At 37.1% G+C, this 72089-nt stretch overlaps 2 protein-coding genes and 2 long non-coding RNA genes across 4 annotated transcripts in view; 2 read left to right on the plus strand and 2 right to left on the minus strand.

Annotated features, from left to right (window-relative positions):
* Positions 1-14560: 14560 nt before the first annotated feature.
* LOC307149319 lies at positions 14561-50509 on the minus strand. The gene is made up of 3 exons (XR_013819549.1): positions 50417-50509; positions 21688-21764; positions 14561-15271 (listed from the first exon to the last, which is right to left on the minus strand). It is a non-coding gene; the product is annotated as an uncharacterized lncRNA (long non-coding RNA).
* Positions 20218-28284, plus strand: LOC307149318. The gene is made up of 4 exons (XR_013819548.1): positions 20218-20354; positions 21703-21813; positions 25480-25569; positions 28225-28284. It is a non-coding gene; the product is annotated as an uncharacterized lncRNA (long non-coding RNA).
* Positions 50510-51080: 571 nt separating the features above from the next.
* Positions 51081-55013, plus strand: six2a (SIX homeobox 2a). The gene is made up of 2 exons (XM_079855579.1): positions 51081-52169; positions 53608-55013. The coding sequence occupies exons 1-2, from the start codon at positions 51610-51612 to the stop codon at positions 53915-53917; spliced, it is 870 nt and encodes a 289-aa protein (XP_079711705.1). The 5' UTR covers positions 51081-51609; the 3' UTR covers positions 53918-55013.
* A 15609-nt stretch (positions 55014-70622) lies between these two features.
* Positions 70623-72089, minus strand: part of six3a (SIX homeobox 3a) — a 4065-nt gene continuing 2598 nt past the window's right edge. Inside the window, exon 2 of the mRNA XM_079854915.1 lies at positions 70623-71734. Coding sequence (XP_079711041.1) covers positions 71542-71734 — 193 coding nt within the window. The 3' untranslated portion in view covers positions 70623-71541. The remainder of the gene's footprint in view (positions 71735-72089) is intronic.

The raw sequence follows: 72089 nt of genomic DNA on the forward strand, positions 1-72089 counted from the left end.
AAAACATATTTTAAAATTTTAGTTTAAAAAAATGACATGTGCCAGTTCTCTTTGTATTAGTATTTTCACTTTTTACCATTTTCAAAAAGTTGCAATTTAATGTCATGTGGTGTAACCATCAAATAAAAAGTAACATTTAATCTACACCTTAAATATAAGAGATCATTAATATTGTCTTAAATCATAATATTTGTAACAAATTCATTTAACTTTCCAATTTCATTGTTTTTTCATTATATATACATACATACATTAGTGCTGTCAGATTGATTAATCGCATCTATCTCTATCAATCTCTCTATCTATCTATCTATCTATCTATCTATCTATCTATCTATCTATCTATCTAATCTATCTATCTATCTATCTATCTATCTATCTATCTATCTATCTATCTATCTATCTATCTATCTATCTATCTATCTATCTATCTCTCTCTCTCTCTCTCTCTCTCTATCTATCTATCTAATATGTGTGTGTGTGTGTGTGTGTGTGTGTGTGTGTGTGTGTGTGTGTGTGTGTGTGTGTGTGTGTGTGTGTGTGTGTGTGTGTGTGTGTGTGTGTGTGTATAAATATACATATACACACATATTTATAAATGCATACATGGGTGCATATAAAAATTATAAATATACAGATATATTAGCCTATATAAACAAAAACTTATTTGTTAGATGCAATTAATCACGATTAATCGATTTGACAGCACTTGTTAACTCTACAATAAGTAAATCCACTTCACCAGTTTATTACTCTTCGACTTTTCGATGCCATCAAAATATACAGAGCTACCACAAAAATGGAAGTTCAAACAAAAAAATTCTACAAATGGCAGCGCGCTTGTTTCTCTGGGGCATGAGGTCTACAGAAGAGGTGTATTCAAGTTATTGGATGTTTGACTTGGACTTAAATAGATCAGACAAAAAAAAAAAAGAGAATCATATCATTGACCCTAATTCTGTGCTACACTGAAATTACATCAGCTCAAGGTCTTCAGCGTTAAGCTTAAGGTGGATGTTGCTATAGATTATGATAATAGCAACCAGACGTTAGCAGGGGAAGGTCTGTGGTGAGACACAAATTAAGACACAATTGAGAGCTCTATTTGTTACCTCGCCTGAGGTTATACTGCTCAACATGACATCTTTGTTCACCCTTTCTCATCAGCTCTCACTGCCTTCGTGTGTTTCTGTTTCACACCGAGTTCCGAAGGGTCTTTGGTTGCGTGTTTTTTCACCCTTTTTCCTGAAAAAGTAAGGCGATCTGATCCGGCTTTCACTTTTTTTTTCTCCCAGAACAATTGCAGAAGGTCTGTGCAAGTGCAGACGGTGGAAAGAGACAATGAAAGAGTTCAGGGCTCGCAGCCTCATCTGTAAAATCTCCCTCCTCTGGAGGATGTCCATCTGCCTAGTATCTGGTTGCAGAATGGAGACACACATTTTGTCAATTTTGACAGGGAATTTCACTTAAAGTTAATAGTAAATGTGTGTTTGGTCAACTAGAGCCTCGTGGTCCAACCTACCCCTGAATTCAAGACATGCTTCCTCAGAACTCAAACCCTGGGGTCCTCTCTATTCATGACTTTGTCATGGTTCAATTTAATTTCATGTATCATTCACAACTCTTCAGTTTGTCCGCTCCTGAGGATTTCAAGCTTTCGTACTTGCTTCAGTGGGAAGGGAGGGTTTGTTGTTTGTGAAGTGATTTTTTTTATTGATAAGCGCCATGCTAAAGTTCCTGTATGAAGTGACTTGTACAATATAGATGTGTTTATGTAAATAGAGATTAGAATGAATATCCATACAGTGCAGGTTTATCACTGTACGTACACACACATTATCTATTAGTGCTGTCAATCAATTAAAATAAATATATAATCACATTTTTTATCTTTCTTTCTTTGGCTACTCTAAATTGAAATGGATTAATATGTGTATATCAAACAAGTCGTTACACCAGTGTTTTTTTTTTTTCATCTAATATTTTAAGTAAATAAATGTGTTGGCAACCAATTATAAAACCTTCATCATCTTAAATTACGTTTTTCTGTCATTACAATTCTCAACTGTTACATATCTTGTTTGACCTTTTTTTTTTCCTTTGAGGAATGTTCTCCGTTTGATGAATGTTCATTTGACCCTGAGTGTTCTTTAAATCTGAGCACATTTAAAGGGAGCGTGTCAAAAGGAGATTGATTTCTGTGCATTTGACTCCAGTCTGCTGTGTTTATATCCAGTGCACCCCATTCCCTACACAGTGGCCGTGCGAGGACTCTCATAGATTTGAGTAGGCTAAATGGCAGTACTCTGTAAGTGAATGAAGCAGTGGTTAGCATCATGATAAAATATAAGACCCTTTTGGCCAGCTTGCAGGCAACATAGACAGACGGCCATGACTCATTGCTACTGGAGCCAACCTGTCTGCAATAGTACTCAGAACCTGGACCCTGGGTCAGACACCCCCCACCCACCCGCCTTCTCCTCTGTCCCCCAGCTGCTGGCCCTTGACAGGACCATAGGCGGCCCCGTACATGGGGGTGTTATATGGGCTGTTTGATCGCCCCAGTTTCATTTTTGTGTGTGTGTGTGAAACGGAAAGTGGGTGTGATAAAGATACCTGATGTAATTTGCTCCATAATCTCCTGTTTTCCCCTCCTTCTCCTATGTTTTTATAATGAAGGTCTAAAGATTTTTTAAAACCCTTTCCCCTGGGCATTTCTTCAGTGCAGAAGAAGAAGGGTGTTAGGTCACAAACCACCATGTCCAATGCAGTCATGAGTAATGTTTCTATTTTAAACCACAGCTATAAACAACATGCATATTTTCTTACAGTGAAAACAAATAGACCAAGTTGCTGAGAAGCCATTAGCTATCAATAAACAGTGAGCGGCAATTTTTTTTAATTTTTTTTTTACTTTTAGCTGGAAGTACTTTGCAAGCAATATTTGTTTTTTTCCCTGGAAAGCCATGGAGATACCTGCTATCATTTCATCAATCAATCCTCAAACCAATAAGAACCTGTTCCGCATCTAACATGATATTTGTCTGTTTGATTTGTCTACCAAAGTAATTTAGTTGGAAAAAGCAATATCTAAAAAATCAAGGAAGTATTTCTCACTTCATTTCACCCACGGAATTAGCACTCACAGAATATTAGCATAATTATTCTTTATTCTGGTTTAATTTGGATGGCATTGTTTGAAAATAATTGGAAAAGAGAGAAAATTCACATTACTTAAGATAGTCTATTACTAAGAGTAGTAAATCAGAAATGTTGTGAAGACCCAGACTAGTTGTCAAACTTTTTACGACTTTTTAATATTTATCAGGGTACGTCAATTTCTGTAATAACTGATTGACTCCTGTCTGAGTTTGTCAGATTGTCTGTGTGATTTTTGTGTTCACTTGATTACACAACAGTTATAACAAGTCTCTGATGATACTAGAATTTTAGTTCTGAGAACATAATTCAGAAAAAAATCTAGCTTAAGAAGGGTTTAAAATAGATGTTTGAATCCAATATACAAAACCATTGCTAGAGAAACATTTTTGCCTCAAAACCATATAGTTTCTGAGATACAGCCCTTTGGACAACTTCTGTGACAACTAGCCCCGGTCACCCCAATATGTGTATATCCCATAAGTGTAGAGGATATTTGCTTACAAATATACGACCAGACTTTTCTTCATTTGCTTCTGCTGTTCTGAACCAGTCGGGGAAACTAGTCACAGCATTTCTAGTTTATTTAAAAAAAAAACACAGACACACACATTTAATAACTGTTAATTATCACAATGAAGCTATATGCGAGAGTCGTAAAAACATGCATTAGAGTAGCATCAGCTGCATACTTTGTTAAATTAAGGATTGTCAAGGCGGTAGTGAAAAGAGTGCTAAAATCTTTTTTTTCTCCTTTATTTTTTACCCTGCATTCGAAATTCCAGCCTGGAAAATCTGAACATAATCCGAAAACATGAAAAGGAAATGAGTGTGAAAGTGAGACGGTGAATAAACAGGCTTGGTATATTTCCATAGGGTTCTACATTGCTTGCTGTGTGGAGCAACTGGGTCCAGGCCACATATGTCAGGAATAATTAAGGCTCCGTCTCTCAGTCCACTGCGTCTGTCTACCCTTCTGTAACAGAGCTGATAAAGCCATGCCTCTCATGGTGTCCCTGATCATGACCTTTGGCCCATACCTGACCTCTACCTCCACATGCTACTATCAGCTATTCAATATCTAGCCTACCCTGTGACTTCTGTTGGTCTCTGACCTTAGCTGGCACATAACCCCGATAAGCATCACTATTATGACAGCTTGATGATATAGATACAGCAGTACTTAGTACAACATTTATGCATACTGATGGTAAGAAATGCATCGTCTCGGAATAACCTGACTTTACCTTGATATACTCAATTATATGGGTCACTATATAATTTAAAACAGACATTTAAAAAAAAAAAAAAAATATATATATATATATATATATATTTAACCATTTTCAAGTTTTTATTTTTATTCATGTGGTGTAACCATCAAATAAGAAAAATATTTTCCTTGCATACATGTGAATGTACACATTATAGGTGCATTGCATTTCCGGTTATGAATAATTATAGAGTAAAAAAAAAATTCTCATGTTCACCAAGGCTGAATTTATTTGATTAAAATACAATAAAAAGTAGTAATATTGTGAAATATTACTATTTAAAATGTAATTTACTACTGTGATGACAAAGCTGAATTTTCAGCATCATTACTCCAGTCTTCAGTGTCACATGATCCTTCAGAAATTATACTAACATGCTGTTATGCTGCTTAATTTTTAATAATGGTTCTTATTATTATGTTGCTGCCTAATAACTTTGTGGAAATCCTGCTGCTTTTTTACGATTCTTGGTCGAAAGAATCCTACGATTTATTTTAAATAGATTTTTTTCACATTATAAATGTCTTTACTGTCACTTTTGAGCAATTTAATGCAAATAAAAGTATTCATTAAAACAATAAATTCACCCAAACATTTTGAATAATAGTGTATCACGGTTTAGATAAAAACAATAAGCAGCAAACATTTTTCAACATTGATAATAATAAGGAATGGTCCTTGAGCAGCAAATGAACAGAAAACAGTTTGTTACAATTGTAACAGTATTTCAAATTATTCATGTTTTTACTGTTATTACTGTATTATTTATCAAATAAATGCAGCCTTGGTGAACATGAGACTTTTTTCAAGAACATTAAAAAAATCTTAATTGTTCCAAATCTTTGACCCATAGTGTATATAAGTATTTTTAAATTAATATCAAATTCATAAATATAATTTTTTGGGGTATTCAAACCTCATGACAGTTTACAACCTGTCATAAAAAGGTCAAATATTCTGGACAGTCATTGACTTGACCTTTTCTTTTCAAGAATTTTAAATAGGGATTTTTTGTTCATTATAATACCCTAAATTGATTCATCAAGACATTAAAATGCACTTTATGAAAATAATTCAAGACAAAAAACGACTGTCATCAACCCGGTTGTCACAGTTGCGACAATACGAAACGTTAAGTGGACCTGTTTTTCACTACGCACTGATGTCAGAAGACTGACTTGGACATTAGATACTAAAGGCTTGTAACAGCCTCAGCACTGGCAAATATTTTGCTTATAAGAAACACGCTGAAACATGGTAAACGTGATTTCACCAAGTATCACACGTTCCTGGATCAATATCTTTGTTGATCCTGGAACAACTTTCCAATCAACCAATCAGATTTGAGGAACAAGTTTACAGTTTATGTCAAGTTTAGGCTTAAAACCAGGGTGAGGTGTGAACATCAGTGTTATTCACCTATCATTTCCCTCTGATTTTAGGGAAAAGTTTGGGTAGGGTTAGGTTTAGGGGTAGGGATAGGGTTAGGACTAAATTTTGGGGCAGGAATGTTATTCCAGGATCAACAAAATATGATGATCCAGGAACATGTCTTACTTGGCAAAATCACGGTGACCCTGAAACATCATGTAGATGATGGGATCTCGTCAACAGTACATTGCTGTGCCCGCTCATTCCATGCAACCCGTCAGCGAGGTGGTTGCATCACTGAGTCCTGGAAGACCCATCAGCCTCCTGGCTCTGGGAATAGTGGGGGCTTCCCTCTCACTGGCAACAAGCAACCTGATCAGCAGGCATTATCACCTCATAATTACAGTCCTTTTGGACATATTAGCGTAGGCGCTGTGATCCAGTTTCTACGTGGAACCCAATTCCTCAACACATTCCCCACCTCTCCAGTTTTTTACAGATGCCTTCTCAACAAACAAGCCTTGTATAAAAATATCCCCCGGCAGTAATGGTTCTCCGATGCGGTTGGCCAGAGCGTCAGGCATGTGATGTGATGCGGCCAATGGGGAAGATGGGGTGAAGCGTGTTTGGTTACCTGAGTGGGGCATGATGATTTTGCATGGCCATGGTATTTATATCAGCAGTGAAAGTGTCATGGCGAGAAGGTCAGAGGCTTGAGTAAACACATGGGTCTGCCGTATCAGAGAGAAATCTGCTTGTTAAATGTGCAAGGCCTGTGTGAACACATTTACACAGAGCACATATGCTCCTAGCGCTTGTGGTTTTCTCATATCAAGAGGCCTGTCTGACTCGATGAGATCACTCAAAGAGAAATCGAGAGTTACATTTCTCCACTTCTTTATAGCACAATTTATGTCGATTGAAATTGAGTGGAACCAAAATCAAATGTACTGAGTCTGACTGAGGTGATAAAGTGCATATTTCCCCAGTGTAGTAATATGGTAGAGTTTCTTTCACACTTTCTCACACACATACACACTTGTCTAACAAGTCACACATGCAAATATCTGACCTGCAGAGCGAGGATAAAATAAAAGCCATGAGAAATAGCAGGTTATCATCGTGCTCTCTATGGGGTTCGCATTTACTTTCTGTGTGCTTCCCTTGCGTATCAGTTTCAAATGACAACATTGGTGTAATTGCACCATTCCAATGTGTGATAGATGAAACCCTTATGTCTTCCCCCGGTTATATGATGAGAAGAAAGAAAAACCTGTGTTTATTTTCTCCAGGCAGCTTCTTGCTGTCTCAAATGGAAACTATTACCTAAAGCTGTGTTGGGCCAAACAAATATCTATTAAAGCGGAATAATAAAACAAACTTACGTAGGCTGTGAACAAAATATTCGAGCCTTAAACACTAGTTTTGAACTCTAGATTTATGCCATGTTGGACTCAAAAACAGACTTTTGCTTCCAAAGCTGAGAAAGCATGAATCTCTGCAGTGTGTGTGAACAATCGCCTCCTTTTAAAACTAATTGCCACAATCTATATCCAAAAGCAGGAGATTTATTAATGTTATTACCTATATTTTCAGGCATAAATTATGAGTGGGTTTTCAAGCTTTAACGAGTTAAGCGTTTCAAGTTTCCTCGCCCTCCTCTCATATCATTCCATAGATGGCTTTCATATTTGTCGAGTTAAACGCGTCAATCCTCATTCAAGCTCTTGGACTCAAAGCAACTGTGGGCCTCCAGGACACCTGTGTTGACCATATCAAATGTGCCACTCAGTCTGTCTAATACACATACTGTACACATATGCACACTCACTTACTAAGACAAGCTTGTATGTATGTATGTATGTGACTGAACTCTCTATATATATGTAGTTCAGTCACATTCATTTTTTCTTAGTCAGCTTTTATTTATTTATTTGAATTCTCCGCTTTTTTTTCTTTTTTTTTACCAGTTTGTCATAGTTTGCTTTGTGGTTGTATTGAGTTGCAGGTCTCTTGCCAGATTAACCACAGGCATAGGTCATTACATGAACTATAAACATATTTCAACATTTGACAAAATAATTATTTTGATTTTAGGGTTTGTGAAACATTTAGCATGAAAACAGTGTTTTGTGTTTTCTTTCAAATAAATGGCACTTGGATTGATATTTTGTAAATGAACGCACAGATGTTTTTCCTTGCAGGATAATCAAAATGCATATGGATTATCCTAAATCAATTGTAAGTGGGTCTCTGTTTCAGTTTGCAAAAATACATTTTGGTTTTATTTTATTTGAGCACTTGAAAACAGACTAGTGCCTTAGTAGCTTAAAGGCAGAGTAGAATGCTATATCAGATGACATGCACCCCACTGTGCATGTGAATTGTTCTGTTAGTGTTTTGGTAGGTACCCAAATTTTGTAACCAGTCAAAAGTTTGTTAATGACTCTTCCTTCACTCAGGCAAAATTTGATGGTGCTAGTCTGTATATTTAGCAATTATACTGTAACAGATCTTTATTTGTGGTGGTAAAATATACCATTTAACATGTGCTTTGTAAAGTGTGCTAGAATTCTAACTCCTGAAGGAAAAAGCTTTTAAATCCAGAGAAATGATTTTTCTTAGAGGTGGACAAATAAAGCTGTCTCCAGCCCACAGTAAAAGCTCCCGTTAAAGATTGCGACTAACTCATCTTAATGGAGTGTAATTTTTCTGTTCCGTCTCTCTTGGTAACATCATAACATTTTCCTTTTCCTCCCACAAATGTGAGCCCTGCCGTTGACATGGTATTAGTCAAGGCTCGCTGTCAGAGTCTAGCTGTGCAAATTCAGACGCAGGTCTTCGGCACCTGTCAATCAACGCTGCAGCAATGTCCCGTCCCAGTCCAGCCACAACAGTACGTGCACACCATCTCTGCAGCTGCTTTGGCCTCTTCCACCTCACCAACCCCACCCTTCGCAAATGCTCGCTTTTTATTAGCAAAATAAGCACATTCAGCCAGTTCGCTGATATCTCTGTTACCTCAGAACAGCTGAAGTCAGGTGATAAGTTCATGTTAATGTGAAGTTTGAAGTTCATCTGTGGGATACGAAAGCGCTAAAGCTATTTTTGTTTTTTCTTTCAGTGCTGAGTGAGTGGACACAGGAGTATAATCGCTCCATAAGGCGGTATATATATATTATGCCGACCTGCGTATTCCACATTGTGTAGTTGCTCCCCCGTCGCTCACCTCTGGGTTGCAAATGTTCTTTTACTACTTAAATAGTTCCATCTCCTCCCAAAAAACATCCCATATGGTCCCCCCATTGTTTCGACTGCCCTACTCCCTGGTGTCATGCCTTGTCACTGTTATTATAGGCTTACACTCACAAGACGCTGTGATTTGTTGTACTCCTCTGGCTTTGAAGATCTAAAGATTTGTGCAGCGTGAGATGAAGATGAAGTCGACAGCCGTGGCCTTTCCCTGAAGCTCGTACGGCCGCACACATAAACACACGACGGAGCATGACTATACACAAACTCTGACAACCCCGAGTCAAGAGGCATGGGTCAAGTTACGATTTCCCCTTTGTGTCTTTAAAAATCCGCAGATGACAATTACGGCAGATTTGATTAACTGAGAGGGCGGCGCAGATAGTCCGGCTTTTTTACTAAGGGCCGGCAGCTCTGGTTTCACTAGCTGTCATTTATACGGCCAGAGAAAGGCAGGGGGAGTCCCTTTACTGCTGAGCTGGGGCCTGGGCCCAGACTTCAAACACTACTTTCCATAGCTCTTCACTTTTATAATGCGCAGGGAATGAGAGAACGCGCATACACAGCACTTGAAAAGCTACATTAGGGGAGTTTTGAGGGATAGTTTCTGAAGCACTCGTGCTTTACTTGAACCATTCTAAGTGTCATTTCTTAAAACCTGTCCATGTGACAGCTTTCGTCTCTGTCGTAATCCAGTATAGTATAGATGTTTTTTCTTTGTTTCTCTTTCTTTTTTCGACAGTCTCCGAGTTCCGCAAACAAACAGTAGCTGCCTTTTACAGTTTCTCCTGAACCAAAACAACGAGCTTATGCTGCTTTCACGCATGTTGTCACCGTAATTACGAGATGTAAACTTGCGACGTTCTACCTGGAGATGTTCACGTCCTCAAACTCGGATATCAACGCCCAAATAAATCTACAGCAGTCAGGTGGTACAACTAGAGAACAACTAAGTTGTTTACATTTATTATTATTGTAATGTTATGTGCTATGAGACATGAGGTAATTTAACGCTGTCATGTTTTAGAGGAGGCATGGCTTTGGAGACACTCTGAAGGGAGGGTGGGATCTTGTGCTTTCAAAGCTAGCTTACTATTGCTAGCCTCTCTGAGCCTCTCTGAAATTGCCAACTCTACCTTTAAGATCAAATGATTTCCGTACTTCCCTCTAATCAGCAAACAGCAAATCCAATCTCTTCTTAAAGCCCCTTTTCTCCTCTCTCTAAACCAAAACCCCCTTTTGCCAGACCGTCTGTGACAAAGGCGGCCTGTAGTCGCTTGCGTTCGGTCACGAATGGATTGGGCCCACTTGTTTTTACAAGCACCCCGTGTCAATGGTCTAGTTTATTGAGACAGGTCTCCCCTTGGCCTGTGAGGCGCTCAGCCGATGGACGGCACGGATGAGTTACCCTTGTGTATAAATAGCTTCCTTCATTAAATCAGTTGTTCTCTTAATTGAACTTAAATAAAGAATGACTTATGCCGGCCAGCTGGTTTTAATAGAGCAGACCGGCTTGTGGTGTATAAGAGGAGCATTATTTCAGTGCACCGGGCCAATTGCAGGGTGTACTGGGTGTTATCAACATAGAAGGTGAAAACAGGAGAGGCCACCAGCCAGCCTAATGCATTCTGAGGTTTCATTGGTTTATTTTCCTAACAATGAAATAAATGGTTTGGTAATTAAATATTCGCCACTGGCTTTAGACCTAATGGGAATCTGTGACAAGTGTTAATGTATGGTGAAGAGGCTGAAGGGTTTGACACGAAACACGCCGTCTTCGTTTCATACTCTCACACTTTTCTCTATCGTCTTCTAAACCTGCAAGCAATTTCGCCATGGAAGGCCAATCAAACTCCTCTGCCAGGGCACAGTTTGCATAAATCTGCTAACCTAATGCACCGAGCTCACTCAGCTGCACTGTGATACTTTTCTCCAGCCATCTTTTTTTTTCTCTCAGTCTTTCTCCTCCCTGAGACAAGAATTCTTGAAGTGAGCCGTTGTTTGAAAGCGTTTTGTGGTCTCTGGCAGCAGCAGCTGATGGAAATTTGCTGAGTTGGAGCCCTGAAATGTTGCAGCTGTCTCAGAAGAGCTCGGCCACAGCTCTGAGTCTCGCTGCTTGGCCGCTGGTCAAACGAAGGGAAAGCATTGATTGACTTTCTCCCACCCTCTCTTGATTATTCTCTTTCTTGGTATCCCTTTTACGCCCAATCCCACTTTATCATATAACACTTTCTGTGTCTTTTTAACTTTCACGTTTTCAGACCCCCAGTCTAGTCCAGCTTGTAAACCAAGTAAAGCTATTACCTCATCCGTGGGTCAAAAAATGATGAAGATTCCTTCCGCCCCCTCGTATGGTGGAAATCGAATAAGGTTGCATTACTTTACCCCATGTTAACAGGACCTTCTGAACCACAGAAGGAAATGGAGAGCCATTTCTTGACCATAACTCACTCCAGAGAGATTTAGAGTTTAGGGGGAGATGCTCCAAAATAGTGTGAACTCATTTGTATGTGTGCTGCGCTCCACTAAGAGGAAAGCAGCCACTTGTCGTCTGGAGAGATTGAGTAATGCAATCCTTCACAGCCCAGCAGCACCACTGCCACATACCTCACTAATAGCAGGTTGATTATCAACAAGACTGTCCTTTAACACATTCCCGACATCTGCTTTCTGTCTAAGCGTGGAGGGTGGATACACATAGACGTTGCAGAACACTCGCACACACCACTTTCATTGTAAGTGTATTGAAAAAACACCTTCTGGTTCAGAAATTATATATACGCACATTTACTGCATGTTTGTAAAATTGTGCACACATTTACACTCGAACACTTTCATGTGCTTAAATTTAAGTATTTAGACTGTCAAACGCTGCTTCTGCTGTAAAAGACACTCATACACACTCTCTATTGCATCCATCTATAGTATACTATACACACTCTCAGTGATATCCTGTAGACATTGTTTGACACCATTTTGATTGAGAGAGTTTTAGACGTGCAGATAACGTGCCATATCCTCTCACTGATGAGCTCTGAGTTTTGTTAGTGGTACTTAATGAGTAGAATTTATAAACTTCAGAACTGTCCTGGAAGACCCTTTGGTCTAAGAGCAGTTATTGCAATTGGTGGGATTGAAGTCTTTTTTTGTGTGTGTGTCTTTGTTAAAAAAATGTTTGGTCCAATGTCTCGGTGTAGGACTGCATCCAGTGTAACATAAATTCACTCAGGCTAAAACATGTATGTAATAATGAACACACACACAAACTTTTTACCAAATGGCTCCAAAATGTAAAAAAAAATATCAGGTTTTACTGTTTTTGTAGGGACATTTGGTCCTCACAGTTTACATTAAACAAGCACAGGCGCGCGCACACACACACACACACACACACACACACACACACACACACACACACACACACACATTTGTATCACTATATTAATGAGGACATTGCATAGACGTCCATTGATTTTATATCAGTTTAATGATTTTTTTCTGATATATCGTGTAACCCAACCCTATCCATCACAGAAACATGCAAAATAAAAATCGATTTATAAGCCTTTTAAAATAAAAATGTGTTCACTAGTCGGTTACCATAATATTTCACGTTTAGGATATTTGGCCCTCACAATTGCTTAATCTGTACACACACACACACACACACACACACACACACACACTGACTGTATATACAATCTGTGTATATATAAATATATATATATTAATGCATATAATTTGCTTTTTAAATACTGACATTATCAGTCCCCTCTTTTGTTGCTTCAGACTCAACAAAATGGCAAAGCAATTTGGATTGTTTATCTAATACACATCAACAATGATATCAGACTATTCTTGCACTTTACCCTGCAGAAGTTCTATGTAGACTTTTCCCCCCCCTCTTACCCATCATAATTTTGTCTAATGCATTAAGTGAGCCAAAACTGCCATTGGTGTCCCATCTAACAAACAAAAACAAATAGTGCAGGATGCCCCTGGTCTTATGGTATTAATGACAGTAATATTAACATGTATAACATTAGTGCAGCAAAGCATCTCTCAGTTTTGCTCTAATGATGGCTTAAAAGCCTTACTACTGATTTACTGGTTCCCCACAAACCCACATCCGTTTGATTGACACATGCCTCCCTGGTTGTTGGGACATGTTGCTGATTGAGGCATGGCATGCGATTTCCCACTGAACCCCATCCCTGATTTTCACTCATTACAAAGCCCTCTGAAAGTCCACCGTGTCTCCTCTCAGAACTGATTTCTTCAGCTTCTCGGTTTTCCTCTCGTATGGCTCCTGCGGCCGAGGCCAGTTGCTTGGGCAGGCAACAAATGGAATCAATTTATACCCCTGGAGCAAGGTGGTTTTGATGACATTTAAAATGTTCACAACGTAAACTCTGGATATAAACATTTCAGGTCAGGAAGAGTTTAGAAATGTCTTTCATAAACATACACAAGGAAGATTTTTGACTTGTTTTTGATAGATGGCCAGTCGTGTGTTCAAAATGTAATTCAATTTGTCATCCTATGTCCTGACAAAGAGAGAGGAAAGGTATGGAAGATGCAGGAATAAATCGGGACTTATTAGATCTGACCAGAAGTGTGTGTATTTGGAATATTAAAGCAGATCAAAGTCAAAGTGAACATATACATATATATGCTCAAATAGAGGTTGAAAAATACAGATCTTATACATGAAGGGAATAGTATTTTTGGGTAAACACAGAAGAGTGATATAAGCAATGAATCTTTCAGTGAAAACATGAATGTTTATTTAGCAATGTAGCCTCCTGCGACTCGACTATTTAGAAACATTCCATTGATTTATTTTAATTTATTGAATTTGTTGTCCAAGTTTTCTCTGATACAATGTTTAAAGTGTTTAATTATATTTCAGTATAATGAAAATGGAAATTAAATAACTTTTATGTTAGATCATTTTTATTATTAAATAAAATTTAAATGTTTAAATCTAAACTAACTCTTATAATGCAAGCTACTCTGTAATAAGTGGATATCATAAAATCAGTATATAAAACATTAGTTGATGATGTCACTAGGGGTGTGTGTATGTGTGTGTGTGTGTGTGTGTGTATTTAAGGTAAACCCAACGTTATGGGGAAAACAGCTTATAAATCACACTGGGGTTTTTTATGAAAATGTAAAAATGCAGAAAGTTTTCTCTGATGGGTAAGTTTAAGGGATAGAATGTACAGTTTATATAGTATACAAATCATAATGTCAGTGGAAAGTCCCCATAAATCATGAAAACACAACACACTGTGTGTGTGTGTGTGTGTGTGTGTGTGTGTGTGTGTGTGTGTGTGTGTGTGTGTGTGTGTGTGTGTGTGTGTGTGTGTGTGTGTGTGTGTGTGCGCGTGTGTGTTTGTCTGTGTGTGTGTGTGTGTGTGTCTGTGTCTGTGTGTGTGTGTGTGTGTGTGTGTGTACAAACATAACTCCCAAAACAAACAATAAAATGGCATAGGTATAAAGTAAATACAGTTTTTATTTACATTGTAAAAATGCAGAACGTTTTCTGTTAGGGTGTATACAGTTAAGGAATAGAATACTGTATACAGTTTGTACAGTATAAAAGACCATTGTATATGGAAAGTCCCCATAAAACATGGAAACCCAACTCTGTGTGTGTGTGTGCGTGCGTGCGTGCGTGTGTGTGTGTGTGTGTGTGTGTAAAAGCAGCATATTGTATCATTTTTATTCTATACTAAAGCAGGTAGGAATTCTCCTTCGCCGCTCGCTTTTATATTCTTATACAAACAAATATACTATATCTTATAAATATCTTATACTTTTTTTTACTGTTACAGATCATAAGATATTGGTGATGCATTGGAATTACAACTAGGCTTAATTTCCCAGCCTTGTGGTTTTAGCGTTAGTGTTAAAGGACAAGGTTAGTGTTAAAACCCTACACTGTAAAAGTCTCTTTCTGCAGCTTGACCATCTTAATTGATCCTCCATTAGTGCTTTATAGACACTGTGTCCTTCGTCCTGTGCCTCTTTTATAGATACTAATAAAATGTTCAAAGTCCCTGTGCAGCTCCTTATCATGCAGCAGTGTTTTTATGCCCTGCTTACACCGGGAGTGTGACTCTGTCTCTCTACTGTATACAGTCTGATGATGAGGGTACGGTTTCACGGCCCCTGCCTTCATGCCGCAGCCTGGCACCATTTTATGACTGGAAAAAGAGAAAGAGGAAAAGAGAGAGGCATTAAAAAAGAGATATATAAAGACGGGATGGGGTGGGGGGATGCATGGAAAAATAAGCAAACTTTATTTTCTAATTTGTACAAATATGTTTATGCTAAATGATTTTTATTAAATACACACATTTCACAAAAGCATTTACCGTTTTCCCAAAGTTATAAATAAAGCCTATTTCATATATGGCTGACTCTGGTTCCTTGGCCAAGCAGCGCACTGAGGGAAATGGTGATTATAATGACAGGCCTCTGATTTCAGTCTGTGCGCATTGAGTTACTTGTTGTTATTGGTTTAAATCATATATTTCCGTTTCTAGTTGGAAAAAAAAACGGTTGGATTTAGGAATGTGAAATATGGTGGAATTAATAACTCTAGAAGGATATTATGTGAGCAATTCCTGTATGTACACGACTGTAAATGATAAAAGCGGACCTTGTCCTATGTATCAACAAGTGTAGTACGGTATCTCCAGTGCTGCTGCAGGGAATGATGAAGTTTTGTGGCTCAGTTATGACAGACTAAGAATAAGAACATAGAACATCATTATATCACATTTATTTATTTAGATATTTTCAATGCGCAGCTGCATGATGACAATGTTCACAATGAAGCAAACTGATTATACCATTTTGCTTGAATGTTTTTGCAGATGGTGAGACTTGTTTTTTATAGGTCAGTCACTGAAGGTTTTGAATTGACTTTTAGATTTTTAAGAAGTTTGTTCACAATGAGAAATGCGCTGTAGATCACTGAAAGTTATGCATTTGTTATTATTTATTCATTGTGAGAATGCACTAGCAGTGGCTGGTTGCATAAACTGCTTAGAATGGTTTTACGAGAGAGTCATCTAATATTTTTCTTTAAGACTGGTCACAAATTTTAAAACTCAATAAAATAAAAAAGGTAGGTTGGTCTAATTTGAATCTAAAAAGTTAGACTTATTATCCTGAACCAACTGCTAGTTTGTCTGACAAGTTCTTAAGTCACAGTCTTAACATAGTATGTTTATGCAACTGGCCCCAGAACAGCAAATTGTGTGGAAGCAACAGTGTGTTAACAGTTTTCAAACTGATGAATGGTGAAGATGCCTGTAAAAAAAAATGTAAAAGCTTGTAGACCTTTTTACAGTTTAATTTGTGTTTGGTATAGAACAAATGTGCCTGCAATTTTTTTTTTTTTTTTTTTTTTTTGTAGAAAAGTTACAATGTTTATCTATTTTGTTTAGAAATAATATGTATGCATTGTTCATGCATGGGAGAAAGAAGGGATGAGAAAGTGTTTGTCTGTGTTTGCATGCAACTGTGTGAGTGTGTATATGGTGCATTGGGTGGAATATTTTGAATTTTTATTTATTAAACCAATCTCCTTTGTTATATCAACTCAAATTTTTAATTTCAATGAACTCAAAATTTGAAGACAACCAGGTAACTTACTTTAAGTTAAACCAACAATAATTCTTTAAAGTGTAGTTTTCTGATTTGGTCCACAATCCAACAACCTAGTAGCAGCCCTGTAGCACATAGTATATTAGAGTATATTATCTTGACGTAGTCTTGCTTTCCAAGAAGAGATGCAAGAACAACTAAACCTAAGTGAATAATTTGCTGAAACACCTTAAGCCCCTTTCAAACTAAATTACAAAATCAAAGTAGCACTTACAAATAATTATGCTTGTGTTTTTGAATCATAGTACGAAGGAAAACAACAATTAACAGTGAAAGTTCCCTCATTCACTAACTTTGTCGATTCGCTCTGATAGGAGAGGAAGTATCTGTTTACATTGTGATTACGACAATTTTGCTGTCGCGAGGCAGCAAATTCAAACCAGTCGCGAGGCTAGATTACTCCAGACAACATGAAGCCCGTACGGCTATACCGCGCACATCCAGTCCTCCGCCATCGGCTGCGATTTCTTCAAAGTAAAATAAACCTTTATACATAATTACAGAGAATTCTGTATATTTTTCTGTCCGTTCCCCTCTAACAAAAAGGGTATATTTTAAGGGCCAAGCATGTCACGCTTAACCACCGGCCTACAAAGTAGATCACACATCGGAGGACCTGACCCGAGTCTCTTGTTTATTCAGAGCAAATTCTAGAGAGAGGGTAAAAGGAGCCTTATTCAGTTCACATTCCAAATCGCATGGACTGTCATATTTAGACAGTTCATATATCCCCGCTTCAGAGTTGCCATGTCGTGAAAACATTATCAAAGTAAATATTATGACTGTAGACAGGTTCTTTTATGCAAAGAGCGCTAGTGTGAAGTTGGGTCCAATCTTCGGGCCTTGGGCCGGAGAAGGTGAGACGGCTGTGAACATGAAAGCACTGAGGTCGCTTAAAAGCATAACTGAGTTATCAGCCGGGTCTTGATTGCGTTATTATTCTGTGCTACTGTTTTTCTTATCAGTCAGTCAACATTTTATGTCAGGAAACAAGCTGGAGAGACGCGTTTGGCTGTGTGCCATGTAAGCATGCACCTCAGAAACCCCACACGTGTGTGTACGGTGAGATCTGGACAGTGTCCCCGTGACCAGAGAAGGATGTGAACAATTACCAATTCTCAAAACACTACTTTACCGTAGTTAAATATATTACACGCCTTACACCCGCGGCTGCGGCCCTCTCTCGCTGCAGCCTGGGATACGTGGACCTTACAGAAATCCAGCCACCTTCAACAGGCACAGTCTACTGCAATTAACCAATCATCATAATCATCATCATCATTACCATCATCATCATCATCATAATCATAAACTCACTGAACGTGCTTTGTACAAGGTGCTTCGCACTAATTTGCACAAGCCAATGTTAGTTTTTGTTTTATTTTCACTTCTCTTATTGGGAGAGCATTTTTATATATAAAAATATCCAAACACTGTTTTGGTTTTACAGACATGGTGTAACAAGGTACAAATATATATATATATATCTTGCTTATAGTTTGATTTGACCTATTAATGGATGTTCAATTATAAGATCATCCTTTATATTTAAATGTTAAAAAAAAACTAGAAATATCAGGGCTGAGCAGACGGAGAGGGTTTATAACATTACTTTACGTAAATTTACTGGACACACTGAGATTTCACAAAATGTGTTTGTGCATAAACTACATTTGACAGAGCTGTGAGAGTGACTAATACATACACACACATTGGCTGTTATGTACGCCTATATTTTAGAGTTGTTAGCCTGTTTATGTATTTGCATGTATTTTATTATTTAATTTTTGCTGATTTGGGATAGTTGAACCAAAAATTCAGTTTGTATTATTTACTCACCCTCGTGTTGTTCCAAAAATGTATGACTGTCTAAGACAGTCTGTCTTTCTACTATATGGAACACAAAAGAAGATATTTTGAAGAACGATTTTTTGTCCAATGAAAGTCAGTAATTTCAGAAACAGACCCTCTTTGACTTTTTGACTTTAAGGTCAAGAAAAGACATCTTTTATGTTCCACAAAAGAAAGAAAACGTTGAGAAAAGTTGTAAATCATGACAGAATTGTCATTTTTGGGTGAACTCCCTGTATTTTACTTTATGGGGATGGGGAGGACATAAAAAGTACAAGTGATTACCACAATAAATTAAAGCACAAAATGTATTTGTCTATCATTTCCAGTTCGTGTTAGTGCGGTAGGTTGTAACACAGCACTCTACTTGATGCCAATTTACACAGTTTAGAAATATGCAGTATAGATTTCAAAAATAGGCCTTGTTTAATTTGTATCAAGCAAATAGCCTATAGGAAAACTACATTAAAGTTTGACGCATAAAAACAGAGCACCAAACATTGAAACACCACCCTTAAACCCCGCTCCCCACGCAAAACGGGCTAATAATTAATTGTTGATTTTATATAACTTAATCTTGTTCGGTGGGAAATATCCACAATATTCTATATTTTTCGGAACTGCATCTGCGTGTGGTATAGGCTACATGTCCCTGCACATAAAACCTCTGCAGTAAGTCCGCATGAAATAAATCCAGACACAATCCCTCCGGCCATGTGGGTGTCCAGCTGTAATCCCAACAGACTGATCCACTCCGTATTCAATATGGGGAGTAATTGGCCCGCAATGCGAGGAAATGCGCGGCGCACAGCACACAGGCCCCAGTCACACTCGGTGCTGTAGCACTGGAAAAGGCGGAACTAGCTCATTTCGATCCTGGATTTAAGAGATGAAACTAATCCTGATTGCCACAAATCAAAACCTGGACTGTAGCCTAATTAGTGAACGCGGATATGGCTCCATGCATCAGAGACAAGTTAAACAAACAATTATATCTGTACTACAGAACCGCTTCTCGGAAGCTCAAGTTAAACCGTCGGTCGTCTGACACACGCACATTAATAAAGCTAATTTACTGAAGCTGTCTGACGCAATAAGAAACGAAACGCAGCAGTGTTTATTGCGATTTTTTGGTGATGAATATTGGCGCATTTGGGAATAGAATGCACATTTAAATGACAACAAACAAACAAACACTGAAAATAAATGGTTTTAATCGGGTAAATGCTCTAAAAAATGGTAAAAAAGCAAATTGTTTAATAATAATATAACAATAATTTAAAATAATAGCTAATTATAATGTCTATATAATTATTAGGCTATTCAGCATTTATCCTATCGAAAATGTTTCTAAAATTACGTCCAATCAAAAATGCTAGCCTATAGCCTAAAGAATAATAATAACAACAATAATAGCTTATTAAAAACAGGCTATTGTAGTTATTATTATTATCATTATTGCATTTTTGTTATAGGTTGGACGTAATTTTAGAAACATTTTCTATCTAACAGATCTCTCAGGTTTAAATGTGGGCATTTTAAATGGTCGCTTCTGATTTATGGACAGTCAACGGGATTGCGGGCGCCGTTTACACTCAATCACTAGTTGAAGCTCCAACGACAGCACGCTAAACTGAGGGCATAATGTGTCCACTTGGGCTAAAAGCCGGTGTACGGTTGCATCGCAGTAGCATCTGCCTAATAGATATTGCAGAGACTGAACACAAATGGGCTTCGTATATCACTTCACACCGCTCACAGGTAGAGTCTGTCTGTATAAATGCTTTATCTTAAGTTATCTCTAAATGGCCCGCTTTAACCGTCCTGATGAAAACAATCACTGAGAGTAATGTGTTTAGCTTTAGCTTATTTTACAATTTAACATCCGCTTATACCGAAATAAGGATCCACGCTGTAGTCTAAACATTGCACGTGTTATTCACGATTCTTGCAAGATAAACTAAGCGAAATCTACATGTAGCAAATATAAGAAATCCGCTTTATTTGTCGTTCGGCTGTTAATATCTAAACCTAAACTCACTCATTCAGTCAGACGCTTTCCAGAGCGCAGCTTTAATGATTGTTGTCAAATCATATGATTAATGACTCCACAACTGCAGAATTAACTGGAACAGTGAATTATTTTTTTTTATTTTTTGTTCATGAGCAAACAGACATATGACAGAGTAAGAAAGTATTTGCTTATAATATATAGGCTAATATAATATAATATGCCTGATTCTTTCAAATACGTTAAAACAAAACCAGCAAAAATATATAATTACATTGAAAAGATTGGAATAACAAAATTATTAATTTTGAGGTCTGTATGTGTGTGTGCACAAATTTGATTTAATTAATCATCCTCAAATCACTAAACCTCTAAATTAGAGTAATTCAGGAGATAATTAGTCATGCATTAAGTCCTTTGCTGAGACCAATATAATCTGGTTTTATTGCTTTACATCTGTGGTACAGAGTTACAAATAATTCTCATTTGAATATTATGCAAATTCCCAGCAGGCATCACACACATCCTCAGGGTAGCTTTGAGAAATAATTAAAACGAATGAATACATATAAACACTCATTGCATACAATAAATTTAAACAATATTATCAAAAACACAATTCATGATGATAATTTGCATTGCTGCAGGCGGCAATGGTTTGTAAATAAAGGTGTTTGTGAGCAGGTGTAGAGGGGGAGTGTTAGTGTGTGTGTGTGTGTGTGTGTGTGTGTGTGTGTGTGCGTGCGTGCACGCGTGGCCTGGTAAATCCTATATTATGGGGACAAAATGTGTTCACAAAGATGGCAATATTCGAAATCCTTGTCCTTGTGTGGACATTTTTTGGTCCCCGTGAGGAAAACGGCTTATGAATCATGTAGGCTAAAGTGATGTTTTTTTTTTTTTGAAAATGTAAAATGGGTATGGGTCTGTGACGGGTAGAGTTAGTGTAAGGGGATAGAATATACAGTTTGTACAGTATAAAAATTATTGTCTTTGGAAAGTCCCCATAAAACATGAAAACACAACGTGTGTGTGTGTGTGTGTGAGTGCAGACTTTGGCTCAGTCTTATTCTGATATATTACCATTTGATCCTTCAGTTTCCTGCCATTGATCAAGCCCCACCTATTCAGCTGATGGGCCAGAGGAGAAACCCGATCACCTAACAAGAAAGAAGCAGAGGAGAGAGGAAGGAGAAAGTGAGAGAAATGGTACAAGCCTTCACCACAGCCTCTTTTTCCCTTCTTACCTAAAATACATCCCACTCTGTGCATCTCAGTTTTTCTGTACCTACTTTAGATTTACACATAATTCATCAGCGGCAGCTTGTCACCATAAGCTGCCTGTGATTCACATTCAGAAATGCTACCAGGCGACTAAAAATATTATCCTTATTTAGCATCTTCCCAAACTGTACGAAGTGTTGCAGTGATCACACACAGCAAAACTGTCTTGTATATATGTCGCTAAACCACAGACAGGCATTACAGTATCATATTAACTCGATGATTATTAGCTGACACATCTGTCATTAAGTCAAATATCAGGAGAGTGGCAATTATAGTCTGTGGATTCCTTTTACACTGACATACATCATCCTCATCTTCTCTTTTACACATACACACACACAAACACTGAGAGACTGAGTGACAGTAGATCAACTAGCCTGGCCCCGTGGAGGTCATAACCCACACCATCTGGATCTGATCGAGCTGTGCACAGAAAGGTGCTGCGTTTGCAAGGTATAGCCCCTTTAGCAGTGGGAACCTGCTACGCTGTTGCTCTCATATTCGACTGTTGAAGCTGGGCATCTGAATGCATATTCATACTTTGGTACTGCTGAAAGACGAGTGTAATGTTTGGAACTACTAGTGTATGGAAAATTCAGATGCTGGCAGGTTTAATGTGATGATTTAGCCATCCAATGTAAATGTACAAAACATTATATTCTCCCATGTGAGGGGATAAGAAAACAATGACAGACTTTTAGGTCTTTTTTGTGTAAAAGAAAACGTTAACGTGTGTCTGTCGGGAAGCTGTTCAAGTCTATGCTTGGCCTGAGAGAGCTCAAGTCATTCACTCCAGCAGTGTAGCTGTCAATTACTGTCCTTATCGGCTTACAACTGGGGAAGGTGAGCGAGCGACAAACCTCTCTTTGAGGTTTTAGGTTACACAATATGGTAACAACAAACTGTCACTGGGCTTTAGAGGCCTCATCGAAGAACCTGGGGAAATTCCGCCCGGGGTCAATGCACATAGTGTCTGATTCCAGGAGTTTTGGGTGAGATTATCTCTTTGCAATGAACTTAAACTTCAAAATCTGCGCTAGTTGTCCAATATCCACAGTGTTGGATTGAGCTAAAGTCTTTTTTTCCCTCTTGTTGACTTGTTTTTTTCTAGACTGATTGAGCACCACTGAAGTAAATCTGTGGCACTTTAAATGCTGACGGATACGTCTCACACCCGATGATATATAAAGTTTGGTCTCAGTGGATGTCCTTCTGTGGAGTCTCGTGGTGCCCTTGTCACAACGCCACTGACAAATGATCAGGCTCAAATAACGGCACACTGCCGCTGTCAGTTCCACAGAGACATCTAAACAATATTTTGATGAAACTAAATTAAGCGTGTAAACGTTTCTCTAAAGAATCACAGCAGACCAACACTCTATTCTACCTGTCACTACTGTTGCATTTCACATTTCTTTCTCTTTGTATATAACTTCTGAATTACTTAGCCCAAGAGTAAGCGAACAGAATCAGCTCACCGAAGGGTCACAATGCATGTAGATGGGAAAACTGTGCCAATTTGAATCTTAAAAAATGAACTGGTCATTAAATAGTTTCGACAGAGTTCTAGATAGCTATCTTTAAGATAAATATTTTTACTATAATATGCTGATGTTTATGCTTTTTGTAGCATTTTTGTACAATTACATCCTAATTAAATCTTAAAGACTTAAAAGGATATAGTCCACACTAAAATGAAAAATTCTGTCATCATTTACTCTTTCTAACACTGTTCCAAACCTGTTTGACTTTATTTCTTATGTAGAACACATAAGAAGATATTTTGAATAATGTTGAGCAAACAAACAACTTTTGGAGCCCATTGACTTCGATTGTATGGAAGAAAAACCACTGAGACTGTTTTTAAAAAAGAAAATATATATATAATTTTATGTTTCACAACAGAAAGAAAGTACCGTTTTGAATCAACAGCAGGGTGAATAAATGACAATAAGGTTTGTTTTGGGTTGGAGGAACATCTTAACTGGCATGATGAAGGGCATACATTATTATTTAGATAATGAAAATAAATCACATAAAACTATGATAAAGTCAGATACTGGTGTTTAATTATATATTGTTTAGCAAAGAAACCTCTTAATTGTGCAGTATTGTTGTCATATCAGATTATTTCCTATTATGTAAAGACGTAAGATATCATTTTGCTAGTATGTTTTTGGTATTTAAAGGTCAAAATATGAATTCTTGGACAAAATAAAGCATTTAACATGAGGCAGAAAATGAAGCTAACAAAAATCACAGAAAGCAGTAAATGAAAATGTTTTTCACTAACAAGCTATAAAGTATATCAACTTTGCTAAATTTATTCACTAGTGATTCCTGCCAAGCAGTGTCAATTTATCAAGTTATATGGAAGATATTAAGGTTCTACTAAATTTGTATTACCAGATACAAACCATCTCAATTGTATATTTAGTTTAAAACAAAACATTGCAGCAAATGATCTGTCTGCAAAGGTCTGTTAATAACCTGTTTCTAATTGGTTGAAAAAAAATGTCGCTGTTGACCAAAGATCACTCTAAAGCATCAATGGTTGCCATTGTTGGTGAGGAAAAGCTGAGAGCGCATGAAAGACATGGGAAGCAATAAAACCACCCAAGGGCTCAGATTTCTTCCTCTTTATTCATATCTCCCTCCAAAGCAATTATCCATTTAGTTTGCTAATTTAGCTTTTCCTTTAAGTCTAGCATGAAGCAGGGTTGAAATTAAGACCTCAAACGGAGAAAATACATCTTATCAGAATACACCAGCCTGCCCTCACAATGATAAGTGATGGTTATTACTCCAAGGGTCATTTCGCTGTTTATGCTATTTCACAATATTGTTAAGCGGCTCGTATTTTACATGTGACAAAACATGAGTCTGTATCTTTTCAGCAGAATCTTAAAGTAAATAAACGGGGCCCTACCATAGCACTCCCCTACTGAGAGCAGCTAAGATTGCCCCATCACTCTTTATTATTTTTTCTACTTCACTCCTTGCTTTTATGCATTTTATTAAGAGCTGTAAAGCTAAGCGTCTTTTGTATAAAATATATACAAACTTCATTTTATTAGACCACAAGCCACAATTTCACTGTTTAACAAGAAAATAAGTTGAAGTGAAAAAAGTCACTTTGCTCAGCTCCATCTAGAAGGCATTTAAAATGTCACTGCATCTGACCAAAGATATCTTTAACAGCATCGATGCATCAACAAAGGCCGGATAGTCGGGCTAATGTAAGACTAATGCAGCAAGCGGGAGCTTGTTTTTATTACCGCGCAGCCCAGTGTTTGTGCAATTTCTCGATTTTCTAAAGCCCACGTTGACAGGCCCACTCTTTGAGCCAAGCCCCAGCAGATGTCCAAACATCGGTTAAAGTAACCAGCAGGACCCGTGCACCCAGTGCACAGAAGAAAAAAACATGGTGGCCAAAGCGGAATAACTCAAATGGAATAGCCAATAAGTTCACACATCCAGGAAACAGAGAGTTTAATGTAATGTTGTGGTTTAACAGATATAAACAAAGCAGACATCTTCAGCCCAGCGTAATCCTGAGAGGACTCCTTTATGTGACTTTCTTTGCAGGAAACGTTGTGATGAATCACTTGACCTCTGATCCATAGGCAGGCAGCGAGGGAAGTGTGTGTGTATGGGTTTCTGAGCCATTCAACCAAAGTAAGTGTATTGCAGTATGTAGGCCTAGAGTGTGAACAAACATTTTTCTTGTTCCATAAACAAATATTTATGTATACACTCAAAATACCATTAAAAAAGTTCTGTTTAATATTTTTTTGTGAAAACTGATACTTTTTTGATTGATCTAATGGGTTAGTGCTATCATTCTATAATTCTAAAAAATTAAATCATTTTACTCACCCTCATGTCGTTCCATATAATGGTGTCGTTCACAAAATTGAGGTTAAACCACTGGAGTCACATGGAATACTGCATCTCTATGGAGGGACAGAAACCTCTCAGATTTCATTAAAAATATCTTCATTTGAACAAATGGTCTTACTGGTCTTAATGGCCGAAGATGAACAAGGGTCTTACTGGTTTGGAACGACATAAGGGTGAGTAATTGATGACAGAATTTTCAGTTTTGGGTTAACTAAACCATAATCTGAATCATAAATGTTACTGACCATTACTTATAAATGGTAGTGTGTGTGTGTATGTACTTCTATCTGAGATGCTTTAAATTATCTATAATGTGCCTTAGACTTTATTTTGAGCTTTTTGTTGTTTGTGTCATAATACAGCACAGAAAAACTTTAAAAATGACAACAAACCTAAGGTCTGAATAATGAGAAGTTATATTTTTGTCTAATTGCTAAACATTACTTTTTTTGTGTTCCCTTTTTTAATGAAAATAAAAAACAAGAAATCATTAGAGTGACCTTTCTTGGTGTTTGCTTTTGCCTGTCTGCCTCCTAATGTAGAGTTTGAGGAAATGATCCAATAAAACAGGATCGTCTGTCTAAGAGCAAGACAGCTATGAGCAAATCAATATGATACTGTATACTTCAGTGTTGACTCACCTCAGAGCAGTTCTTCAGCCTGTGCTCCTATCTGAGGGATTAATACATTTATAAATGTTATACTTTACTTATACTTACATATATTATCTATCTATCTATCTATCCATCTATCTATCCTTACGAAAACCCTGGGTTGACGTATAAAAAATAATCATTTTAATTAAAAAAAATAAAAATAATAATTTAATGTATATATATAATGTCATACAATGCCTTTTGCTTTCTGCTCCCTTGCTGTGAAAAAAATAATAATAATCAAAACAAGACTGTAAAATATAACAAGTTTTAAGTTTTATGTAGTCTAGTCCAGTAGGTCTAGTCATCCTTTGGTCAACAGTTTTTAACATTTTGTTTATGAGAAACAGGAAATAATTATATAGTTCAGACAAACAATCTGATTTTCAAACTCCCTTTGCAAGTTATCATCATCATCATCATCATCTTTTTTGATGAAGTCCTAGTCAGACTTAATTATGGCACAAATATACTGATTGTTCCATACAGCAGAATTTTCCGTTGAGGAGGGAAACTATATATCAAAAGCAGAAATTTTCACTCTTCATAACCAATTTATGGTAATTGTCATATTGATGAAAAGGCAGTTATGAAATCTGTTTTTGTAAATGTCAGGTTTTCATTTCAGAGCGACCCATTGCACAGACTTTCATGTCATAGTTCTCTATTATTTGTTTTTCCACTGCCTGTTGAGTAGCTCGGCACAGGACAGTGATGCTTTCGTTTGTTTGGGCCTCCACTGAGGATGAGAAGCTCGTCTGAATCAGTCATTGTTTGTTTAGTCGCTATCTACCCTCCATATTTGGTTTACAACTAAACTTTGCAACGTGAACTCTCTGCATCAAAATGATGGTTCACTTGAGCAAACCAAAAACAGATCTGAAACAAATTTATGTGATGTTAGTTTTCAAACTTGCTCTCTTAAAAAGCACAAAAACATGTAATTGTAAAAGCCCCAGGTTAGGATGTTAACCAAAAATACTCTATAATAATCTAGCCTTACTTCAAATATCTGTGCATGTTATTTGCTATTGCATTGGAGAATTAAATAAACGCAGAGAGAAGTGTAACTGTAATCTTGGCTGTAGGGACCCGAGGCCGTGCCGTTGTATCCCCAACAAGTCATCAGGATCAAGTTGCTATCCACTGAGGGGATTCAGAGAGGATTGAGTGTTAACCATCATGGCTTCCCTATAAACATGCAATCACACTGACACAGAGCCTATTGTGCAAAGGAGCAGAGAAAGTATGGACAATAGGGAAATGTTGGATGGAGAGAGAGATTGCAAGAAAGTGAGAGTTGAAAAAAGCTAAAAAAAGACGATAGGAAGAAAGTGAGAGAGTGACTGAGACAGAAAGGGAAAGGGAGCTCTGTGTGGATGGATGGGCCTGCAGGCCGTAGGGACTGGTGTAACAGCCTCTCGCTCTCAGGTGTCCAGTCGATAACTGATGCATTAGTCTAGAGCTCTTTGCCGGTTTTGGGTTTAAACACACATTTTCTTAATACAACATGACCCCATTTCCCTCTCTCATTAATCATGAAACACAGTTAGACTGGCCCATTCGGTCTCTGACAAAGGGGGCAAACCTACTGTTGAACCCCTTTCACACTGCTCACATTGACTCTTATGTGCCTGTTGACTGATGAGAACTACTGGATGTTCTTCTAATACACAGAGTAACTCAAAGTTAAACTATGCATTCATTTATGTGCTGATTTGTGACCTCAATATACAAGTTTTCATTTTTGTTTATATTTATATTTCCTGTTAAGCCCAAACCTGGACATCCATGAAGGGATAATACATGGATTCCGGAGCAACTGGCTACAGCATCTCTTGAGGTACCGAAAAAGTCTTAAAATACATCTGCCTCATACACAAATTCCTGTGGTTTGTAAACGTTTCATGAAGTTTTGTCTATAGACATCCGTGACACATGCACATAGCTATAAGACACAAGTGAGCGAGGATTTCAGGTCAGACTTTGTCATCAGCTCATGGATTCTAGTTGTTTGCTGTTTGCCATTGGTGTATTTCCAGCCACCCACACAAGCTTATCCGGTCTCTTACCCAGCAGCCCTCAGTCCTTCGGTATAGTCACATGTGTCAGATGTTCCACTGTGACTAAACATTTCTGCTCCCATTGGTGTACACAGTTTGAATTCCTCAATTCATCTTATAAACTTGTTTATGTAAGTAAACACTGTGCCTTACGGACACAGGTCATGATCATTATCCATAATTTCAACAAAATGGTGCAGGCAGGACTTCAGAACAGAGAGTAAAATGAATTCTGCTAATTCATAAAGAAAAATACAGTTATTTTCCAGCATGTGTCAAGTTGTAGGTAAATCCCCATGTTGCCAATGACAAAAGTCTGTTGTTGTTAATTTTTATATATTTTATCAAAAGAACACAAAAAATGCCAAAACCATAAAAATAAAGTGAACATACTATACCAGTCAAATGTCTGAACACACCTGATTTATATATATTTTATTATATTTTTAATAATAAAATAATTTTAAATAAATTGCATTGTTATTATTATCAATTATTAATAATTTATATAAAATGTTGTTTTTTAAAAGTATATCAGGTCACACCTCATAAAATGGAGTGTGCAATTTTTTTGTCAAGGCAAAGGTTGGGTTTTTTGCTGAGTTAAAATGTTTTGGTCATTGCATAATGTCTATAGTTCCATATGTGCAGTTTCATAGCTTGATGATTTAATAGCAAAAGTAATAGCAAAGAATAAGTCTACATTTTTTTTATCTAACTTTTTTTGGTACTAATCAACTTGGTTACACTTTATTTTAAGGTGTCATTGTTACAGTGTAATTATATATTTAAGTACTGAGTAATATTAAGCAACTACATGTACTTACTATAGGGTTAGGGTAGAATTAGGATTTGGTTGAGGGTTAGTTGCATGTAACTATGCATAAATTATTGTTATTACTATGGTAAGTACATGTAACATATGTAACAAGGACACTGTAAAATAAAGTGTTACCATCAACTTTTTGTGTATGTTTTTATGTATTGCACTTGCATTTGTAATATACTTTATTTTTAATATTTAAATTATATATATATATTATAATTTAAAAAATATATTTAAAAATATTCATAATTTTTAATACATTTTTCAGTAATACCTATTTGTAGTGTGCTGTTGAAAAAGACATGTAAACACATTAGTCTAATGAGCTGTCATTATTCCCATAGTATATAGACTGATGAGAGACTGTGACCAGTACATTCATCTTGTGTTCTCAAAGACTACAGAGCTGAACCTGGGTGAGGTCAATACTGCCATACTCTCTGTGGGTTAAAGCTGCATGTGTGAGTGACTAGCGGCAGCTCTATAAAGGCTTGTGAGATTGTGCAGGAAATAGAGGAAACTGGAGTCTGAGGGAGACTGGGAGACGGAGGCCACAGCAGAGCAAGGAGGAACAGGTCAGATTGGGTTTACTGGCCTGTCAGTCTGTCAGTGATACCCCCACTGCATCAGTCTGTCAGCACTGCGTACAACACACACACACAGACACAGACACACACACACAGACACGGGACACGCGCGCAAAACTTAAAAATACCCTTTTCATAACAAATTTGCGGAGTGCTGCAAAATGTCATTTTCCAGCTAGTCTAATTGAGATATAATATAATATAATATAAAACAGAGCTTAACACCAATTCTGAGTAGTTGCAAATATTGTGGATTTTAAATTTGTTTTGGAAAGCTGTGTGTGTCATCATCAGTGGCAAAAACTTTGGAGAAATTCAATCCAAAACTGTGGCCGTATCGATGAGAGACAGGATGTTGCGGGAGAAGCAACACCATGTACACAGATACCTTTCGTGATACTGTGAATGTCTTCCAATATACACACTCATACACACACCCCCACAACACACTCTCAGAGATGGTATTTCAATACACAGACTGGGCAGTATGGAGCGCTTTCTGTCTGTGTGGTTTCCTGTGAAAGTTTAGCAGCTGATTTTACCATCGACCACAACAATAGGCCTGACACCGAATACTCCTAAACATACACACACAAACACACACATTCAGAAAAGATTAGACCGAGAGAGAGCTCAGTGGATGTGTGTTGTTTTACAAGGTCAATAAGATCAGAATGTTATCTTGATATGTAGCCGACCCTTCTTTCAAAACATTAAATTGCTTATTACCTATTAAGGCATTAAGTTAAATAGTTCATAATTGTCTGATAATCTGCCCTCTGCCTCCATATTCAATATCGTGATTTGTGAAGTTCCATCATTGTTGTCTTCTGTCTACTCAGGGACACTATCTGGCTGTGAACCTGATGGACAGATCAATTTAGACCTTGAGATTCTATCGATACCAATCCCCATGTAGCCTCTTACCCAGTAAAGGCCACTTAAGCACAAGAGGTCCCATCAAGTTAACATTGATTCCATCATCAATCACCTTCTGGATGGACGGACAATGGGCTATTTTAAAAGTTGCAAAGCCCATGTGTAATGTCGGATGGCCAGACACTGAGGTAACAGTGGCAGTATTTTAAGCATGGTGCTGTGTCAATAGTTGTAATGTTAGCTACATGCTACGTACGTGTACATGTACATGCACTTTAAACGTTTGATTTCTGTCAGACTAAAGCGATCAAAATTTTTTATAATTTAAAAAGCACTTTAGTACAGTATAAATTACAGATATTAGGGGTGTTAGAGTACATGTACTCGTCCTGAACCATCACGGAACGGACATCATGGTTCGGTGCATACAGTCAGACGACGAGTACAGTCAGTCACAGGCGGTCCACACTCCAATCCAGAAGGGGGCACCAGTAATGCAACACTGTTTGCTAACCACCACAACAGGAAAAAGAGCAGAAGAAGAAGAAGAAGAAGAGATGATCTACGGACAAACCCAAAACCAGCGTTCAGGTGGAAAGCAAGAGCTTGACAGTAGCCTATACACTGAGTTTTGATTCATTTTTGTGATGCGCTCCACAAACTTCACAGAAAGAAAACCAGGACGGAAATCTGTTTTTTTTTTTTTTTTTACAAAAGCACAAGGTTTCATTTTTATTGTGAGTATACACAAATAAAAATAGACCCTTTACAGTTTCAAATGATGTTTATCTGTTTGGCCATAAATGACTTGAGTATTTTAAGTTGTTTCCGCTGTCATAATGAGACAAAATCATTTGGCATTGTGCTGAATTACTACTGTCCAGTGATGAAATATGCTTGTCCTGGAAATGGAAAGCTTCATTTGCCGCTTCATTCGCTGTCTCCTCATGGGAATGTGAAGTAGACTCAGATGTAGATGGCACTTTTTCTTCTCCTCACTCATCTTTCCGTGATTTCTTGAAAAAGTGTAATATTGAACTGTGTGTATCTACCATTGTCACCGCATGTTAATGAACTCTCGCATGCAAAGAAAGCTAATCCTTACACAAGTTACTGTACTGTACTGTATCTACTACCTCAGGGGGGACTAAATGCCACTAGGTGTAAAAAACTGTAATACGCACTACTGTCTGTTCAAAATAACTACTAGCATTGGGGATTTGTTGCTTTTTCCTGTTGTACCTGCTGCTGTACCATTGTACGTACATACCTCAGGCCTCAGTGTTGTGTTTGCTTGCTCTTGAAGACAGAGGTCCTGCGACTGTCCGAAAGATAATCCTTTCAATATTTGTTTATACATTTATGTCATGTACACTTGGACAGACAAGTAGTAGCTTGACAGTGCAAAAACCCACTGTAGCTTGAATATATCTGTGCATATTAATGTATTTATTATAATGGTGGATGACAGATGTTGTTGCCGCTTTGAATGGCGATCTTTTAAATCAATTGCCTGATCATTAGAATAGTGAACAACTAGCGTTACCGCCTAATTCATCATTCTCTCTCACAAGTTATGCTTTCACCCCACATCTTCACGGAAGTCTCTGTTTTCTCTCTCTTCTGGAACTGGGACTATCCTTCTCAACCCCCATCCATTTCCCTTATACAAACTGTACCACTGCTTCATTTCTCTTTTTCCCCTTGCTCTTTCTCTCTCTCACTCTCCCTCTCTGCGTCCTCCCTTGGCGCTCACTTGGGCGGGCAGCCGAATTCCTGTGGGGTATCCGGTTACCAGTTGCCGTGGAAACCAGTGGGAAGGCAGCTCCATTAATCATTTAGAGCGCGCTCGAAGTGGAGGTCAGCCTGATTGCAGCGGATAGGGTATCATCCCTGTGTCCCACCAGGGACCTCCTTGATTTGAATTAAAAAAGATTAAGCTCGCCCCCCCATGCACCCCTACCACCGTGGCCCACCATCATCATCGGCCCAGCCGTATCATGTGACCATGCTCCACGGAGCCACGCGGATTAAGAGATCGGAGCTGTGCGTTTGTTTTTCAGAGACTCGCTGAAACATTAGACGCGCACAGGTGTCTACAACAAGGAGTCCAGGAGCTTGTGTAAGAAACGGACAAAGACCGCGCGCACCCCTCCTGGGCTTTCTCGTCTTATCCTCCTATATTGTCTTTCTTCTTATCCTTCTTTTCTTATATTCTATCAGTTACTTGTTGGAAACTGGAAGCAATAACTCAGTTTTACTCTGCCACTGACATTTCCATCTCTTTCAAGCCTATGAAATGGTGCATTTGTTGCAAAACCTTTTTATAACTTAATAGGAATATGATTTTTACGAGCGTGTAGGACAGCTGCCGCTGGCCAGGGAGAACCGAGGCAAGACGTGTGCGTGGGCGAAGTCAGTATGACAGCTCTAGGGTCACAGTCTACCAAAGCCTGAAGCCTGTCTGGTTGGGGTTGGATCACCTTGATGAAATGTAAAGAGCAGTGAAATGACCGAAAGCGTTAGTCCATGTGAAGTGGCCCTTGGGCCTCTGCTCGCTAGCCCCCTGTTCCCCAATGACGGCAGCATGAGTTTAGATTTACAGGGCCTCTGTGGGAACGACACGGAGAGCCATGAATCATCCAGGCTATGAAATAGTGGCACAGCCAGCTCCGCTGCAGTGGCTCCCAAAGGTGCCCGCCAAATTTACAGGCGCCTGCAGCACTTCAAAAACGTACCATAACTTAAATCCAGACGATTTTATCGTTCCGTAGAAGCAGAAAGGGAGATACGAGGAAGGTGAGGGGGGAAGATAGATGGGTTGGGGGAAAAGTACAACCTCCTTCATGTTAGTCAATTAAAATTCCAATGACAGCCACTTTCAGGAGTTTGGGATTCTGCATTCTGTAATAGAGCTTAAACTAATACTCATATGTAATGAGTACAAGCTGTGTTGCCTTGATAAGCTGAGGGATTTATCCTTGTATCCCAGTCATATGGGGCTAGCCCAGGAGAGTCATGTCAGTAAAATAAGAGCTCCAATGAGATTATTATCGGCTCTCCTTGTTAAAATTAATGATCTCGACACCTTGCTCGTCCAAGTTACAAGGAGTTTGGCTGGTACACCGGCTTGTTAATGTCCACTTTAATAAGTGTTTCGGTAGCACCAGCCTCAGAGGGCTTGAACAGATGCTGGCCAGCAGGTCAAGCTGCTATGAAGAGACAGAAATTAGACAGGCAATGTGAAATAATGTCTGTGACTTAAGACCTGTGTGAGAATTGTTCAATTTTCAGATTTATGCGTTTATTTAAGTGAACATTCGTAAGATTGCAGATGCGATGTAACAGAGGTAGCGACATATTTTTCTTCCATATTGTGAAGTACATCCGAGTGAATCAGATTATCGAAAAAGAAAAAATCAAAGGAGTAGACTTGGTTTAATCCATCTGTTGTTGATTGGTTGAAGGCTGATCTGAATGTGAGCTTGCAGTCAATGTATTTGAGAGGACTAAATGATTGAAAAAAGTTTGGCACACATCACCACAGAGAAGTCTGAATGCATGAATGAATTGTTCAGAATGTGATCAATTACATGCAATTAGAAAATAAATATGGCTAATTTTCATTTCATGCCGACTTGATTTGCATACACTAAAACTCTCTTTTTGTTTCAATCAAGTTGCAAATCTGTTAAACCTTTTCCCCCAAAAAACTTTTAAAAAATCAGCATAGCATATATGCATGTAAAAAGTACCATTCAGAAACCATCATAATGTCTTCACGACCTGGGCACAATTAACACTTGTCCATGTGTTTCAAAATTGATCACACTCGATTCAGAACCTCAGGATGTTTAAAAATAGCCACATTTGGTTAATTGGTTTTGCATCCTAACGATGTTCAAATTACATGAAGAGTACAAGTACTATAAATTAGAGGAGGAAGATAAAGGCCAATGAGAATGTTCTCTGCTGAGATCTGAGTTACTGTAGCTGAACATGTACTTTGCTTTGGAACACTGAAGATATATGACAAATATCCATATGAGCAGGAAAATCTTCTCCAGCCAGTGGAGGTGCCTTTTGAGAAGAGTAGAGCTTTCCGGAAGTTCATAAGGCATACAGAGGCTACTTCTGCTGTCTAGCCAGATAGTTGCTGCTGTCTATAGTAACATTGTATGTGATGGAAATATTTTTACATAATTTTGTTTTTGTTGTTTATTTTTACAATTTTCATTCAGCGTGAAATACACTACAGTGCATTCAGGATGTTTTGATGTGCTTTTTCACATGCAGGTTTTTTTTTTTTGTTTTTTTTTTCCAGTAGTAAAAATAAATTTCCTCAATTGATTCTACATTGTCCCAGAACAATATTAATATTGTGTTCAATTGATGTATTTGTTACCAGCATCCTACTGTAATTTATGTTGATTAATTGTAGTGAAATGTTTTGGGCAATGTGATTAAGACTTTGTGATAAACTTTCATCAAGATGTCTTTTCTCAAACTATGGCAGTAGTTCGCTCCAGTATTTTGTTCTGTCATAAGTCGAAAAAGATTTTGTTGGTAATAAGGTTTACAGTTGCATTTATACAGTGAGGAAAATAAGTATTTGAACACCCTGCTATTTTGCAAGTTCTCCCACTTAGAAATCATGGAGGGGTCTGAAATTGTCATCGTAGGTGCATGTCCACTGTGAGAGACATAATCTATAAAAAAAAAATCCAGAAATCACAATGTATGATTTTTTAACTATTTATTTGTATGATTCAGCTGCAAATAAGTATTTGAACACCTGAGAAAATCAATGTTAATATTTGGTACAGTAGCCTTTGTTTGCAATTACAGAGGTCAAACGTTTCCTGTAGTTTTTCACCAGGTTTGCACACACTGCAGGAGGGATTTTGGCCCACTCCTCCACACAGATCTTCTCTAGATCAGTCAGGTTTCTGGGCTGTCGCTGAGAAACACGGAGTTTGAGCTCCCTCCAAAGATTCTCTATTGGGTTTAGGTCTGGAGACTGGCTAGGCCACGCCAGAACCTTGATATGCTTCTTACGGAGCCACTCCTTGGTTATCCTGGCTGTGTGCTTCGGGTCATTGTCATGTTGGAAGACCCAGCCTCGACCCATCTTCAATGCTCTAACTGAGGGAAGGAGGTTGTTCCCCAAAATCTCGCAATACATGGCCCCGGTCATCCTCTCCTTAATACAGTGCAGTCGCCCTGTCCCATGTGCAGAAAAACACCCCCAAAGCATGATGCTACCACCCCCATGCTTCACAGTAGGGATGGTGTTCTTGGGATGGTACTCATCATTCTTCTTCCTCCAAACACGTTTAGTGGAATTATGACCAAAAAGTTCTATTTTGGTCTCATCTGACCACATGACTTTCTCCCATGACTCCTCTGGATCATCCAAATGGTCATTGGCAAACTTAAGATGGGCCTTGACATGTGCTGGTTTAAGCAGGGGAACCTTCCGTGCCATGCATGATTTCAAACCATGGCGTCTTAGTGTATTACCAACAGTAACCTTGGAAACGGTGGTCCCAGCTCTTTTCAGGTCATTGACCAGCTCCTCCCGTGTAGTTCTGGGCTGATTTCTCACCTTTCTTAGGATCATTGAGACCCCACGAGGTGAGATCTTGCATGGAGCCCCAGTCCGAGGGAGATTGACAGTCATGTTTTAGCTTCTTCCATTTTCTAATGATTGCTCCAACAGTGGACCTTTTTTCACCAAGCTGCTTGGCAATTTCCCCGTAGCCCTTTCCAGCCTTGTGGAGGTGTACAATTTTGTCTCTAGTGTCTTTGGACAGCTCTTTGGTCTTGGCCATGTTAGTAGTTGGATTCTTACTGATTGTATGGGGTGGACAGGTGTCTTTATGCAGCTAATGACCTCAAACAGGTGCATCTAATTTAGGATAATAAATGGAGTGGAGGTGGACATTTTAAAGGCAGACTAACAGGTCTTTGAGGGTCAGAATTCTAGCTGATAGACAGGTGTTCAAATACTTATTTGCAGCTGTATCATACAAATAAATAGTTAAAAAATCATATATTGTGATTTCTGGATTTTTTTTTTTTAGATTATGTCTCTCACAGTGGACATGCACCTACGATGACAATTTCAGACCCCTCCATGATTTCCAAGTGGGAGAACTTGCAAAATAGCAGGGTGTTCAAATACTTATTTTCCTCACTGTATATATATATATATATATATTTGAGAAATGTCCCTATCAGTTGAGAAAAACTGACTAATATTTACTGATGCGTGCTACACGTGGAGTCATCGCACCTGTCTGAGCCAGGCATGTTTGATACCTTGTTAAGCTGTTCTTTGTTGTGGATGGGACAGGTAGTGTCAAAGTGTTAGCTGACATTGGATGAGCAGCAGATGGCCTGTTATCTCTGTGAACTAGAACTCTGTTGCTCTGATCACTTTACAAATACTTCAGTCTACCCACTGAGTTGGTCACTCAAACTGAACATGAGCTGATAAGATAACATTTACCGCCAGACAAGCTGTAGGTTGACCCTTGTGTTGAATGAACTAGAGCAGCAATGGTAAAAAGAGATAGAGGGGGACCTAAAAGAGATTGAGAGTGTAGCTGCAGTGGAAAAATGTTTTTATAATTCGAACATCGAGATGATGTTATTATTCATATTCTATTTATTTTTGTTGAGTAGTATGGGTTAGTTTATTTCAATAGTCCTCTTTAGACATTCTACTAACTATACAGTAAGTAACTGTATTTGCATCTACATGTCAACTAACTCTCATTAGAGTATTAGTAGACTGTTAGGTTACAGTTAGGGTTAGTAGAATAAGTTGGCATGTAGGTGCAAATGAATGAGTTAGTTGACATAGTTGCATAACTGTAGTAACTTTTTACATAAGTAACTTTTCAAGTAGCCTACTTGTCAACTAACTCTCATTAGAGTATTAGTAGACTGTTAAACTCACTAGAGTTACAGTTAGGGCTAGTAGAATAAGTTGACATGTAGGCTACTTGAAAAGTTACTTATAGTCAGTACTAGAAAGTCTGTTGAGGAGCTTAGAAATAAAGTGTTAGCAGATATTAAGCACACTCTACTAATACTCTAATGACTGCTAATGGGCATGTAGTTTCAAAATGACTTAGAATGAATGAAAGTGCTAACTTAGTTTATATTGTAAAAAGTCGTGAGGACATCAGGCTGTGTTTCTGAAAACGTGATGTATGTTCTGGTCTTCATCTCCAATTTATTTTTTGAGTGCTATTAAAGACTAAGTAGAGGGGGAGGCTTGATTTTCTGAACAGGTTGATAAAAGACAGAGACCAGCCGAGCAGAAGGGCAGAAGTGCTTTTTCTCAGCATTGTGGGGACATTCCCGCAGTTCAGCTTTAATTAAGCAAACCGCACGAGCGACTAAGGAACAATGAGACATCTGTGTGTGTGTGTGTGTGTGCTTTTGTGATTCTGTGGTTAAAAACCACAACCAGGAGCAGGTCTGCTTCAGTGATCGCAGGTTGCTGTTACATAGATTCTAAAGCCATGTAGGTGTTGCCATACTTGTTTAACTGAGTCATCGAGACGTGATTCACAATTCACAGGCCGAGACAGTCTGAGAAAGAATGTGACGATAATGGCCAGCGGTTCCTGTGCTTGTGAAGTCTGTAGAGTAGATATGTACGCTGTGTAAAAGATGGGTGGATGGGTAAAATCCAACTTGTTTTATGTCTTTGTGGTGGTCAAAACTATTTTTGATCCAGTGAACTCCTAGAGACCAGACTGAACGCTGATGACAGGCCCTAAAGCTACGACTGCTATTTATTACCGCTGTAGCATTTCAGCACTCTGGTAAAGTGAATGTGAGCAGGTAGAGCTCAAAAATGTATCATCCTTTCACTGATAAAACAACAGAGAGCAGAAACAGGGCGGCTATAAATCGCAGATTGATTCCAGACCTGGATTTTATAGTCCAACGGTTATAGAATATCTGGTCAGCGTGATTCTGCCGTGCCCCGTCTATTATCCAGATGACCAAGTCCCATAAACCGACTTTTCACGTAATACTTCATTCTTTCTTTCATGACAGATTTTTTTTCTTTTCCTGGGTTTATCCTCTTTTTCCTTTGCTGTCCCTCTAGTGGGATCAATGTTCTGTATTGACTTAGGATTTTAAAATCCTGCCTTTTGTTGCATGGACTTTGCTTTTATTACAGGATGGGTCTCATTTTACCTATCAATCACTGAGATGTCACAACAGCTCTGAGCTCTTTAGCCTTCTCAGAGAGAGGGCAGGAGGAGGAACTCCTTTAGGCCAGGATCAAGACCAGACACAGAACATCGCTTTAGCTCTCTCTCACTTTTCCCTCTGCTCGCAGTTCATGTGAAATGTGCATTGCAATGGCATTCGTATTGGTTGTCTGTTCCTATATTAGTTGCTTACTAAGTAAAATAATCGTTTTGCATCATTCAGGTCTTTGACGTGTGAAAGTTGTAAGTTGCAATAGTGAGTATTATGTGTCATAGAGTGTATAACTTCATCTCAATACATGTTTTTGGAATGAGATCCTATGAATTAAGTTGAACAGCTTTCATAAATTGAACTTGACTCGCCAATAAACCCCCCCTATTCTGCCGTCAGGTCGACTGCAGGACAAGCCCCTCTTGCCAATCAGGAGAGACTGATCTGACTTAGTGTTTTGCAAAAAACACAAACGGTGAAATTCATACTTCAACAATGTCAGCTTTCCTCCGCTTGCCTGTCACTCAACGGAAAAGGCCGCAAAGCTTCGGTTGCAGCCACTGAAAAAAATACAGATGCTCGAAAAGAAGATCCTGTGTCATTTCCTGTTCCTTCATTCACTTCCTGACCTTTTCTGTGATCGGCTCTATGTTACTCGCCTTCCCACCCTGCACCATCTGGTACTTCCTGTGCCCGGTGCTGGCTTGTTTGGTGTGGCGGTCGCCTCTGATAACCTGACGGACTGAGTCGCTTGAGCTTTTTGCTGGGCAAGGTGCCAGCCTCCTCTCCACTGAGCCTATGTTTGACCGAAAGCATGAGGAGCGGGTGTTTTTTTTATTTCTCTTGGAGACCTCACTCAAAGGCCGGTTCTCACTCTGTCTAACCTGCACCGAGGCCTTTCGCAGCTCACAGAACAAGCCCTGACAGAACAAGCCCTTCTGTATGCAGAGAGTCTTGCAAAATGTTGTCTTTTTAAAATGTGCAAATCAAAGAAACAAAATAGATCCTGTCTTTAATAAATGCAGCATTGAAAGCTGTGGCGAATTTAAAAGGTGAAAAACAGGTGAAGGCCTGTCTTCATTAAATTAGTATTGACACATATAACCCTCCATTTACGCTTTTCTCAACTAAGTCAATGTCTTCCTTTCCTGTTCCAAGCAGTCCTGAATGATTGAATTAGTGACTAGATTAGACCGGACAAAAACTACAAATCTGCTGATACAAAAGCACTTTAAATGCTTATTTCCAGAAAGGACACTTTAAAGAAACCACTATTTACTGCTCAATTCTTTATTTAAAAACAACAACAATAATAATAAATGTGCATTGTTGTTGATTAAATTAAAAATGCTATTTGATTTGCCTTTTGACTTTTTTGGCTGTAATTTAACAATCCACATTGATTTGGTATTATTTTTTTGATGATGGATCAGTTCTTGAGTCTGAAAATCTATTGTATAATTGGTGGTACTTACATTGTAAGAAGTGCAGATTATAATTTTTTTATACATATTTACAAAATTGATAGTCCTATCTTGCTGCAATCAAATTGGTATTTTGAAGATGTAATCTCAAGGAAAATAAATGTAAGGCATATTAATGTTGTTTTAAATAAAGCACAACTTAGTACTCTTGTATCTATAGGCATTTACAAGCTCACGAAAACAGCACCAGGCCACACAAATAACACCCTTGCTGCTACAAATGCCCACGACTGCAGTAAACACTCTTACGCCCCTTGAAAAGAACCGAGCATTAATGAGTTTGCCAAAGCGTCAAACTCCAATGTTGTGTTTGCTTTTCCGCTCCATCAGGGAATATAAAGTTTAAGGGCCTTTCGCTATCAGTGACCCATGAAGAGGAGGCATTTGTTGAAGAAGTGGCTGTTTAATTGCGGAACTGCAAGGCTGTGCAGAAGGTTGCTAATGCGCCTCTGAACAATGACACCTTTGGAAGTACAGTTACAGGAGAACAAGGCCCCTAATTTATGTCAGCACTATTGCAGGGTTGAATTTATTGATGGTAATGCAAGCTGGTGAGATCTGCTTAAAAAGCCCCAAGGCCTCTTATTATACAACTTGTCTGTCTTTCACACTAACCTGAACTGTAACTGTAGAATCTTAGCTGACGTGAAGGACATATGGCATCCAAAGAAACCATTAGAAGGACAGTAACCCTCTCGCTCAGAGGAACGTTAATGAACCCAACGCCCCCCTTCCACTCTCATACTGTTGAAGTGTTGCTAAAGTTAGACTGTGCATTTTTATTAAGGGAACTGTGGAAGTCATTTGATGGAAAGTGAATGCTAATTTTCTGGTCGCTTAAGGATTATTATTCAAACACGGGGAGAGGAAATATCAGGATGGAACTGGAGAACAGGACGAATGCAGAAAGCATCTGGCCTGTAACCGAGAGGTCAGCTGGGAAAGCCACAGTCCCACATACATGGCTGGGTGTATATATATATTGTTTTAATGTGCAGGCCTGCACTCTGTCTGCATACACTTTTTTCTTTTTTTTTTTTTTTTGAAAAGTGATTTTTGTCAAGGGTTAAGATGAAGACGTGTTCTATAGGCATGTTGACTCTGAACCCCTTTGACCCTCTAAAAGACGCAAGAATGTACTAACTCTCAATAATTTCACCTTTGTGTTTTACTGCAGTGGTGGGAGAGGAACATCCAGCTTTATTGGCCATTAGAGGCCCTAAAATTTACCCAGTACCAATCACTTCGCTCTTTGAATATTAAAGTTCCTCTCAGAACCTAATCAGGAAGCATTGGGCATCCATTTCATATATTCGTATCACATTAGAGGTCAACCTCATTGTGACTGTGAGGTTATCGCAACAAATACAGACATGTCGATACCAGTATTGGTTATAGCTTGTAATCTGCCGACTCAACAGTTCTGTGAGGTGTAACTTACTACAGGCACTGCAATCAAAGCCATTGTGTCTCTAGAGGACAATATTGATATTTTGTATATAGTATCCACACAAGTGTAAAAGCCATACCGTTAAAGGGATAGATCACCCAAAAATGAATATTCATTCATCATTTACTCACCCTTGTGTGGTTCAATACATCCTTGGAAAATAAAATAAGATATTTTAAGGAACATTTTAACTGTTTTTGTCCATACAATAAAAGTCAATGGGGTTTAAAACAACACTGGACCCCACTGAGTTTACATTGTATGGACCGATTTTATATTCTACAGAAACAAGAAAGTCACCGAAGTACAGTTTTGGAATGACATGAGAGTGAGTAAAGGATGACCGAATTTACATTTTTGGGTGAACTATCCCTTTGGCCTAGGCTACTGAACTCTGTACTGTAACTGTACATCTCCTCTAGAGCAGACCAAACCTTCCCCCATTCTTCACAGGACGCCAGGAAGCCTCTGAACAGCTGCTTAGACACTTGTCTGAACTGAGTTACTGCAAGGTGCCTTTCTTTCTGCTTTTATTGATAATATTACTGTAGTTGATGTAAATATGGCTTTGGCATAGTGTCTTTATATCAGTGTAGGCCACGGCTGGCCGGCAGACCAAAATCATGACCCCCGTTCCTCTCTCCCTCAGGTGAGGCTCAGGCAGGGGTCTGCAGGAAGCCATAAGCATGCTGGGCAACAATAAATATCCAAATGCTCCCCTTTCATTTTTTTATATGCTTGTAGTTGATACTCGGTCATAGCTTCATACAAGAACATAAATAACTCCACAGGCTTTATCTTGAAGGGCTAGTTCACCTCAAAATGAAAAAAGTCATAATTTACCCACCCTCAAGTTGTTCCAAACTTGTATGAATTTCTTTCTTCTGCTGAACATAAAAGAAAAATGTTTTGTTGATGGGACCAATTGACTTCCATAGTATTTTTTCAGCAACTGTTTGGTTACCAACATTCTTCAAAATATCATCTTTTGTGTTCTGCAGAGGAAAGAAAGTTTGCATTCAGGTTTGAATACAGGTACTTTTTAAATACAGGTTTTACATTTAAATACAGGTTTGGAACAACTTGAGGGTGAGTAAAAGATAACAGATTTTAAAAAATGTTGGTGAACTATCCCTTTAATTAATAATTTAGGAATTTTTCACACAGTGAGGATTTTTATGTGTGGGAGATAAATAATACAGATAAAATAAATAATTTTACTTGAGATAAATTGTATAGGCATTATTAAATCTTACTTGAAATTAATTTGGAACGTCATATTCAAATTAGACATTTGTTGCTCTTTTTCACAACTTTCTCAAATGCCTCTCTTTAGTGGAGGATCACAAAATTATTACTATTATGTTAAATTATCAAAATGGTTTCATTTTTATTTTGATGGTCCCTTTGACACATTCTATTGACTACTGTATAAGTAACATTACACCTACATGTCTACTAACTCTCATTAGAGTATAGACTCAGAGTAGGGTTAGAATAAGTTGACATGAACTTGCAAAGTTACTTAAAGTCAAAGTACAGGATCATCACAATAAAGAGTTAGTATTAGTAGACTGTCTGCTTAATATCTGCTCAGTTAGTTGGCATGTAGTTGCAAAGTTACTTAAAGTCAAAGTACAGGATCATCACAATAAAGAGTTAGTATTAGTAGACTGTCTGCTTAATATCTGCTCAGTTAGTTGGCATGTAGTTGCAAAGTTACTTATTGTCAACAGAATGTTCAAAAGGGACCATCAAAATAAAGTGTTACTATTAAAATCAATTCTAATGGGGTAAATAGAGAATATATTATGTATAAGGCTGCTGTTCACTCTCTTCTCTAGCATATACAGACACTTCTTTCTTGCAGTGCACCATCTTACAACCATCAAGCCTTTTATCTGCCCTGACCTGTGGGTGTAAAGTCCTCTTTAATGCGTGACTGCTGAGGACACTTGTCCAAACGTCTGCTTCAGCTGCCATGAATTATGATGGCAAAGTTGTTGTCCTGCACAGTATCTGTGCTACTGTGCTTAGTAATGCACGACTGCATTGTACAATGAACGATGTATGATATTAACAGTTTGAATTGGTTGGATTAAGTTGTCATCTGATCAAAATGGAGGAAAACAGGCATTTTATGAAATCTGTCACCACCGTTTGACATTTTTCTGCGCATTTTTGTCATGGAACACAGTTGTGTAGTCTGCTTGAAATCAAATTGAAATCAATAGAAATCATCATTGAAATCAGTAATTTTTTTTTCAGGTTGTGCTTGCAAAATAACTAACAAAGAGGGCAGTATAGTTACACAGTCTGTGTACCAACCACTAGCAAATGTCTTAATTTTAGCACATGGATGAAATTAACAGTTACCATATAAACCATGGTAATATTTATCACATTAACAATATAAACGATCCAACAAGACATTGTGTCTATCGCTTTATTGTGGAGATTAAAAATACTGTAAAAGACTATGTATTTGGTTTATGTCTATACAGTTTTGTGAAATATAGTCTTAAGATTACATTTACATTTTCAGATTAAAAACAATTACAAATAAAATAAAACCTTTGATAAAGATAAAAACCTTTGCACAAGAAAATATTTTGTAAAGTTGTAATCATATAATTCCAGAAGGTTCCAGTTAGGTCTAGTTTGGGGACAATTATAACTGTAAGTGACTGAAACATTACAGACTGACTTTCTCCTCTGGAATGGACACATGCAGCCATCCATCAGCTCTGTGTATCTGAGGGTATATGTGCATGAGTATGTGGGTGGCCTGGACTCATGGTAATATTGCAATTTGTAATCAGTTGACAGTAATTCCACTGTCCCCAAGGAGACGCTTCTCCAGCACATACACACACACACACACACACACACATTGGGTTTCCATGTTTTAAGGGGATTTTCCATAGACATAATGATTTTATACTGTACAAACTGTATATTGTTTCCCATAACCCTACACCTAAACATAACCCTCAGAGAGAACTTTCTGCATTTGTACATTTTCAGAAAACATCATTCTGTAAGATTTATAAGCGGTTTTCCTCAAGCGGACCAAAAAATATTTCCACACAAGGTCAAAAATGTCTGGTATGACTGTACTTGTGGGGACATTTCACACAACCCAGAACGTATAGTTTACTAGGACCACACACACACCTACAGCCAAAAGACATACTTGTGAAAACTACACCTGATTGATATTATTATAAGCAAATGCAAACACTGAAGTAGGCTTGTATGTTTTGTATATTTAGACAGTCTGGATGTATCCTTTTTAAAATATATACTGTATATTTAGTAGGCGTAAAATAGTAGGTGTGTTCTATTTAATGTTTTTTTTAGGAATAAATACGTGCATACATGTTGTTGCATATAATGTTATGGTGTGTTTAAAAATATTATCAGACACTTTTCATTAGATTAAGTTGTCTTTCATGCAATGTAATCAGAGATATTTAATTGATTTAACTAATTGTGCTTATTTTGACACGATTTACTTTAACATTGGCATATTTTTTTAAAAGCATAGAGTATTTCAACAGTTTATTTAGTTCTATATTCAGAAACTGAGGTGGCTTTAATAAACAAATAGTGTTATATTTAATTTTTTAACTCTAAATTATTTTCTGAGAGATAACTAACAAGTTTTTTTTTCTTGCTGATGTCAGAGAAAATAAAAACGCACATTAAGAATGTTTAAAAGAAAGTTTGTCATTATTATAGTCTCGTATGCTTTATTGCCTCGGAGAGCTTTATTGTGCTCCTGTCTCTCTTATATTTTAATTTATATTTATTATATTTATTAACAACCAGGTTGTGGTAAGTGATAAAAGATGTAGGCATAGGTTAAAGTAATGCCATAACACACAAGAAATGCATGAAATACTTGCATATCCTGTTTTGCACCTATTTTGTCTACAAGTGCAAAACAGCAGCCATCAGACCTTTCTTTCAGTGATCTTGGTGTTGATAGAAACCTGGAGAAGTGCGAAACATGGAAAAACTGAGGCAAGTAATATGAACATATGTTCATACTCTTCAAAAGCAGTTATATTCAAACTGGGGGTGGGGGGGGGGGGATCTCTGGAAAAAGCCTCCTCTCTCAGCATCAACCAACAGCCACTTTTCAAAGGTCAAGTTCTGTCAAAACTCAGTTTAATGCATCTCACTGATCACACTTAGTTATTAAATATATTTTCCAGTCATTTGTTATATCACATTTTCCAAGACAGAGATGCATATATAAAGTTAAAAATAACTCAATTAAATTCTATGACCATTAATTTAAATGGTGCATATGCTGAATCAATGATTCTTGCTACTGTGCAACAGTGAGGCAGTAGTAAAATGCAAATAACATCAATCACATTGTAAATGTTCTATCATAGATAAAGATTAGCATTTTACAGGCGTTTCCTTAACCTGAAAGTCTGTTAAATCGTAGTCATGTACCGAGAGCCAACAATATGTAAACGTTTGTACACACATCTAACCAAAATGCAAACAGTTGCCATGTAATCTGTGCAATATGTGATTTCATATTGCTACCTTAGAGTAATTCTACAAATGCAGCAGTTTTATACTATAAACAGGCAAAAAATAATTTATTATAGTTACAGAAAATGTATATATAATTGCTTTTAAAATGCCATGTCTGGGTAATTTCATCAAGCACAAGCCATAATTGCATTAAATGCATTTGGAATAATAGCCAACATTAGAAAAACATGATACACCTTCACATAAGGTATAAGGATCACGCATCCAGCGCAACATTAATGTGTCACCTTCTGTCTTACCTCTACAATTCATGAGACAACTTACTTTTATATGCATTCATATATAAATGCATTCATATATATATAAATTCATTCATGTAGTCCATTTTAAATCGCAGAATGTATCTGCACAACTTTCTGATTGTTTTATAGTAATCACAGTAATGTTACAGTAAGCATGGTCCTTAAGGACCTCTGTAACCAATGCACACTTCTAACACTTCATAACAGCAATATTATTACTGATATCAGGTAGCCTTACATATGATGTATTAAATATTAAACTATCATACTTCATACCACAATGTTAAAAAAAAGCTTCAGAAAATTTATATTTTTGCACGCACACAGACCAAGCAGTGAGATTCCTCAAATACTTTTCTATTAATTTTCTGTAATTCATCTTTATAAAACTATAAATGACAAATTATTGACTAAATGGTTTTTTTTTTTCTTAAATACTGTCCTACAATATCGATTGAAATGTCAGCATTGAATTGACCTGTTTTTACCTGATTTGTTGTTTTTGTTCCATCTAAAGATTAGCTGCCTTGCTATTTATTTCACTTGTATGCTCCAGTAATTATATAATTTACATTCAGAGGATTTTAATATGATTAAAAACTTTTATGCATAAATCCTTATGCTAATTTCTCCGCTGCCGTGCTCATTATTTTATCATGTATCATTTCTGCTATTTTCATAACGAATTAAGCTTGATATTATTTTGAGCTAATCTTTCATTTGTATCTCTGCATTCTTGAGTTGAGAGACTGGCGCTTCAAACTAATCAGAGAGACAAGCAATGCCACCGCTCAGACGCGCGCACGACAGTCTCCTGGGAGAGCACAATCACAATAAGTCGTGCACCGATTAACCAGACAAATTTCTAATAGTTCCAAGTCAAGACAAAAGCTAGTTAAGTGTGCAGGAACTGAAAAAAAAAAAAATGGTCAAATACGTTGCATACATCACCAATAATCCGTTACGCCTCCAAGCCCGCATTTGAAGAAACGCACTTGTTGCATAGATGGCAACATCATCGTTCTTATTAAGGATCTCATCGGTCTACAATAGAAAATTATATGGAGCATATACTAAATTTCGTTACCAACCGAATCAAATGTACATTAATTGTGAGAGTTTTAATATGTTTAATAGGAGGTGTGCGCTGTAATACATTTATGTTTCGATTTATGTTTTGGGCTATGTCTCGAACTTTGATAAAATACTAATATGTATCTATTTTCGAAATCTAGTAATCATCTCCAAACTGAAAATTACTGGCAAGTAAAATGTGCTGTATTACTGATAGGTCTTAACAGTATCATCGTTGTTTTTTTGTGCATTAATGCATTGTGGTCATCAAATGCAAGTTCAAAATGATTATGTTCCATACACACAACCTTAAGCATTATAATTTAAAAGGGTAAACAAAGAAAATATCTTTCTTTACAAATAGCAAAAAATGGATCAGAGGTATAAAACAAGTATCCTACATACAATATTGAAAACATAAGAGACATTGTGTGTGCACTTGTTTTAGTCACTTACTATTATTGTATCTAATAGGCCTATAAATTCTCTCGTTATGTTTAGTCTTTGTGTTTAGAAGTCGGCTACATTGGAAAGTGTTACTAGGCTTCCTGTCTCGTGATTGATTGCATTATGCAGACTTAGCCTATATCGACTAGGTGTTTTTTTTTATTATTAGGCTATTATTAAATGCAACTAATGTATCTATTCGCGCTGAAACGTTATTTCAATATTTAATTACGACGGGTGTCTTGTTTTTCTTCCACTGAACCGCACATTGACACCACAAGTCTGGGTTTAATTCTTTCTATTCCCGCTTAACATGACATGTCTGAAAGAATGTAACTCATCAGGTCTTGTGGTGCAAGCCACGGAGCAGCCGCGCACTGCCGCCACCCTGCGCTTTCCAGAGAGGAAAAAACATCTTGCAATAATCAGTCCAATTAGTGGAGGTCGCGGCTGCGCGCTCTCCGGTTAGCTGTGGGAGGTTGTCAAAACAGGGGGCGGCTATTAGACGAAACGCGATCCCCATTCATCAGCATTGTAATAATCACCATGCAGACGAGCAGCGCAGGTCCTTCGAAGTTCTGATCAAAATGATCCGTGGAAACAAGCCGTTTACAAACAGTGTCAAGGCGAGACGAGTACCTTGATTTGGCCTGTCAGTGACATCCCCCCCCCCCCCCCCCCCCCCCCCCACACACACACACACACACACACACATCACACACACAGACACAGAAAGCATCCAAAATCCTTTCAATGTGTGTTTTCCATTGCTTCACTGTATACTGTTTTAGTTTAATCACAAATGTCACAAATAGAAAAGATAGGTAAAATACCTCAGTTTGTGACTATACCACTGAATAAGTTCACTATAGCCTTGGGTGTTAAATAGATTATCATTTTATGTAAATCAGCATTAATTGGTGGAAATAGTCTTAAATTCGCTGTCATCAACAATCGTCAACAATATATTGGTAATAGTTTCAGTGTCCAGGGAATGATCCACATTGATCAGGTAAGGATATCAAAGTAACATAAGAAATGTTTCCTCACAGCAAAGTGCAACTTAGGCGCTATGCATTCATATCAATTTCCAAGGGCAGTGGCTGTCTCCGAGGTTGGCATTAATAGCTTTGCTTTTGTTTATTTATTTATTTACTTATCAGAAGATCAACAACAGTAATTTACACTAATTGCGTAACATTTTAGCTGTAATCTGAGTGTAGATTTTAGGATTGTTGTCGTTTATGTTAATTATATGGCTAATTCTATATTTTATATGTTGTGTAATAATAACAATAATAATTGTTGTTGTCAAAAAAATTTAAACAATTGAATTCAAAAGATTCTAGTTTTCTTGATTTAGGGCCTATCAGATCACAAGAAAGTATTCAAAGTGCGTCACAAACATTGATTACTTGTTTATCATTTATTCGTCAGAACTTGCATCGAACGTGCAGTATAGATATTTAGAACCAGTGTAGCTTGCGATTGTATTACGCAAAATTGCCAGTTAAAAGGGTGGATGGGAACTTTAGCATTGTAATCTTTCCACGATAGAAGCGTTGACGTGTTTTGAATAAGTTTTGAAGTCTTTTTCACTCACAAGCCACATCACAGGCCTTCACTGCACCAGTGCAGTATAAAACTGCAAAGACAGTAGACCTTAAACGAAGCAATTTTCTCTCTCTCTCTCTCTCTCTCTTACAACAAGACTGGCATGTCTCAACAGTGTCAGCTTTTTTATTTCATGTAATATATGATTTTGCTTAACTTTCTTGTGGCCTCAAGAATCTTTGAGTTGAAATCAGAGTGTTCCTGATGAAAGCAGAACTTTGTGTCTGTGCCACGGTACACGGTGAGTTAAAGTTCAGTCAACAGACATGGACTGATGATATGCCAATAATGGTGTGCGTAACAGGCATCATTAAAAGATGCGCCTCTCCCTCTCGGAGCTATGACACATTCGCTAAATATGTTTTAAGAAAAACAATGTTCTACAGCCTTGGTTCATAATAAGTATACATATAATGTACATGAACATCTTATACTTCGATTAACTTTAGTCAACAGCATTTTTAATAAATCTAAATTGTCTTACCGGCACAATCGTCCCTCGCAGTGTTTCCTATCCCTATGATCGTTGTTCATTCTAACGTGTATCCTTGAAACCCGCTCTATACTTAAAAACGCCCTCCAACCCTGTTCAACTCTAGTCCATAATGCCTGGCATCCACGCGTGTGCACATGGAGAAACATACCCCCCTGTTTATCTTCAACAACTGCTAAATAATGCATAACACGGGACAACTAGTCCGATTAAGCTACTGAATTGAACAGAAAGCTAAACTAAATAGATAAATGTAGGCCGGACGTGCTTGCAAAACTATTGTCATATTGTGGTTTTCTTTTATTAGCCTACATTTGATAGCAGTAATGATAATGTCCTGCAAAAGAATTAGAGAGACTTTGAGAATGACTTCTGAGAGTTCCCCAAACGTTTAAATAGTTTTGGTGTGATCGACCAGTTACAAAGTAAAAGGTTTGCATAGGCAGGGTAAATTGTCTGCTTATGGTCACTCACTTATGGACTCCGGGTCCTTGGTTTGGAAAGCGTCTGGAGCGCAATCCTGCTCTGACACTCTCATCTCAACTGCTGCTACCTCACTACCTCACAGATCAGCGCTCTTTGGTTGCTAGAAGTGTCTGTCAAACCCCCGGGTAAAAAAAAATGTAATATACAGGGAAAGTCGAGGCTATATTTCGATGTCGGTGGGCGGGCTCAAAATGAAGGGAATAATCTGTCAGCCAGCCCAAGGAGCCACCTCAAAGCATATCAGGTTACTTTGAATGACAGCGTAACCATGGCAAATAATTTGACTAAAACTATTGTCTTATCCTCATCATCCCCGGGTCAGATAACCAACCAATCACAGTTCACATAATCGCTTTTCTTGCCAGCTTAGAATAATATTATTAAAACAAGAGAGCGAGGTCTTTCTTCGGGAGTGCGTTATGCTGAAACGACATAGAAGAGGTGTCGAGAGACTCGCGCAGGAGGAACAACTTTCTTTCGTGTGCTTTAGATGGATATACGGTGTATTATGCTTGCTTGAACGGATCTAAAGTTTTGTGCCTCTCTTCGCCAGGAGTGGGATTTGATTTCGTCTACTCGAGAAGTCGTCCGAAAATTTTTGCCTCCAAAGGGTTTACTTTAAATCTGTTGAAGAACTGTCGCTGTTATCGGTAAAATTGACATAAGTAGAAAAAGTGGACGTTTATTCGTGACAAACCATGTCTATGCTACCAACATTCGGCTTTACGCAAGAGCAAGTGGCGTGCGTCTGCGAGGTCCTTCAGCAGGGTGGAAACATTGAACGTCTCGGGCGCTTTTTGTGGTCTCTGCCGGCTTGCGAACATCTCCACAAGAACGAGAGTGTGCTCAAAGCGAAAGCTGTGGTCGCTTTTCATAGGGGAAATTTCAGAGAGCTTTATAAGATTCTCGAGAGCCACCAGTTCTCTCCGCACAACCATCCGAAGTTGCAGCAGCTGTGGCTCAAAGCGCATTATGTCGAGGCTGAGAAGCTCCGGGGCCGCCCTCTTGGGGCTGTTGGGAAATACCGCGTCCGAAGAAAGTTTCCGCTCCCTCGCTCCATTTGGGACGGCGAGGAGACAAGTTACTGCTTTAAAGAAAAGAGCAGGAGTGTGCTGCGGGAATGGTACACTCATAACCCCTACCCTTCCCCGCGGGAGAAGAGGGAACTAGCAGAGGCAACGGGGCTAACAACAACACAAGTCAGTAACTGGTTTAAAAACAGACGTCAACGCGACCGAGCAGCGGAAGCTAAAGAACGGTACGGGTCTATAGTCTGCAGCTAAATAACTGTTTATTATTACTATGTGTTTAAACGTAATTAGAAAGCATTATTTACATGGAATGCATTCATTCATGCCGTGAAATTAAGCCAGAGGTGAGTAGCTATAGCCTAATAGGTAAGAAACTTGCATAAAAGAAAATTCCCTTAGATAGATAGCCACACAGTCATTTGTTCTCTAGTTCTGTTAATGTCACTTTTTATAGTTATTTATCAATAGCCTACTATTTTTTTTTTGACAATATGGGCCTACTTTTCATAAACGACATTTTTAGGCTATATCCTTTTCTAAAAAAAAAAAAAAAAAAAAAAAAATACACAAAACCCGTAGTGTGTGTATTATGGTGTAATTAACTTTTGGGGAAATCGTCCATTTTTAATTAATTGGAATGTTCTTCGAATTGTAAGAGTTATCTATACGTAGATTCTTGTTTAGAATGTGTGCAGTTGCAGTTCCTTCTTAACGGGTGTCTTGTTTCACCCGCAGGCGAAGTAGTCAAGTTGAAACCACATTGTAAACCATTAAAAAATATCTCGTACGTTTCCCGATTCTTTATCCTTAATTAATATTTTATGAAAGAACCTTTATTTGACAAGTTGTGATTGAAAATCAGTAGCGGACACGGTTCTTAACCTAGACGATTTAAACCATATTAATAAATGATTAGGGCCTATCCTGCATTAGCTCGATAATTGAACGTTTTTTATTGTAAATTATTAATATCGACACGAATTAGAACAAATGATTGATAAAGACACATACACACAAATGTACACCAATCGTTTATGCCCTATATTTGTGTCAAGGGGTATATTCTGCATAGCCTAATTCATGGGCACATACTTTTTAAAAATGTCCTTTTATTTTATTGATTTTAAGATGCTTTTTCCTAACACAGTATTTACAAAAATATTTCACACCTACATAACCAACCCTCTATCTTCAACTTATAATAATATGAACTATTGTTTTATAATTAAACGAATTTACGAATTAGCCTGTGACATTTTTTAATATTATTATTATACGAAGAAAAAGATGTTAACCACATATGTTAATATTTGTTTGTTTGTTTGTTTGTTAGTTGGTTGCTCCTGCAATGTCAGATATATACATTTTAATTATAGCTTCATACACACACACACACAAAAAAAAAAAAGTTGCTGCCTTAAATTAAGTAAAATGAACTGGGATGTTTAAGTCATTTAAACTTAAATTACATTAAACTGACTTAAAAAATTATCTGAATCTTGTATAACTTGTAAAAAAGTTGAACATTGCTTAACTTATTTTTATTAAATTAAAGCAATGTAAAAACACATGTTGTCATAACTTATTGATCATATCATTTTTTTTACAGTGTATAGTTTTGAATACTAAAGCTCTAACCCTAACTCTACATTTTCATTTTCACAGAGAGAATAATGAGAACTCGAACACAAACAGTCACAACCCATTAACGTCTTCCATGAATGGAAATAAGACTATTTTAGGAAGCTCGGACGACGATAAAACGCCCTCTGGTACCCCAGATCACACCTCGTCAAGCCCGGCCTTGCTCCTCACGTCAAACTCCGGACTTCAGTCCCTCCACGGCCTCGCACCTCCACCTGGTCCCAGCGCCATCCCAGTGCCTAGTGCTGATTCCGTGCATCACCACCACCATTCATTACACGACACTATACTGAACCCTATGTCATCAAACTTGGTCGACCTTGGCTCTTAAACATGTGGACCCTTTCAAAAGGACGCTTGTACGTGAACGTTTAGCGTAAACATATCAAGACACGTATAAAACAAAAACAAAAGAGACAAGCAATGGACAAAGAGAGTTATGGATGTTTGTCGGCTGACCTACTTGCAAAGCTGATATGGAGGGCCTTGATAGAGGTATTTTTCTAGAATGTAATGCCATGATCTATTGTTAATAAACATGATAAAAACGTCTTAATTGTTGATATCAACATTATTTGATATCGTTATTAATTTAGATTGCAATTGACCCAGGAATCCTCAGTCGCATATTCCGTTTGTTTACATTTTAAAAATGTTTTAAAGGCCATTCATCGTTTCATTTGAATGGGATTTCGTTTAATGCAATGCTTTAATACCAACGACAATGGGGCATCTCTTCGTTTTTATTTGTATTTTACTTTTGGAAAGCGACTGCATGTAACCTTTGGGATCAATAAACAATAAACTCCAAACTCATCATATAGTTTCATTCATATACCCTTAACAATAAAATCAGATGCATTTACCGAGCAAAGTAAATGTTTGAATTGTTTTGTTTTAGCCTACATGCTGTGCAATGGTTTGTTTAGCAGGTGTCCAGATTTGATCGTGAAACCCTGTTTACTTTGACATGCATTTGGTCACTTGGCATGGAAAGTTAAACTAGTTTTAAATTGCGATCTTGATTCAATCTTATAATTAGACTTTTGGAAGTTATAGTTTTTTGACGTTATAACAGTTTATGGTAAACAAATATAAAGACAAAGTATTTGACCACTGCACTGATAGTATAGCTTACTAGCTTTCAAACTTTGAAGTGTGTATATATATTGGCCTATATCCTTTATGCTTAGTTTGTTATGCCCAATTTTCGACAGACCACAAATACAAGCGCAGCCTGAATGATTTTTTAAATACTTTTTCAATGTTCAGAAACTTCAGTGTGTTTCTATAGCTAATCTGATATTCAGATATTATTTCACTGTATTCCTAGTATCCAAATTACAAATAGCCTACATAAATACTCCAATGCCGCACATTTACACAGAATGTTCCTTATTTTATTGATAATTTTATTCCTACACTGTAAAAAAAAAAAAAATTCTAAAGATAGATAGATTATATATTTTCTAGCTTTTATTATTATTATTAATATTATTTAGTCAGTGAAAGATTTAGTGGGTCATTCAGTTGCAGTTTGTGAAAGTGAAATAGTCATTCAATTGAATGTGAATCTAAATTATCTTAAAGTTTAATGACTTTTATCGACGTACTTTCACAACATCAAAGTGTTTTGCAAAAACGTGGATTCAGGAAACTTATTTTTTAGTAGATGTAATATCAATCAATATTAACACTCTAACCAGTTCTTCTGATGTCTACAAGTACGCCAAACAGTTAGACAAATCTGTTGACACTCATCCAAAAATGAGCTGATGTGACATTTCATAGGCTATCGCTTTGCTGCATTCTTTATTTCCCACAGGGTTAGGGTGTAATTCGCTTTGGACAAAAGCATCTAAATGCATAAATGTAAAAGTTAGTCTTTTACTCTCATAAATCTACATGTTTACAGTTTTTGATCTGGTATTAATTAATACGTTAGTGTCCACGGGATCACATTAGTTTTCAACTCTGTTCCCTTGCAAATTAGGCTATTTCTTTCTTTCAAACAAGATGGTAGCAATTATTGTGAGCAGCCCCATGAACCTAGGAGACATCAAGTTTGTTGCATTATAGCATTCTCAAAAAACAAGGTTTGTATCCCCAGAGAATAGCTAAATTAGCCTACAATAGGCTAATATTGTCCATGTCCTTTTTAGAATGCTACATATAGGCTACAGTATGTTGTCTATGCATGCTTTGGGAGAGGCGGACAGGTCGTAAAAAATTCGGGCATAAGATGTAAAGAAAAGCTCTCTCAGTAGTGAGGCTAATACGCTATAAATGCAATCTTATACGCTGAGTTAATGCTGGAAAGCTTGTTTATGGGGAGATGGCGTTTAACAGTCTTGCAATTTTGCGTTAGTTGCATTCCTTCACCAGTCTCCTTCACTACCTCTCTCAGTGTCTCAGTGTCTCCTTCACTATTTCTTTCTTTCTTTCTTTCTTTCTTTCTTTCTTTCTTTCTTTCTTTCTTTCTTTCTTTTTTTGGAATGTTTTCTCCTAAAAGTGGCAGTTTTTAACTTTGACTTTCCACAGAGCTGCATTTTTTTTATTTTAGCTTGTTCTGTCAAAATAGTTCGGTCTCATGGAAAACTAAAATAAGATAGCCTATAGATGAATAAAAAAGAAAATATTACACTAAATCACAGGCACGATAAATCATGCAATTGGTCACATAGCCTACTATACCTGGCTTTAATGTTGCAAGACTGAAAAACGACTTTCCTTCGTCGTTTTTAAAAACGTTTATTTTAAACAGCTTAAAAACGTGTTTTTTTTATCTCATTTTATTAATTCTACAAATTACATTGTTTAGAATTGACTCAAGACAATTAACCAATTGGCCTAGAATTCGGTAGATTTCACTACACCGACTTGTATACTATTTGTTTATATTATCAGTTAATATGATTCGGCCAACATTTTTTTATGTTGGCCTTCAGGTGCAATACCAGAGCTGTATTATTCTATTCTATTATTATGTTGTTCTACGGGATTTATATTTTTTTTATAATTTTTATAGGATAGCTCTAATCCAGATTCACCTCGCTATAGCATTGCAAATAGGTTATTATGTTTGTAATAACGTCCTTGAAAAAAAAAAAAAAAAAAAAAACATTATAAAAAATACATTTAAAAAAAATTCACCTTGGTGTAATCGTTACTTTAATGGAACTTTATGCATAGTGATTAAACTACTTATGTCAGATTGCTAATTTAAATAAAAGCGAATGGGCCTATTGTTTGATGTTTACAGTCAGACTAAGAGTTAACACATTATTAAATTCCATATGCAATCCTAGAATATTAATCGGAAATAGGCTACATAGGCCTAACTGTCTACTCGGCGTCATGTATCCCTTGATAAAATGTTCGAGAGAAGGAGTTCCTCTAATGCCAAAGTACTTTTTTTTTATTATATATTTTTATATATATAGGATATACTCTATACAGCTATAGGTTTCTTAAGATTGCATATGGAATTATTAAATTCCATATGCAATCCTAGAATATTAATCGGAAATAGGCTACATAGGCCTAACTGTCTACTCGGCGTCATGTATCCCTTTATAAAATGTTCGAGAGAAGGAGTTCCTTTAGTGCCAGAGTACTTTTTTTTATTATATATTTTTTATATATATAGGATATACTCTATACAGCTTTAGGTTTCTTCAATGACACATTCCTGGTTGACAAGGTTTCTTCAATGACAAATCAGGTCGCAACCAGGCGTCGTGTCAGTTGCCTTGTGCACGCAGAGCAGATACATTTTCACAAATAAGACATGGGCTATGAAACATCTTCACTTGTTTGGGACACTGTAACTTTTATCCATGAGGGATGTGTTCGTTAAGTAGCCTACTTTTAGGCTGAACACAATTTTAACTAAACTCTTGCTGCAAAACTCATTGTAGCCTACTCCACATGACGCATAAAATAGTAGTAAGCTAAAAGGTGAACTGAGCTTCTAACGCAGAAATTGCACGCATTCATTCACCAGCCCTGGTCGCTGGTAAGTTTGTCGCAAGAACTGAAGAGAAGGTTTCAAGCCCAGGTTGTTCCAGAATCAATGGCTATGCTAAAATACACAAGGTGGCCTTGCGACGCATTAAAAGATGTAGGCCTATATATGTGTGTAAGACTTACCATATTTTGGGGGGACAAATGTACCCAGAATTTAGCCAAATCTGACAAAACCTCCTTTTGGGGACGTCATCATTTGTAAAAACGATACAAATAAATAAATAAATAAAGTAAACAAATTTGTAAAACGTTTTCTGTTAAGGTGAGTAAAAGGATGATGTTCCTTAGTCTATAACCAGGTTACTTATAAATAGCCTAGGAATTATAAACTAGCTAAACTAACTAAATATAAAAGTAATAGAGTTTATACAGTAGCCATAGTTAGTCTAGCTACTGTATAAAATCTATTACTTTTATATTTAGCTAGCTATAAAAAAACTTAGAGGTCTATGTCCCCATTTAGATGTAGTAAACGCGCGCGCGTGTGTGGTCCGGGTAGGCTAGTATTCCCTATAGGCCTACGTTGTGGGGACTAAACCAGAATAATAAAACCTGAAATTTTGGAAGTTATGGTGTGTGTGTTTTTTTGTGTGTGCTGGTTGGTTGCCTTGCTACAACCTAACATCGAAAATAATAGCGACTGTGTGTGAGCATGAATGAAACTCTTCATTTGCATACAACTCTTAGTGTAGAGTAGTGCACGCAATAGTCATTGACGCCATCTAGTGAACGAATGAGTAGTTGTAGAAAGGCTGCTTGACTGAAACATATGCTAATTGTTTTAGGCTTAGGTTACAGCAAAACGAGTAATTGCTAATAAAAACGAAAAGACTGTTGAGAATATGTGAGAATTTCCCATGTGAGAGTATAATGACACATAAAACAGAAGAGTGAATATATAAGTAAAATATATATAAAAAGGATTCTTCTACAACCACAAAGTGCCAAGCAAACATTGTGAGGGAAAGGGGAATATAAGATGGTAATTTCCATTCACTCGAATAAGTGTTGGGCATCTAGAGAGGGACTGACTGACCAACACAAGCCTTGTCTGAATATGAGCAGTCTAAAACCTTTGGGGAGAAGAGTCTGTTTTTAGACAAGAAAAGAGGCTACACAAACTTAACTGTATCCCTTTGAGCTGATTTCACATTATAAGAAGACTTATAATATCAGGCTATTGAAATATGGCTGCGCAACAAAAAGTGATTGTCAACCTGCCCTCGTTGGAGATTATGACCTGAAACACACTGAATAATTATGATTTTCAAATATAAATATTACAAATGATTTAAATTACAAAACAAAGGAAAAAAATATTTTGATTAGATATACAGATATTAGATATAAATTGAAGATATTTACTTAAACCTACAAAAGAAAATGGACACATATTAACTTTTCATCATCAGCATCTTGACACTTTGATGAGATAGTAGAGACTTGTCATAAGGATCCCTTGGGTTATAGCTTCTTTCCTCTATAGCTTAAGGAGTTTTTTGCCACAAATACATGTCATTATCCTCCCTGTACTTCAGTTGATGGAAAGGGAAAAGTATTTATTCTTTCATGTCAAAAGTACATTTTATATACAGACTTTTTTCAAAGCAGATTTACCCAGAGAAATGCCATATATGCCTCATATTTTATACTGTACATGGCACTTTTATTAACAGACACATCGCACTCAGACCAGTTCATTGTTGGCCCTGTCATTGTAAACTAGGCCACCGAATGCAGAAGCATTAACATTTGTAACATTTACTGGATGCACTCTCAATTTGACTTTTATTGTTCATCACAATTTAATATCAATCACCTTCAAAGGGGTAGTTCAACCCAAAATTAAAATTCTGGGTAACACTTTATTTTACAGTGTCCTTGTTTACATATGCTACTTACCATAGTAATAACAGTAAATTATGCATAATTACATGCAACTAACCAAATCCTAATCCTACCCTAATTCTATAGTAAGTACAAGTAGTTGCTTAATATTACTCAGTAGCCTACTTAATTATATAATTACACTGTAACAATGACACCTTCAAATAAAGTGTAACCAAATTCTGTCATCATTTAATCACCCTCAAGTTGATCCAGACCTGTATGAAATTCTGTCTTCTGCTGAACAGAAAGGTAGGTATTTTGAAGAATATGGGTAACCAAACAGTTGATGGACCCCATTGTATGAAATATATATATATATATTATGGAAGTCAATTGGGTCCATCAACTGTTTGATTACTGACATTCTTCACAATAACTTATTTTGTATTCAGCAGAAAAAAAGAAATTCATACAGGTTTGGAACAACTTGAGGGTGAGTAAATTATGACAGAATTTACATTTTTGGCTGAACTATCCCTTTAATGATTCTCAGGGAGGCCTGGGAGACCCAGGCAGAGGTTTTAACGGGGTGTTCGCGACACCTAGAGATTCAGCGGCAGTACTACAAGGGGTTCACCCATTTATATTTACAGTTGAAATATGCTATAATAAAATGCGATATAAATATAAAAAGCAATAATAAGGTAAAGTATATGACTGATTTGATGACTATTATAATGAAACCTACTCCACTACTGGTTGTAACAACGAGGTGGGTTTTAACAGTGATAGAAAACGTCATGGATATTATGCTATTTTAAATTTTGTATGATTTTATTTTTTTAAATAAATAAATTGTTAGAAATAATAAAAATGTAATTCATAAATAATCATTAATCATGAAAAAAAAAAAACTAATTCATAAATACAATCTGTTAAAATATCTATTTTAACCATTCCCCATGTAGCCTATGGGAAGTTTTTTTTTTAATGTTTTAATTTTTTTTAAATGTATTTACATTTACCATTTTGACAAAAAACAAACAAAAAACAACTGACTGAGAACCTCCCGAAACTGATTTTGGACAGGTTTGATCTACAACATGGTAGTAATGATCATCTACACCAAAATAGAGAGGGCTTTGGTAGGCTAAGCGAATATTTACTTACAATAATCTTTAGAAATAAAATCAAAAGTTGTAAAAAAAAATTTTTTAGATTTACACATAAACTGACTACTAACTGCAACTTTTAGATGCCATTTTATTTTTATATCAGCTGTCATGAACTCACTGGATAGTGGGACGTCATAGGTCAGGGATGGGCAACTTCAGTCCTGGAGGGAGAATCTGAATCAGAACGTGCTTTATTGTCAAGTGCTTATAGAAGGATTTTGTCTTGGTGACAGAAGCTTCCAGTGAAAAAGAAATATATAAAAAATACACAATATACAAAATATATAATATACAGGTATGCTTTATACAATGCAAGGGAATGTGAATATGAGGTATGGTATAAATATGAGTATAAATAGTATTTATTTATTTATGATTTATTTGTAATCCTGAAGACCTTGATTGATTAGCTTGTTCAGGTGTGTTTTATTAGGGTTGGAGCTAAACAAAGGCAGTGAAGGATAGATCCGTGCTGCCTTCAAAAATCAATCAGATGAAGGTATCTCAGTAGACCGGAATCAGATGTGACACAATCATAGGATTCGGGTGTGCTGTTCTCAGATGCAGCCATTTATCACTTTGGGGAGCGAAGAGCATGCCACCGTTTGAATGGCTATTCATATTAGCCATTCATAGATATTGAATTAGGACTGACTCAAGTATAAATAAACATATATACATACATAAGAATAAATAAATAATTCTGGCATGTAAGTCCCATTCTAACCCATCTGGGCATTTAGAATTTTTGAATAAAAATATTATTCATAAGGGGTCATGAGCATTTACATGTATAATAACATAATAGGCCTATTATATCTACAATATAAAGTCTACTTTATATATATATTTACATTTGTTTAAGCTGATCACCAGCATCATATTTACAGCCTCCCTACTTTCCTTGAAGTGGATTCCTTAGCAAATGTGTAAAAATAAAAAATAAAATTGGTTTTCATAATAAATATTTGATTTGCACATTTGGCCAGTAGGTGGCCTAGGTGACTACTGAAAGTTACCTGATCTGTTGTACAGCCTTGGCTTAAAGTTATGGCACTGACACACATTTTGTATTTCACAAAGTTTGCTGCTTCATTTGTTGTGGTGTTGATTTACATTGTTTCTAGATGTGCCCAAAAAGGCACAAAATCACTTTCCCAGACCTTTACCTGGACTCTTCCAAGCTGGTGGAATGAGCTGCCTAACCAACACAGTCCTAACTCAAGCCAAGCTGCCAAATCTTTAGACATTTTCAAGAAACTGCTTGAAGACGCATCTATTTCGTCATTAATTCTAACAATTACTATTCTATATATCTACATAGAAAACTAAATAACAATAATAATAAAAAAAACCTGTACTGTATACTGTGCTAGACTAACTGGGACTAGTTACAGCACTTGCATTTTGTTGCCCTATTCTTGGTTTGATTGCTTCTATTGCTCTCCTCATTTGTAAGTCGCTTGGGATAAACGATTAAATGTGCTAAATGATTAAATGTAGATTAATTTTAAATAAACGCTTCATTTGTCGAAGAAATGAACTTTATCACAAAAACTCGAATTTCACTGTTTTTTTGTTTGTTTGTTTTTTTGGCCCTGGCATACAATTACCAGCTAACATCATTTCACTAATCATTTCATCAGCACATAGGAAGTGTGAACAAGTCACATAAAATCACTCTATCATTCTGATTGGATTATAAGAGCAGTCTGATCGCTATAAAAAGAGGGAAGAAGTGCATATCCAAAGAAACACATGCAGCCATCATCACTTTGCATCAAAATGGCCTCACATGCAAGGAAACTGCAGCAAAGAATATTGCGTCTGAAAGTGTCTAAGGGCTGCGAGTGCAGAAATAATTTTCTCAGATGAAAGCACTCTTCCGACTGTTTGGGACATCTGGAAAATTGATTGTCCAAAGAAGAAAAGGTGAATGCCACCATGAGTCCTGTGTCGTGCCAACAGTGAAGCATCCTGAGGCCATCCATGTGTGGGGTTTCTTTTCAAGGGAGTGGGCTCTCTAACAATTCTGCCCAAAATCACTGCCAGGAATAAAGATTGGTATCAAACGTCCTGCAAGAGCAACTTCTCCCAATGATCCAGCAACAATTTGGTGATGATTTGTGCATTTTCCAGCATGATGGAGCACCATGTCACAAGGCAATAGTGATAGTGGCGTGGCTCGGACATCATTACATTGAAATTTTGGATCTGTGGCAACTCAGATCTCAAGGTGAGTGGACATGCAGAAGCCCACAAATTGTGATTAACTCCAAGTACTAATTAGGCAAAAATGGATTTCAATCAGTCAGGATTTTGCCCAGAATCTGAAGGTTATGAAGAAGGGTCAACATTGTATATATTGACTCTTTGCATATATTGAATGGTAATAAAAGCCTATAAACTTCAAAATGTTTATCATTGTCCAGTACACCATGAAACATGTGAAAAAATATACAAATACTGAAGCACTGCCAATAGCCTACTTTTGGCCATGGCTGTAGAAGTTAGCACTTAGACTATGTAGGAAATGAATGTGTTAATATGCTATAATATTAATATGAATTATAATATTAATACTACAAAATTAAATGGATATATATCTAAAGAATACTACTGATTGATGCATAAATGTTTTAACTGCTATGACTGCCTGTTTTTCTTTCTTCCTGTTTTTTAAAGGGGATAGTTTATCCAAAAATGAAAATTCTGTCATCATTTACTCACCCTCAAGTGGTTTGGAATAACTTGAGAGGGATTACATGATGACAGATTTTTCATTTTTGGATGAACTATCCCTTTAAATAACTTTTTAAATAGTGTCACTGAACATTGAAAGGCAATGCTGCAAGGGGAGACACTGCTATGTAATAATTTAAAGCCCTGCCGGGAATCCAAGAAATGCTCATGTAGGTAAGAGTGTGTTTTGCTGTCCATTATTAGAATGGTTCGCCATCTCGGGCACTTACCCTGTATTTAACTTAAAAAGGCCCATTCGATTTTTACATTCAGTCCTTAGAAAGTCCGAGTATCAGTGATGAAAAATTAACAAGGGAGTCCGGATTCCATTACATTCCGAGCCGTCTAACTCTGTGATCTAGCACAAATAGAAACCCAGTTCAGTGTTCAAACATCATTTGACTTACATGTGATTAATTATTGATGTGTTCACTGTGTGCTTATTCTGCATCATCTCCCGGTGTGGGCATGAAGTGGAGAGAGGCACAACTATAGCTGAACACATTAAACAACTTAACTGCAACAACAACAAAAACAAAAAAAAAGAAAGGTGTATAGAGCTATAGCCTGTTTGAACTCCAACTTCATTTCAAATAACTGATTTGAAATTCAAATATTTTTGGGTTACATTTTATTTTAAGATTACTTTGTTACATTGGATTATAGAACATTAGAGTATTATTACACGGCTTTGTGGAATACTTGATTCTGATTGGTCAATCGCGCCATCCAGAAAACTGTTGAAAACAGATAACAGGCTCATCCGGGTTACTGAAGTCAGCAGCGCTAAACGCTTGCTAGGAACGGTTTTTCTTCGTGGAAGTTTTGCATTTGGTGAGCTAATAAATATATTAAAACTCAGTCAAATCAATATTTTTTTTGTGTAAAGTTAGGCTATATAATTCTGTCATCTAGTAGCCTATGGTGGATGCTCTCTCGTTTCATACAAACGCAGCTGCTGCCATTTTGCGACTATTGTTTTGTCCACTGTTGGATTATAATATAACAAACAGGTTCGAAAACAGTTTCATCTCAAATCAATATCTCTTGTCCCCATAATTATTTATGTGGCGAAATGCTGTGTAATAAGTGGTATGACTGTAGGCTACCGTATCCCTTAAATGTCCGTCTATAGTTTGAACTTGCCACTTACGGTACTAACAACTGCTTTCTTGTGGAAGCTTTGCATTTAAAGAACTAATAAAAAATTTCAACTCAGATCAATATTTCATGTCTAATTATTTACTTATGAGGCAAGTAGCTAATAAGCGGGATCTGTACATCCAGCCGGTTGTTATCGCAAATCAAACACCGACAGGGTGATCAGGACCCTGATGTGAAGCGGATGAAGAGTTCTACATATCACATAACATATAGGTTTAGGATTAGGGTTTGGTTTTTGGGTTAGTTGCATGTAATTATGCATAATATATACTGTTATTAAGTAGGCCTACATGTAACGTGTGTAAGAAAGAAACTGTAAAATAAAGTTGTCATATTTTGTAGTTTTTCATGTATCTAGGGTGAATGCAGGTAAAGTGGGCCTCTTTTTGTTTTTTGTTTTCTTTCCTTTTCTTTATTAGGCTACTTTTGTTAACTTTAAGGTCCAGCTATAATATTTCAATTTGAAAACAGTGTCTATAATTTGTTATTTGCAAGGTATATCATAAATATATGATATCAACACATAGGCCTATACATAAATCATGCACTCCTTACAAATGTATTTTCAGGTAAAGTGGTCCATCCCTGATTTATTATCCTGTATCTTAATTAAAAACACATGATTTATTAACACATATTATCAAACAAACATATTCAACAACATATTTTACAAACCACAAATCATATAGCCTAGGTTATGAGTAAAATTCATCAGTTCATTTAATGCATGTTAAATTCAAAACAACTGATAGGCTATGTTGTGTTGACATCAAATTTGATGAAATCTGAATACCAGAATGTGGATGAAATTGAACTCTGCAACATATTAAAAAGGGACTATAACACATGCAACAACAAATAGGCTAACAAGAATTGAATAAGATGAACATTTATAATGGTAACCATTATTGTAAAACGTTTTCTGTCTATGTTTTCTCTAAACACTTTAAATGAACTTAAATTGTGTCCATATTTTAAAGCTTTATATTATGCATCTACATTTTGCTCCTCTCATCCTTTTTTTCACTCCACATATTTAACTTAATGCCTCGTCTTATTTTCTGCTATTTCTTTCTTCATCTGTGTTTGCTAAAAAAGTACATTATACATGTCAACTATAAAATAGCCAATAAATGTCAATTTATTTAATTAATTTGAGTGTAATTAGTACTGAAGGTTAAAGGTCGCCCACTTCACCTGAATCCCACTGGCCCACTTTATCTAATACATTCAGCCAAAGTGGGCCAGCAATATTTAAACACCTTACAAGAAAAATAACACATTTTTAAACATTTTATTCTTTGCATTTTATTCCCTGTTAACTGTAGTAACAAACAAAACAGGAACTCTCACAATAATATTTGTTTACATTTAATGAGTAACCTTATAAGTTAGAAATTAAAAATCTTATGTCAGAGGGTTTTCTACCTTTAACCATGTCCTCCTTTGAGCTGTGGCCACACTCACCAATGTCATATTGCATCAACCAAAACTATTTTATCATTTAAAGAAATAGTGTCCCTTTAATTAAAGACAATTGTCATGATCTGAAAGTGTAAACCCATTGAGCACAGTACATTCTAACTCAAACAGCCCACTTTACCTGATGGCCCACTTTACCTGCAATCACCTTGTTAGTCGCAATCTTATGTTTGTGTGGACTGGACACCTTCAATGTATCGTTTTCTATTAATGTGTCGTTTTCTATCACAGCTTGAAGACGCGAGCTGCAGAGAACCTTTCTCCACAAGATGGCGTAACACGCATACGAGATCAACAAATATGTGAGACGCGCTTCAATTCAGTCCACTTGAACACAGTTGATATTGGGTCTGGTTTGTGACTGCATGCACACCTTCATCGTGCAGACAACTCCATTCTACTGTTTCTGTAATTCAGACAACATTTAACTAAACTATGCAACACTTAGACCTACCTTTTACACGTTTCATAGCAATTATAGAAAATAAGCTCTGTAAGTATATCAATTATTAAATATATTAAAGTGTTCAACTATTCTGATGTATAAGCCTAGCCTACTAAATCTACAAAGTTCTGAAAAATAAGTCCTTGCTCTCTTTGAATTGCCTAATTTGAGCATCTTACATTCTAGTTCAGCTTTTGCACTAAAGAGAAAGATTTGAATAAAGGCCTGTATATTTTTCATCCTCTGTCTTGAGCATGAATGTGAGCAAAAACGCCAGTTGTAGTTCATCTAAATGATTTGCAACCAAGACACCAGCAGCTAACATGGCATCTGTTTAAATGCTTTCATGCTAATACACTCCTCTCGAATAGCGTCTTTGTTAGTGCGTCAAAGATTATTTACAGAATGAGTCAATTGCTAAATGGTTTGATGATTGTTGAGCGGAATCGCCGTAGGAGGCGGTTAGGACTATTGGAGACTGTGGGGTCGAGCTCTGGCGCGCAGCGGGGCTCCAGTAGGAGCGCGTTAATTGAGGAGGCAGAGCCGAGGCGGGCCAGTGGAGCACGGGAGCGCGAAGAGCTGGGGCAGGGCACGGTTCTTGGAGCTGAGCGTATTGTTTAGAATAGATGTATAGCCTAAAATATTAGACCAAAATCTCTCTCTTCCTATCCCCTCTTTCTCCCGAAAATATATTTCACAATGTCTCTTGGCCTCAGCTAAATTTACACTTACGTTTTTACTATTCTGTCCATTGTTGTTATCGTGGATAGCCAATCTATTTGTATCTGTTATAGGGCCCATCTGATCGATTTTGTTTTTATGTGCACCTATTTGTAAATTGCCCTGCTTTATCAAATCACAGAAAGCCTGTTAGAGCCAAACAAATGTTTTATTATGGTTATTTATTATTATTATTATTATAAGCTTGTTGTTGTTTTAGTGCAATAGGGCTACTGATGGCAGTACGCGAAGCGTAGGCTACTGTATTAAGGGAATAGTTTATGGTAGGCTATTTGAACATAACATTAAAAATGATTAAATTTGTTTAGCCTATTGTATTCAGCTGCAACCATGTGTAGCATGATACCAATTTAAAAACACATGCGTAAAATGTGTATTTTGTCTGAAGGTTTTTTTTTTTTTTTTTTTTTTTGTACATTCGACGTGCTGATAGCTGATAGTTTGAATGCTCTCAGTAGCGATATCCGTCAGTAAGAGATGCATGTCTGCTTGCTTAACACCCACCCACATGTGAGAATGGAGAATGATTCGGGAAATACTCGAGTTTTTAGACTTCTGTAACCTTACAAGTTGTTGTGGTGAAACAAAATGAATATTTCTACTTTTTCCATAGTTCGTAGGATCTCATCCGAATTAACCTTCAAACGGGCTCTTACACTCTGATCTTACTGCTGATCCTGTATCATAGCCTCTTGTGACCTCTAAATTACTCTGTAATAGAATTACAGTTTTTAATCCTGCTTGCCAGAACGCCTCATCACAGGCTGCTGGGTCGAGAACAACACTCGAAGAATTCCTTTAAATGATTTATGAAATTTGTATTATTAATTGACTTTAGCCTACTGAATGAAAGTCATTATATAGGGCTAATTCGTTTACTTCGTCTATCAAAAAGAATCTGTGTCTGTCTCTGCAAAGCCAAGTAGTTTTTCCACGTGAAGTAGCCTAGCTCTTTAGTTATTGCCCTTCAGTTTTTGGACCATAGTGGGAAAAGGAAAGACGCGAGCTGCCGACCTAAATAAAATACAAAATAGCCTAATTGATCCAAAGGGCCCAACAATATATTGGGTAAAATAGAACAATGAAGTGATGTAACATTACCTTTGAGATGTGAGGAGTTCTAATGACGAATCATTTAAAATATTTCAGTCGCTCAGGAGCAGCTAGTGATCTGAAGTCAGGATGGAAATGATGTTTTTGTCACATTTTAGCTATATGCATGATCTGAAAATAGGCTACTGAACAGGCCTACTTTTTGGATTGAATTATTACCCCATAATTGGATAACATAAACGATATGTCAGACCAGAAACTATCATTAAATGTGTATAAAATTAAAGGTTTTTTTTTTTTTTTTTTTTTTTTTTTTGTGACATTTGGTCATTGTCCTTTACACTTCCGCCTAATGCTTGCCACAGTCGCGATAGCCTCACAGTGCGGATTCTAGCTCCACGTACCTTGTCCTGTGCTTATTTGTGAGAAGGGGACTGTTTCGGGAGGGGAAAGGCCCAGTCTTGCCAAGAGTGGTTGCACTGACAGGCTATGCCGAGGCTCCACGCTTTCAATCCGGGTCAGAGGGAACTGACGCTCATTCAGAACTGCATGAATACACACGAATAGAAAAGTTGTGTTCAGTTAGCCGATGAAATCAGAGAAAAAACAGGGCTGTACAATCTTTTCTTATTGCCGTCTGCGGTCCAATTGCATTCATTTGTCTCTGTGCGTCTAAGGTTATGGGAACAGGACAAAAAAAAATCTATTCTGCCTTTTTGACACCCTCGCCATAGGGATAATACACACATGCTATAGGCACTGGATGTGTATGAAAATGTTATGTAGCCTATTGTTGCTCCAGTATATATATATATATATATATGTGTGTGTGTGTGTGTGTGTGGGGGGGGGGGGGGGGTAATTATTAATCTAATGGGTAACAAGAGTTTGAGGGCCCATATCTCTTGCCAACTCTGCGAAAAGCATCGTTTGTAACAAAAGAAATGGGGCGACACGTAGGCTATTCAAGATATTTTAGTCAAACTATCGATTTTTTTAGCGATGTCTTTAGCTAAAAAGTCAATATAAGCGATTCTCGTAAATTAATTTCTTCCATCACACTCAAATTATTAGTAAAGTTTTTACCACCTGTTTATCTTATTATAAAATAGCAGTAGTCTATTGTATTGATATTAGCCTACAGTTTAAAAGAAAACTGCTCGTCTCTTAACGAATTTTTCAGTCCTTAACATGTTTGAGACATATATCGGCCAATAAATTAATGTAGTCTGAGAGGATGATAAAGATCAGTGTAAAGTGAGTGGAGAGCTCCATCGGCCATTGATTGTCCATATCTGTTTTCTGCAGATGAACTTCAGAAGTAAAAAGTAACCTTGTCTCTCGCGATCAACAACCAATGAATACAAATCTAATGCTTCTTTATTTTAGCGCATTTATGTCATCAAGTGTCATTAGGAGATATGAATAGGCTATATCCAAATGGTATCGCTCATATTTAGACTTGAGAGGACTTACAAGACATAGGCATACTACATAATTACGAACGTGAGTGAAATAATAAACACAATGCCTTATTTAGCATTGACGGTTATGGGAGATAAAAACTACAGCTTTCGTTCAGTCTCTAAGTTATCTGCCGTAAAACGGACAGACGGGAATCAGAGGAGGAGGGATAGATGATAAGGGGCAAAATAGCTGTAAAGAAAATGTTAAATCAGTTTACGGTTAACAAGCGAGTCTTTAGGCTACTTTAAATAGAATTAGTTCATGATACAAATGGCTCCTGTCCAATAAAGTTTGTTTTTGTCTGAATTCGACAAAGTAATGCATTTTATGAAGTTATTTATCACATTTACAAACAGTTTCTTATTGTTTAGTAAAGTTATTCTCTATTTAGAATTCCATTTACCTTTTTTATAATATAGTAACGGCAATCAATTGTTTTTGTTTGTTAAATTGCGCTGTAAAAAATCTTGAGCAAACTAACTAAACTTCTAAATGAAGTGCTCTGTGTGGTTTTCTCTGTGTTAGCTACTCGCCCAAATGTATAGCTTTGTCCATGCCTAGCTCAATTTGGAATGAAAAGCCGTTTCGTTGACAATGGGACACTGGTCCAGGGGAGGAGCCCTCCATGATTAGTCAATTTAATGGTGTACACTTAATTTTTGCATTGTGTACATTAGCCACTGTCTTTTAACAAAAAGAAAGAGGAATGTTTAACGTGTCACAGTGAATTTTTGGTTTAAAAAAAGTTCCTGTAGGCTACTGTAAATTATGTGTATGTTGAAGAATTTTTTTGCACATTACACAAGTGATAAACTTATTTCATGCTCTCCTTAAACTGGAGAGATAATAGTTTGTTGTTGTAGGCTATTGAAAATGACTTGTGGAAATGACACACATAATGCAGTTTTATAACAAAATGGAATACTGTATTTTCAGTTTAGAAACGTATACATTAACAGAAGCACGCAAGAAAGTAACATTGAATTATAAGCGCTGGACTGGAAACATGAAATAGACTTGGTCAGTCGATGATGATATCCAATATTTTGTCTTTTGCATTAATTTCGACTGATAATTCATGGTCACTTAGAGTTCTTTTCATGGCATAAAACAGAGAAACAAAACGCCTAGAGCACTTACGTTTTGACGAATAGTTTATGTAGGGACACCAAGCCAAGAAAAGTGAACAGGGATAGAAAAGAGAATGGGTATAGCAATATTATTTACAGACTTATTTCTACACATATATTACAGACTGGGAGAATGATCGCATTATTTAAGATATACATAATTCAATATAAAATCTCGAAATAAAAATAAAAATCTGATACAGTCATAACGATTCAGTTCCACATTTGACCAGTACCCCACATAGGCAGTGACAGAAAGTGTAGTAAAAAGGTGCTTACGACTCAAATGATTGTCTGATGAACATAAAGGAAAAGAGGATTGCATCCTGGCTGCTCGTCGTCGCTCGGACTAAAACAGAAAAAGAAAAGGCGATGGACACCGGTTTCTGGTAATTCCCTCTTCACGGTGGTCCTGGTAGACATAATAAACGTAGGGCATTTCCCCATATACAAAAAAAAAAAAAAAAAAAGATTTCAAAGAAAAAATATATATTTAGATATATATATCATGCAAGTGATGGGGTGGGGGAAAGGTGTGGGGTCCATTGAAAGCGCTTGAAAAACACGTGCTTTTATGTTTTTTTTAGTTTTTTTTTTATATATAATAGTAATATCAATTGGTCCTTTTTCATCTTCCCCGATAATTAATAGAGTTTATTCAGGTCCATTCTCCTGTGTATATTTCTCTGTTTGCGTATCATACGTCGCATTCCGAGTCACTTGATGTTACTGAAAGAATCGACGTGCCCGTGTCGACTCGCTCTGTCATACTGGAGACACTGGTCGTTGGACTCGCTGCAGTCGATGGCGACTCCGCAGAACTGCGTGGAGTGCAGCCGGATTCCGAAAGGGACCGCATGCCATTCTGCCCTATTCCTTGATGCTGGAGCCTATAGCAGAAAAGTGAAAGAATGGAATGCCATTAGAATAGAAAAGTTGTAGGCCATTTTTTCCACTGAAAAACGCGCCTCAATTTTCATGTAATGCTACAATAGGCCTATTAAACATTTAAAACGATATAGATTAATAATAAAAAATAAAAAAATAGAACTCTAATAACTCTAAACATTTTCTTACATGATAAAGTGGATGCTACAGCTATACAAATACATAGAGCCCTGTTGCTACAAGGATTAAGTCTACATACCAAAAGCATATTTATAATCTATCCTCGAGATTTGATTGACTTCTCAGGATATTTTAATCTTGTAATGATACAAATGAGTATTGTTTTTATTTGCATGT

The sequence above is a fragment of the Squalius cephalus genome (genome assembly GCF_949319135.1).
Source record: "Squalius cephalus genome assembly, chromosome: 21".
In the NCBI taxonomy this organism is placed as follows: domain Eukaryota; kingdom Metazoa; phylum Chordata; class Actinopteri; order Cypriniformes; family Leuciscidae; genus Squalius; species Squalius cephalus.

What these genes read in the sequence shown, in the direction of transcription:
- six2a (XM_079855579.1), top strand. Translation starts at nt 51,610, where the DNA reads ATGTCTATGCTACCAACATTCGGCTTTACGCAAGAGCAAGTGGCGTGC. An exon ending in GCAGCGGAAGCTAAAGAACG is followed by an intron (nt 52,170 to 53,607) that starts GTACGGGTCTAT and finishes TCATTTTCACAG; the next exon opens with AGAGAATAATGAGAACTCGA.